Here is a 72,089-nt window from a genome sequence, read left to right on the forward strand (position 1 = left end):
AATTCGTTATCATCCCGACAAGGCCAACGTAGTAGCTGACGCCTTGAGTCGGAAAGAATACTTTGGTCGTAGAGTCAAATCATTGACTATGACTATCCATTCACACTTGTCCACACAAATTAAGGAGGCTCAGCTCGAAGCTTTGAAACCTGAAAATGTGGCGGGTGAATCCCTGAGAGGGATGGATAAGAACTCGGAAGTCAAGCGTGGCGGAGCCCTATATCTCATGGATCGGATCTGGACACCGAAACATGGTGGTTTCAGAGACTTGGTCATGACAGAAGCACACAACACTCGATATTCCGTCCACCCAGGTTCAGATAAGATGTATCTGGATCTTAAAAAGTTATACTTGTGGCCTAACATGAAAGCAGAGATTGCTACCTTCGTGAGTAAATGCCTTACTTGCGCAAAGGTTAAGGCCGAATACCAGAAACCATCAGGTTTACTCCGGCAAATGGAGATACCTGAATGGAAGTGGGAGCGGATCATGATGGACTTCATAACTAAGTTGCCCAAGACAACGGGTGGTCTCGATACCATTTGGGTGATCGTAGACAGGCTAACAAAGTCCGCACACTTCCTGCCTATCAAAGAGACTGACAAGATGGAGAAACTAACAAGAACATACATTAGGGAAATCGTACGACTCCATGGTGTTCCCATATCCATTATCTCAGATAGAGATAATAGATTCACTCCGAGGTTCTGGGAGTCGCTACAAAGTTCCTTTGGAACTAGGCTGGACATGAGTACAGCCTACCATCTGGAAACCGACGGACAAAGTGAGAGAACTATTCAAACTTTGGAAGATATGTTGCGAGCCTACGTGATAGACTTTGGGAAGGCATGGGATACTCATTTACCCCTTGTCGAGTTCTCCTACAACAATAGTTATCACACGAGCATAAAGGATGCTCCATTTGAAGCCCTCTATGGTCGTAAGTGCAGATCCCCTCTGTGTTGGGCTAAGGTGGGCGACACTCAGTTAGCTAAAGGACGAGTTCTTGACAGCACTCTCATAGGTCCGGAAATCATTCGGGAAACAACAGAGAAGATTGTTCAGATTCGTGAACGATTGAAAGCCTCTAGAGACCGACAAAAAAGCTACGCAGACAAGCGAAGGAAACCTTTGGAATTCCAGGTTGGTGACCGTGTTCTTTTGAAGGTCTCACCCTGGAAGGGCTTGATACGCTTCGGAAAGCGTGGAAAGCTAAATCCAAGATACATAGGACCTTTCGAGATTATCGCTAGAATCGGCCCTGTAGCTTACAAACTCAACCTACCTTACGAACTTAGTAACGTACATACTACCTTCCACGTATCGAATTTGAAAAAGTGTCTATCCGATGAGACTCTTGTAATCCCACTCGACGAGATCGAGATCAATGAGATCCTCAACTTCGTGGAAGAACCAGTAGAGATCATGGACCGAGAGGTCAAGCAAACGAAGCAAAGCCGTATCCCAATAGTGATGGTTCGCTGGAATGCCAAGCGGGGACCTGAATTCACTTGGGAACGCGAGGATCAAATGAAATTGAAATATCCTCATCTTTTCGCTTAGTTATTTGTAACTACTTAATTGCATAAACTCTAATTTCGGGACGAAATTCTCTCTAACGGGGGGATGATGTGACAACCCGAAATTTCTATCTTGTACAACATTTCAACTCAATCAAATTTAGACTTATTTCTGCTATCTTTTAGCATTGTTTAGGGTCTGTTTGAGCGTTCTAAGCCTTGTACATCCAATGAATGAGTGTTAGGAAGTGTCTGCTGAAGTTCAAAACCACCAAGCAAGCCATAAACTCCTTCATGAGGAGTTTACGGCCACATCATATGAGTTTACGGCTGTAAACTCAAGGTGGCCGTAAACTCATGGCCTTAAACATGTGATTCCTTCACTTTTCCTCATTATTCACCATTTCAAGTTAAGAAAATCGATTTCTCTCTCAAGTATCATAAGGATCTTCATTTTTATCTTCAAAAATGTAAGTGTTTCATCTTTTGATTAGTTGATACATCTCATTAACTAGTATCACCCTTTAATTTCATCCATTAACTTCATCTTTTGGGTTAGATCTTCAAGATCACCAAGAACACCAAGAACACACACTAGTTCTTTGGGCCGAAATCAACTCTTTTTGCTTCCATATCGTAAGTGTCTCTTCCCTATACTTGTTATCTAGTAGAAGCCCTTGATTTTCATCCTTGAAATCAACCAAACCCCAAGAACAATGAGAGTTTACGGCCAGGAGCATCTCCCTTGGCCGTAAACCCTTGTTAAGGCTACTAGTTTGGCCATAAACTCTTCTTAAAGGCTTGGATTGGGTCTAGAACACTTCCTTGATCCTTGTAAGACCTTAAATCACCTCTTCGGCACAAGACTTCATGAGTTTACGGCCGTAAACTCATAGGGCCATACACCCCTTAGATGCAATCCTTTGTGATTATAACACTTCCATATAAGTGTATCCTAGTTCCTAAGGTGAATATCTATCATGATTAGTTGCTTAAACACTAATTATATACATATATGTGTCATTATATGCTTATTAGGATCTGTTGTGCTCAAGGCTTCACTTGGCACTTAGCATCCTACAAATCGATCTTTCATTCGTATCACTCACTGCAGGTGAGTTCATACCCCTTAACTTACCTTTTAAATGATTTTAAATGCTTTTATGGGGGGAATACAAGTAGAAACATTATAGTTATTATATGAATCACATGTGATTAATAAATATCAAACAAATGGATTTCTTATACTTCAAACTGTGTTTTCAACAAATTGCTTCAAAAAGTTTTACAAACTCTTTATGTGCGAAACTCTTTACCAAACTCTTTTTAAAATTATATTTTGACATATCATATCTATATGGATATAGTTATATAAGTAGGATTGAAAGGACTTAGGACTGATAACTCGCCTTATTTCTTATTCCTTGTTTGGTTGTGGACTTAGGGTATCGGTTGTTTGTCCGAAGGTCGTTTGAATCTTAGTTATATATTATGTGTATGTATATAGATATTAAAGTTCTTCATTTAGTTCAATACCTTTGGGTAGCAAAGGTGTACAAATGTGTTCATTCATACAAACAACATTACTAGTAAACTATAATAGGTATAGTTTAAGAAGTCACTACTTACTATTTCTAGAACAATGAAACATACAAGAGTCAGTACATACTATAACGAGAGACAATACTCACTATAAAGAGAAACAGATAGAGCATACTATAACGTGAAACAATACATACTACACTATACACTAGAGAACATACTACATACTAGACAGAGAGAACATACACTATACTAGAACATACTATACAAATACAAGAATACTATAACGTTAATGTGAGATACTACTTCATGGCTCAGCAATATACTGCTGCGTCACGTTTTGTACCTAGAGTCTCCTGGAGGGAGAGCGTGAATTTGTGTATAGATCTATACATGACTGACCATCCTACACCTTGCTGCTAGCTACAGTGGGACCTGCAGGTCTACGGGTGACAAATGTCATATCATTTCGACGTGTCGAACGTCGTGTTATACTAGTCAATCAAGTATACAATCATATCACATTTTACCTTAATTAAACTAACAAGTTTAAGGTAGTTAGTACATTGGTAGTTACATAGATAAAACTACAGTACATCTTTATTTTTCCCATTTCATTCACATTGTGATCTTCTCACATAAACGGTAATGAAAACTATATTTTGGTAATGATAGTCACACTTTGGGAAAATACTCACTTTTACAAAAGAACAAAAATAAAGAACAATTGGGTCTTGATAGAAGACTACTTTAGTAGAAAATATAGGATTTTCTAAGAAGTTTACAAACATTTACATCGAACACTTACAAACTTTTACATCAAACATTTACAATCACTTTCTTCAAACATATACAAACAATGACACTAATATACTTATGAACTCACCAGCTTTAATGCTGATCTACGCTTTCAAAATAACTTGTATTCTCAGGTCGCCAGTACACAGGTACCGATGACCAGGTTTTGAGAAGATGGAGCTTTCAAGACTCGTCTTTATTTTGATTATTCATTTTTGGTGTCTTATAAACTTCAGAACACACTTGTATTAAAATTATATTATTAATGCAATGGATGGTGTTGTTGCTTGTTTACTATTATGCATTGTTGTAATACTGTACATGACGTCCTCCGCCCTAGAACGTTTCCGCCATTCAGGTTTTGGGGTGTGACAACTAATTACTCGGTTATGATATTCTACGAATGCTCATGTTAGACATCTTAAGGATATCGTGTAAAATACGCACCTTTGCGAATCATTTTGAATTTAGATTAGGTATTCAATCAATTTATTTCTTTCTGTTGTGAATCGTCCGACTTATGTTGAACCATCCAATTTCAAATGAAGGACACCTACACCTACCCTTTCTCTTTTGTGACCCTTTTTAAAGGAGAACATGGCAAACTCGATAAAAGTGTGAAAAATGAAAGTTGTTAGGGATCTTGTCTAGATCAAAAAATATCTTGATTCTAATAAATCGGAACTTTGAAACTCAAGATATAGTCAAAACATCGAGTAGTAGTCAACTTTCCCTGTAGCATTTTCTTCGTAAATATGCACAACTGGTTCTAACACTCGGTTGTTTATTTTCACTCGTTCCAAGTGTAAAATTTCACCCATGGTAGTACTGTAAAGGTTTCCTATATCTAATACTCATAGTAGATTCAATCTCGGGCAAACTCACGTCAATTCTACACGTTTGGCATAATTTTAGCACTATCGCTTATACACACGTCTATATTTCCATGCGACTCATTTTCCTTGAACAGATTGTAATGAGAAAAAGATATGTCTCACAAGAGACCAGGTCGTGATCGTCCAACACTAGCACAATCGCTTGCCGCAACTACGATCGAGATAATGATCGAACAACTAGCAGTTAACATCGTGGTTACATACAAAGTCAACAGGAACAACAACTCTGTACAAGGTAGATTTTGTAAGCAACAAACATGGAAGTAATAGTGATGTCAACCTAGATCCTTCTATGAAATTGAATGGATTGTAGGAATTACTCCCTTGAGCGAAAAGATGGAATCGGTATTTCATGTCAGCTCTTGTGTAGAAAGCTATTGTGTTAAATGGTCACCTACACTTTTAAAGACACAAATCTTACCGAGTAGAACTATTATGTGTAAATTGTGTGCATCGACTTCGCTTATGCCACAACTTGAGAAGCACTACAAGTGATGCTCATAGAAGTATGCTACTAAGAGATGAAATGCAGAAATTAGAACAAGCATTGGTGGAAGAAAAGCTTGATATAAAAATGGTGAAAATGGACATGTTGAGAAGAACTGTCTAATGCTAAAGAACCAGGAGGTAACTATTCGATTCGGGGCAATCTCAATCAAAACAAGGAATGAAATCCAAGAACTGTCGGTAGTATCTGGTACGTTACTCATTAATGACTCGTATGCTGGAGTATTTATGTTTTAGATGTGTGGCGAAATATTCGTGAACCTTAAAGTTGAACCTATTCTAAGTCATGAGTCCGATAGATTGGAGGAAACCTGTAGAGACAACTATTGAGCTGTCGGAAACCTACTCGTAAAATTTTAAATAAATTTCATCCTAACACTTACTAAATCATGTTTGTCACGTGAATCTCGTGCGTATGTCACCGAAAGTCCAATATCGTTTTCTATATGACTCCGTTTTGTTTGTGTCACGTTAAGTCGTTATACGACCCCCTTTAACTGTAACCATGAACGATCGCTCTTTACTTATAAACTTTATGCCAATTCCGAGCGGAAGCTTGGACATTATCATATGTATGAATCAACTACCTCCCCCATTGTGCCTAGATTTGTACTACAAGGAAATTTTATGACGAAGCCTACCCCACGAGAAAGACATGGTCATTTTTAATGACAAGTTGGAGAAGAACCTAAAGTTGCTGTCTCACACTAAAGATCAAATGTGAAGAATTTAATCAAATGTGAAGGATTTGATAAAATGTGAAGGATTTAATCAAATGTGAAGGATTTGATAAAATGTGAAGGACTTAATCAAATTTGAAGGATTTGATCAAATGTGGAAGTTTAAGTGAAGACTTCTTCCCAAGAAATGAACGCTGGAATTTTAACAAAAAAAAAGGAATTTATGTTGGATACTACCAGTGATCCATCAGGGACTTCTTTATGGTAGCCCAACTGTGAACTATGTTAACACCAAAAAGGAAACAAAGTCCAATTAGAAATATAAGCAAGAGAATATATTCCAGAAGTTGGAAAAACTATGGTGTAAAGCACAAATCATACCTTTCTAAAAGAATAGAGAACTTGTTCGTCTACAACGACGTGTACATAAAGGATTGAGGTGCACATAGAGAAATTGAGATAAGGTTTTGCCTGTGCTTTTGGTTTTTGCCAAGGCGGTGTCGGACGTCGTTACTGGTATGTTTTTATTTATTATTTTGTTACATTATTTTATGGTATGCTTATGTTTATGATTTCGCTAGGTACCTTCTTAGTGAAATCCTTGCCTTCTTTTGCGCTTTTTGACTCGAGTGTAAGTCGGTCCTTTGTGTCTCATTCCTTCTATAACTTTCATTATTCAAGTTATTTACATTTTTAACCTTAAGTGTGAAATTTAATTGCAAAAATGGTCCCGTGGCTCCATAAGTAAGAAACGTGTGACTTGTGTATATGCTAAGCATACTGTCACACCCCCAAACCGGAGCGACGGAAACGTCCGGGGGTGAATGACTTCATGTTAAGTATCACAGCAATGCATCATAGTAATCAAAGTACAACAACCATTGTATTAAAAATGTATAAGTTTTACATATGTATTCAAGTCATTGTATATATGACATCAAAAGTTATGTAACAAAAGATAGAAGACACGACTCTGTATTGCTCCGTCTTCTCAAAAATCTCGGGGATGTACCTGTCTACTGGTTCCCTGAGAATACAAGTATTTTGAAAAAGAGAGTATCAACATTTAAGTTGAGTGAGTGCATAAGTATTTATGTTAAAAGTTTGCTATCTGATCCTTGAAATAGATAGTATGTTTATTGTTCCAGAAAAACCAATATTTTCTGATATAACTGAAAAGTAGTTTTAATCCCATAAAATTGTTCTGTGTAAGTATTGTTGTACTATAAAATAGTATAACTTACTTTTAGTTCAATAACACTATAAAGTAGTATAACATAGCTTTAATTCAATAAAACTATAAAAAGAATGTTTTATGTATTGTTTATGTTTTCCAAGTTTTGTAATTGTACTCTTTGAAAACCCTGTAAAAGTGAGTATGCCTGGCTCCACCAGCTGTAAACTGTAATGTAATACTGTAAATCATATTATTGTAAAACCAGTACTTTGTATTCGTACTCTTTGGTTGAATTATACACTAATCGTATTTGTTCATATCTTTTTGTGAGTTATTATAACCATGCTATGACTAGATGGCCTAACATGACGCTTTGTAGGCTTCAGAACTGTTAACGACATTTGTCACTCATAGGCATACGAGCCCAAATGTAGCTAACAGTCTGAGTGCGAGATTGTCAATCCCATATAGATCAATACACATTTGTCTCGCTCTCTGTCGGGAGATTCTGGTTATAATATCAGGACTTTAACTGCATTGCCTAAATGAATAAGCAACTGAACATTGTCTCACAAAAAGCATATTGACGATTGTAAAGTATTTGTACGAGAGTAATCTGTTAAACTTTGTATAACTGATTCGTGAAGATAGTTTGAGAGTTCCATAAATTATACCTATTATAATTTATATTTTGTTCTGCTTGACATGTAATATTCATGAAAGTATCCCCTTTGCTCGACATGTTACAAAGGGAATATGAATATGATTGAAATAACTTATATATATATATATATATATATATATATATATATATATATATATATATATATATATATATATAATAAATGACATTCAGACAAATAATTTTACCGTGAGCCCACATCCAAACAAGGAAAAGGGAAATAAAGCGAATTATTAGATTTAAGTCCTCTAGATCTTATATATATATATATATATATATATATATATATATATATATATATATATATATATATGATTTTGACAAAATATAACTTTTAAAAGAGTTTTTAAAACATTTAAAAGAGTTTGACAATATCTGAAAGAGTTTCAGTAAATTAAAATCGTTTTAGAAATATTTAGAAATCATTTGATTATAAACACAATATTCTTGTGGTGGACTTGTATCCCCCCCCCCTAAAACAGTGAAAAATAGCAAAAATTTAGGGGTATGAACTCACATTTTGTGAGTTTCCGGTAGAAGATACGGTGTAGTAGAGCTAGATCCACAAGTTTAAAACTCGTGATAAAGACCGAATCCTAATTTATATTAATATAAAATTAAATATAAATTAGATAATCTAATGAAGTTTAAAGTGTTAAAAAACACTTAATTATTGTAAAAAGACTTACGATAATCCTTAGATAGTTTTTCGTGTTCTTTGTGCTCTTCATGTTCTTCGTGAAAACTAGTGTTTTTATGAGTTTTCGGCCAAATATATGATGATTGGAAGGTGTTTTTGAAATGTTAACAAGATCAAAGAATGATACTTGCAAGATTCTAAGAAGAATCAAGTGACTTTCGTATGTTCTTGAGAGGAAAGGGGAGGCTTCGCATGTTCTTGAGGAGAGAGGAGGGAGTTTTCGGTTGAAGTTGTGAGAAAATGTTAAGATTTCGGCTGGTATGAGTAAAAATGAACTTCATTTTCGGTTATCACACACACACACACACACGCACACACACACACACACACACACACACACACATATATATATATATATATATATATATATATATATATATATATATATATATATATATATATATATATATATATATATATATATATATATATATATATATATATATATATATATATATATATATATATATATATATATATATATATATATATATATATATATATAAGTTCTCGGCTAAAAACACAAACCGGGGCGAGGTTTGCGGTCCGAAGCGAGGTTTGCGGCTGGGAACTCAAACCGAGGAGCGAAGAACCCTTCCCGAGTAGATAAGGCTTCTAAAAACCGCCTCGCATGTTTGCGGTCCAAGGGTTCTTGGCCGTAAACGGTTCGCAGTCCTTCGGTTTGCGGTCCGAAGAAGGAGAAAGAAAAAGGAAGTTGCGAAGGTTTTCGGTTGTTGCGAGATTTCTCGGTTCTTGGGGTGTTTCAACTTCAAGTTCTACAACACTTCTACCAAGTGTTAAAAAGTATCAAATATATTAATTTAACTTTATTAAATTAACAAATCAATAAGTTTGACTTTAATTTGATATTTTTGACTTTTGTTGACTTTTACATGATATAAAATAATAGGTTGTTACATTAGCCCCCCGTTAAAGGGAATTTCGTCCTGAAATTAAGACTATAGAGATACAATAAGACTAGGGAAAGAGATGTGGATACTTCTATTTCATTTGATCCTCCCGCTCCTAAGTGAATTCAGGTCACCGTTTTGCGTTCCAGCGAACCTTCACTATCGGGATACGACTTTGCTTTGTTCTCTTTACTTCCCTATCTAGGATTTCTACTGGTTCTTCCACAAAGTTGTGGCTCTCGTTTATCTCAATTTCATCGAGTGGGATAACAAGAGTCTCGTTGGATAAGCACTTCTTTGGTTAGACACGTGAAAGATAGGATGTATGTTACAGAGTTCTTGAGGTAGTTTGAGTTTGTAAGCTATTGGACCGATTCTAGCAAGAATCTCGAATGGTCCGATGTACCTTGGATTAAGTTTTCCATGCTTTCCAAAGCGTATCATACCCTTCCAGGCTGAGACCTTCAACATGACGCGGTCACCAACTTGGAATTCTAAGCGGTTTCTTCTCTTGTCAGCGTAGCTTTTCTGTCTGTCTCTGGAAGCTTTAAGTCGTTCTCTGATTTGTACTATCTTCTCAGTAGTTTCCCGAATGATCTCCGGACCAGTGAGAGTACTGTTTGGAACTTGACCTCTAGCTAGTTGCGTATCACCCACTTCAGCCCAACACAGGGGTGATATGCACTTGCGACCATATAGGGCTTCGAATGTAGCAACCTTTATGCTAGTATGGTAATTGTTATTGTACGAGAACTCGACTAATGGTAAGTGGGTATCCCATGCTTTACCAAAATCGATTACACATGCTCTAAGCATGTCTTCTAACGTTTGAATCGTTCTCTCACTCTGCCCATCAGTTTGTGAATGGTAGGCTGTACTCATGTCCAGCCTAGTTCCCAGAGATTTCTGTATTGACTGCCAGAATCCTGAGGTGAATCTGCTATCTCGTTCATAGATAATAGATATTGGAACACCGTGCAGTCTAACTATCTCTCTGATGTACATTCTAGTTAGCTTCTCCATCTTGTCTGTTTCCTTTATTGGTAAGAAGTGTGCGGATTTGGTTAATCTATCAACGATTACCCAAATGGTATCATGACCACCCATTCTCTTGGGTAACTTAGTTATGAAATCCATTGTAATCTGCTCCCACTTCCATTCGGGGATTTCCGGTTGTTGTAATATACCTGAAGGCTTTTGGTACTCTACCTTGACTTTGGCACAAGTGAGACACTTGCCCACAAAGGAAGTAATCTCAGCCTTCATGTTAGGCCACCAATAAAGTTTCTTAAGGTCCAGATACATCTTATCTGACCCTGGGTGAAATGAGTATCGTGTCTTGTGTGCTTCATTCATGATAACCTCTCTGTAACCACCGAACTTTGGTGTCCAGATCCGGTTCATGAGATATCAGGCTCCATCACTTTTGATCTCTAAGTTCTTGTCAATTCCTCTTAAAGATTCACCTACCACATTCTCAGGTTTCAAGGCCTCAAGTTGAGCCTCTCTGATCTGTGTGGTCAGGTGTGAATGGATTGTCATAGTCAACGACTTTACTCGACGTCGAGTATTCTTTTCTGCTAAGGGCATCAGCTATTACATTGGCTTTACCGGGATGATAACGAATTTCACATTCGTAATCATTTAGTAGCTCTACCCAACGTCGTTGTCTCATGTTTAGATCTTTCTGGTCGAAGATATGCTGAAGACTTTTATGGTCGAAGATATGCTGAAGGCTTTTATGCTGAAGACTTTTATGGTCGAAGATATGCTCCCAGTTCAAGATCGTGTGTTGTATACTTAACCTCATGTGTCTTAAGTTGTCTCGAGGCATAGGGTATAACCTTCCTCGCTACATAAGAACACAGCCTAGCCTTTGTTTAGACGCATCACAGTACACTACAAAGTTTTATGTCCCTTATGGTAGAGACAAAATAGGTGCACTGCACAGGGCTAGCTTTAGCGTTTGGAACGTTATTTCTTGTTTCTCTCCCCGGTTAAAAGTTACACCCTTTTGAGTCAGAGTGGTAAGCGATTTAGCAATTCGGGAGAAATTCTGAATGAATCTGCGATAGTAGCCAACAAGACCTAAGAATTGATGGATTTCTGTAGGCATTTTGGATGCTGACCAGTTCTCAATTGCCTTTATTTTGGAAGGGTTCAGATGTATTCCCTCTTCACTGACCATGTGACCTAGGAAACTTACTTTCCTAATCCAAAATTCGCACTTTGAGAACTTTGCATATAGTTTCTCTGTTCTTAATGTTTGCAAGATTTGTCGGAGATGTTGTTTATGCTCCTCTTGACTTCGTGAGTAGATAAGAATATCATATATGAAGACTATTACGAATCTGTCCAAGTATGGATGACACACCCTGTTCATCAAGTCCATGAACACAGCGGGTGAATTTGTTAATCTGAAAGGCATTACTACAAACTCATAGTGACCATAACGAGTTCAGAAGGCTGTTTTGGGAACATCTTCCTCTAAAACTCGTAACTGGTGATACCCGGATCTTAAGTCGATCTTTGAAAAGTAACTTGCACTTTATAGTTGGTCGAATAGATCGTCAATACAAGGTAGAGGGTATCGGTTCTTGATCGTAAGTTTATTTAGCTCGCGATAGTCTATGCAAATGCGGAAAGATCCATCCTTCTTCTTAACGAACAAGACCGATGCTCCCCAAGGTGAGAAGCTTGGTCTTATGAAGCCCTTGCTGAGAAGTTCGTTCAATTGGCTGGATAATTCCTGAATTTCTGACGGTGCAAGATGATAACGTGATTTGGCTCCGGGGGTAGCTCCAGGGATTAAGTCAATTCTGAATTCGACTTGTCTTTCAGGTGGAACTCCTGGAAGATCATCTGGGAAACTGTTGGGGAAATTACAGACTTCGGGAATGCTCTCGAAGTCTTTCACTTCTTGTTTCTTGTCTACCACGTGAGCTAGAAAAGCATAATACTCCTTACGAAGATACTTTCGTGCCTTGATACAGGAAATGATTTGTAGGTTCGCGCCGGACTTGTCACCGTAAACGATAAGAGTTTTGTTACTGGGTAGGTTAAGGCGAATGACTTTCTCGTAACATAGGATGTTGGCACGATTAGGACTTACTTAACCAATCCACACCAATGATGACGTCGAAACTTTTTATGGATGCCGGCATCAGGTCAATTGGGAATGAAAAGTTATTTAGAGTAAGGGTACATCCTATGTATATATTGTTAGTGCACTCGGTTTTCCTGTTGGCCATTTCTACAGTGAAGGCATCTTAAGTAGGTGTTCAAATTTATGGCTCACGAAGCTTTTCTCTGCACCTCTATCAAATAGGATGCATGCATATGTATTGTTGAGAAGAAACATACCAGTGACCACCGTAGGGTCTGCCACGGCTTCTTCGTGACCAATAGCTAGAATTCTTCCTACTCCACCGGCATTTCTCAGCTTTGGACAATCCTTTTTGAAGTGTCCAGTGTCACCGCATTCATAACATGCCCGACTTACTCCAATGCCAGGAACTTGAGTGATCGGTTGCGGAGGTGACCTACATAATTGGGCAGTGTGCCTTTTTCTGTTGCAGTTCCTACATTGTATCTCACGAAAATTTCCATTGTGATGGAAATTACACTTGTTGCACTTCGACAATTTACCAGCTTATTGCTTTGCTGGTGTAGAAGTAGCAGGAATGGTAGTAGGAATAGTAGCAACATGAACTGCCACTATCTGTTGTTTCTTGGAAGGCTCTTGGGAAGATTGACCCTTCCTTTTGCTCCATGGCTTTTTCTTGTTGTTGTTGATGTTGTTTGTTTTGGGTTGTTCTGGAGCAACAGTCATGAAGCCCTGACGAACTCCATGATCTACTAGATAATGTGCCAATTGTTTGGCACTATCGAAAGTAACAGGCTTTGAAGCTAACACACTTCCTTGGATCTGAGGTGATAACCCCCAGATATACCTTTCGATTTTTTTTCTCTCCAGCGGAACCATTCTAGGACATAGAATCGCTAAATCACTGAACCTATTAGTGTATGTTACTATGTCTATACCTATCATGGTAAGACCCCAAAGCTCTTGCTTGAGCTTTTGTACGTCACCCCTCGGGCAGTACTCTTGCATCATCATTGCTTTCAGATTCTCCCAGCTCATCGAGTTAGCCACTATAAGCGTCAGTGACTTAACATGTAACACCGAAATTTTTTAAACCAAAATTTCATTTTCAAACATAATAATCACATGTCATATTTCCCGAAAATCTCAAGTATCAACATTAATACAATTTATTTATCAAAAGTTGTTTATCACATAAACCAAGATCCTCCAAAACACATCTCCAATGCGAGTGTGTGTACAATCAAGCCGAGGCCTTCCCGCGATCATCGAAAGTACCTGAAACACATAACACATAACACGGTAAGCACGAAGCTTAGTGAGTTCCCCAAGATACCACATACAACTCATTAGCCACTCTAGGCTATAACTCGATAAGACCCTCCGGTCAATGTGTCTCAGTGGGACCCTCCGGTCCCAACTCAGTAAGCTCATAATAACAATACTCAACATAAATCACAAAGACATAATGCAGAATATCAAATACACAGATAATCACAATAAACAACTCAATCACACAAGGTACCACTCAAGGTAAGTATAGTGAGAAGACTCACCTTGCAAGAAGTCAACAAATCTCGAACTCAAATCACCGGCCTAGCCTCCGCCTAACATACATGACAATTATCCCTAATTAATCATGGCTCTCAGGAGGCTACACTAACTCATAGAAGGGCAAAAGACCATTTTACCCCTCAATGGCCCTAAATATCCATAAATTGACCAAACCCTAAAAGTCAACCAAAAGTCAACGACAGGGAGTACGTTGCGCGTACCAGCTCCTTACGCTGGGCGTACTCGACTGCCATGCAGGCATCGGGGATGCGCGACCCCTACGCTGCGTGTACAGGAATTACACCCGGCGTACGCTCCAGTTTCACCCTTCTCACTTGTTTGGTCTTAAACAGTTAAGACCTTGGCTCATATTTCAGATCTAGAGTCTCTAATAGCTCTTAACCCATAAAGTCAGGGACTTTAAGGCTTTGCATGGATGAAAAGCTCCCAAACGCACAAATCACTCACCCTCTTATGACAAAAAGCACATATCGCATGAATGGCTTGATCCCAACGTCCAAGATTGGATTTTTATGACACTACACCACTGAATATACTCAAAGGGGTGGATCATGGTCTCTGGAGTACAATATCACATAAAGTCTCCAACTTTTGGGACAAACCCTAAAATACTCTACTAAGATGCAAAAACCAAAAGTGTGAGAAAGCTTTGAGCTTTATACCTCAAAATGAAGCTCCACACTCAGATAAGCTCAGATCCAAGGCCTGGAATCCCACTCTTCTTCTTCAAGACTCCTTCTTCACTCCAAAGAAACTCAAGAATATTCTCAAGGCTCTCAAATGCACTCACAAGCTCTAACAATGAAAACTAGTGTTTAGGAGGGTTGGTGTCTGAGAATGGTGGCCAGGAATGAGGCCATTAGGGGTCTCACCCTAAATTAGGGTTTTCACTTTGAGCCTAGTATGCCCAACGTACTAGGTGGCTTCCGTGTCAAATGCACGCATATGAGTACGCTGAGCATACACTTGGGTACGCCCCGCGTACTCATTCACCACCTTTTCTCATAAAGGGAATAAAATGGCCAATTACTTAAAAGACCAAGGGTTACGAGGTATACCTGGACTCGGGATGTTACAATTCCCCCCCACTAGGATCAGACTTCGCCCTCGAAGTCATACTCCAAAAATAATTCGGGATATTGCTCTCGCATCTCTAACTCCGGCTCCCAAGTCGACTCGGACCCCTTCCGATGCTGCCACTGGACCCGAACCAGGGGCACCTCTTTGCTCCTCAGAACCTTCACCTTTCGATCCAAAATCGCAATCGGCCTCTCAATGTAATTCAGGATCGCATCCACCTGAATGTCCTCTAGGGGTACCACTGCCGTCTCATCGGCTACACACTTCCTCAACTGGGACACGTGGAAGGTGTTATGAATCTGACTGAACTCTGCAGGTAGCTCCAACCGGTATGCTACCTTACCCACTCTGGCGGTCAGTCAGAAAGGACCAATGTACCGGGGCCCCAACTTGCCCCGTTTCCTGAATCGAATCACTCCTTTCCAAGGGGATACCTTCAAGAGTACAAAATCTCCGACCTGAAACTCCAGCTCGGATCGTCGCCTGTCTGCATAACTCTTCTGGCGACTCTAGGCCGTCAGTAACCTCTATATGACCTGCTGAATATGCTCAGTCGTCTTCAGCACTATCTCAATGCCACCCATCACTCGCTGCCCTACCTCTCCCCAACAAATGGGAGTCTGACACCTCCTCCCATAAAGAAGCTCAAAGGGAGGCATACCAATACTCGAATGATGGCTATTGTTGTAAGAAAACTCAGCCAAGGACAAATAAGTGTCCCAAATTCCTCTAAAGTCCATCACACATGCTTGCAGCATGTCCTCAAGTGTCTGAATCGTCCGCTCGCTTTGCCCGTCTGTCCACGGATGGTATGCGGTGCTGAAGTGCAACCGTGTTCCCAACTCCTCATGAAATTTCTTCCAAAACCTGGAAGTAAAGCGCACGTCTCGATCTGACACTATCAAGGTCGGCATTCCATGCCGAGCTACCACCTCCTTCACATAAATCTCGCCCAGTCTCTCTGCAGAAGAATTCTCACTAATAGCAAGGAAGTGAGCACTCTTCGTCAACCGGTCCACAATCACCCAAATCACGTCAACCCCACGCGCAGTCCTCGGTAACTTGGTGATAAAGTCCATAGAAATCTGTTCCCACTTCCACTGGGGAATCTCCAGAGGCTGCAGTGGACCATGTGGCCGCTGGTGCTCCGCTTTAACCCGGCGACAGGTCAAACACCTCTCTACAACCCATGCCACGTCCCTCTTCATACAGAGCCACCAATAGTCTCTCTTCAGGTCTAAATACATCTTAGTGGCCCCTGGGTGGATCGAGAATCTCGATCTATGTGCCTCCTCCATCAATACACGACGAACTCCACCCGCGTAGGGCACCCAAATCCGCCCATGGAAGGTCATAAGCCCACGACTATCTTCATAAACTCGGAAACCTGCCCATTCACACGCTCCCTCTTACGGTTCTCCGGTTTCACTGCCTCCATCTGGGCCTCCCGGATGGTATCTAAAACTGGAGTCATCACCGTCATTCTCATACATATATCCTGGATCGGAGCGCTCTCAGCTCTGCGACTCAAGGCATCAGCTACCACATTAGCTTTGCCTGGGTGATATAAGATCTCACAGTCGTATTCCTTCACCACGTCCAACCATCTCCTCTGTCTCATATTCAGGTTGGGCTGATTCATCAGATACTTCAGGCTCTTATGATCTGTATATATGGTACACCGAACACCATAAATATAGTGACGTCAGATCTTGAGAGCGAACACCACCGCCCCTAGTTCTAAGTCATGGGTGGGATACCTAGTCTCATGAGGCTTCAGCTGCCTCGAGGCATATGCTATCACATGACCCCTCTGCATCAACACTGCACCCATCCCTGAAATGGACGCATCACAGAAAACTACGAAGTCCTCCACTCCCCCCGGAAGAGCCAACACTGGAGCTTCGCATAATCTTTGGTGAAGAGTCTCCAATGATGCCTGCTGCTCAGGCCCCCAAACAAATGTAACGCCCTTCCGGGTCAATCTGGTGAGAGGAACCACAATCTTGGAGAAATCCTTGATAAATCTCTGATAGTAGCCGGCCAATCCCAGAAAACTCCTGATCTCGGATGGGGATCTCAGCACCTCCCATTGCATAACTACCTCAATCTTGCCCAGATCGACCAGAATCCCATTCTGATTAACGAGGTGTCCTAGGAACTGGACCTCTCGTAACCAGAAATCACACTTGGAGAATTTGGCATACAACCTCTCCGACCTCAATACCCCAAGAACCTCACGCATATGCTCCTCATGCTGCTCCCTGGATCTCGAATACACCAAGATATCATCGATGAAAAAGATCACCGACCGGTCCAACACAGGCCTGCACACCCGGTTCATGAGATCCATGAACGCTGCCGGTGCGTTGGTGAGCCCGAAAGGCATCACGACAAACTCGTAATGCCCATAACGAGTCCTAAAGGTCGTCTTCTGAATATCCTCCTCACGTACTTTCATCTGGTGATACCCTGATCTCAAATCAATCTTGGAAAACCAAGATGCCCCCTGCAACTGATCGAACAAATCGTCGATCCTCGGAAGTGGATAACGGTTCTTGATCGTTAGCTTGGTCAACTCCCGGTAATCAATGCACATCCGGTGTGAACCATACTTTTTCCTTACAAAGAGGATCGGCGCTCTCCACGGCGAGCTACTCGGTCGAATAAATCCTTTCCCCAGCAGCTCCTGAAGCTATGAGGATAACTCCTGCATCTCTGGCGGCGCAAGGCGATAAGGTGCCTTGGCGATTGGCGCCGCTCCCAGAACCAAATCAATTCGAAACTCCACTTGCCTCTCGGGAGGCACACTTGGCAACTCCTCGGGAAAAACATCAGGAAACTCGTACACTATCGGAACCTTGGAGATAGAATCCAGCCTCTCTGAAACAATTCGCGTATCCATCACGTACGCCAAGGAACCCATACAACCCTGCTGTAAACTCTGTCTTGCCCTGGTAGCAGAGCAGAAGGCTGACCCGGATCTGGTACCCTCACCATACACGGTAAGCACTCCCCCACTAGGGTCTCGTATAGTCACCAACTGACGCTCGTAGTCAATCACTGCTCCAAAACGGCTCAACCAATCCATGCCCACAATGACATAAACATCACCCATCGCAATCGGTACCAGATCAATCGGAAACTCGACACCAAAAATCTCCAACACACATCCTCGGAACACGTTAGTAGCAAAAACCGCACGCTCGTCAGCTATGGAAACCCTCAAAGGTCGACTCAACACCTCACAACGGATACCGATGTGACGACTAAAGGCTAAAGACACGAAGGATTGACTCGCACCCGAGTCAAATAACACTAAAGCAGGTACAGAACTCACAAGAAATATACCTAAATATAGCACAAAATAAGCACAGTAAATCTCATAATAAACAATAAAGAAATACGTACCAGCCACGGCATCAGGTGCTGCGCAGACCTCCTCCGATGTCAGCTGAATAGCTCTCCCACGAGCCTTCGGAGCCTCTGTCTTCACCGGCCGAACATCAGCAGCACGCAAAGTAGCAGGAGCGGAACCCTGTGCTGATCCCTAAACAAGCTGAGGGCACTCGACCTTTCGATGGACGGTCTGATTGCAGTGAAAACAGACTGCAAATCCCTTGGGGCAATCCTTCGCCATATGCCCCTCCTTGCCACATTTGTAGCAAATCCTCGACCTGCAAGATCCCTCATGACTCTTGCCGTACTTGCCACACGTGCGACCATTCTGGCCTCCTGATCTCGAATCAGCAGGCTTAGCCCGCTTGGCTGCCGGCTGCGACTGCACCGGCCGCCGGTCTCTCCCCGGAGACTCCGCATCCTCCCTGGCCTGGGTCTCCAACTCGATCTCCTTCCTCCTGGCATTTGCCTGAAGCTCAGCAAATGTCCGATAAGATGAGTTCGCTACGAACTCTCGAATATCCCTCCTCAGAATGCTCAAATAACGGCTCATGCATGCCTGCTCAGTTGACACATGCTTAGGGCAGAACAACGCCCTCTCGTGAAACATCCGAGTAATCACAGTCACCGACTCCGTCTTCTGTCTGAGAGACTAAAACTCCTGGGCCAACCGTTCCCTCTCCACCGGGGGAACATACTCATCACGGAACATCATCACAAATCTCTCTCAAGTCACTGCCGTATGCTCTGCAGAAGTAAAGCTGGCTGTCGCAAATTTCCACCAGTCCTTCGCTCCCAAGCAAAGCTGGTTCAGCGTGAACCGCACCCTCAAATGCTCTAGGAATGAACAGGTATAGAAACATCCCTCGATGTCAGAGATCCATCTCATCGCAACAATCGGATCCTGAGTCCCATCAAACTCTGGTGGCTTTGTGTTGCTGAACTCCCGATACAACAACGAGTCATCCCTTTGCGGCCTGGCAGCAGCGACAGCTGCGGTGGCTGCAACAGCAGCCGCCTCCGAAACAGCAGCATATCGCTCATCAAACGTCTCGATCAGAGTGGTCTTAACAGACCCAAACATCTCTGGAATAGCCTCCTGAATGGCTGCGGCCACCTTATCATGAATCATCCTGCGAATCTCGTCATCGCTAACTCCACTGCTCTCTGGGGTGTGACGTGTACCTACCATGATGTCTCTGAAACATAACACAAAATTATCAGAGACTCGCTCGAGTATATTCACACTCGATCACTCGATCCTTACTTGCTCCTTAGCATCCTATGGATTCTTACTTGGGCTGCCTGCAGATCGGGTGTTTTCAGTAGTACGAGCCCAATACTACCTTCCACACCAAACCTGTAGTCATCCCAAGTCCTCCTCCTAGGATTCTAATTCACAAGTACTCTATCTCTCACAAATATCAGACTACTCTTTAGGAAGACTCCTCTCATTTTCAAACATAATAATCACATGTCATATTTCCCGAAAATCTCAAGTATCAACATTAATACAATTTATTTATCAAAAGTTGTTTATCACATAAACTAGGATCCTCCAAAACATATCTCCAATGCGAGTGTGTGTACAATCAAGCCGCGGCCTTCCCGCGATCATCGAATGTACCTGAAACACATAACACATAACACGGTAAGCACGAAGCTTAATAAGTTCCCCAAGATACCACATACAACTCATTAGCCACTTTAGGCTATAACTCGATAAGACCCTCCGGTCAATGTGTCTCAGTGGGACCCTCCGGTCCCAACTCAGTAAGCTCATAATAACAATACTCAACATAAATCACAAAGACATAATGCAGAATATCAAATACACAGATAATCACAATAAACAGCTCAATCACACAAGGTACCACTCAAGGTAAGTATAGTGAGAAGACTCACCTTGCAAGAAGTCAGCAAATCTCGAACTCAAATCACCGGCCTAGCCTCCGCCTAACATACATGACAATTATTAATCACGACTCTCAGGAGGCTACACTAACTCACAGAAGGGTAAAAGACCATTTTACCCCTCAATGGCCCTAAATGTCCATAAATTAACCAAACCCTAAAAGTCAACCAAAAGTCAACGACATGGAGTACGCTGCGCGTACCAGCTCCTTACACTGGGCGTACTCGGCTGCCATACAGGCATCAGGGATGCGCGACCCCGACGCTACGCGTACTGGAATTACGCCCGGTGTACGCTCCAGTTTCACCCTTCTCACTTGTTTGGTCTTAAACAGTTAAGACATTGGCTCATATTTCAGATCTAGACTCTCTAATAGCTCTTAACCCATAAAGTTAGGGACTTTAAGACTTTGCATGGCTGGAAAGGTCCCAAACGCACAAATCACTCACCCTCTTATAACAAAAAGCACATATCTCATGCATGGCTTGATCCCAACGTCCAAGATTGGATTTTTATGACACTACACCACTGAATATACTCAAAGGGGGTGGATCATGGTCTCTGGAGTACAATATCACATAAAGTCTCCAACGTTTGGGACAAAACCCTAGAATACTCTACTAAGATGCAAAAACCAAAAGAGTGAGAAAGCTTTGAGCTTTATACCTCAAAATGAAGCTCCACACTCAAATAAGCTCAAATCTAAGGCCTGGAATCCCACTACTTCTTCTTCAAGACTCCTTCTTCACTCCAAAGAACTCAAGAATACTCTCAAGGCTCTCAAATGCACTCACAAGCTCTAAGAACGAAAACTAGGGTTTAGGAGGGTTGGTGTATGAGAATGGTGGCCAGGAATGAGGCAATCATATCCTTTAAATAGGGGTCTCACCCTAAATTAGGGTTTTCACTTTGAGCCTAGTATGCCCATCGTACCATCTGGTACGCCCAGCGTACTAGGCGGCTTCCGTGTCAAATGCAGGCATATGAGTATGCTGAGTGTACACCCGCGTACGCCCCGCGTACTCATTCACCACCTTTTCTCATAAAGGGACTAAAATGGCCAATTACTCAAAAGACCAAGGGTTACGAGGTATACCTGGACTCGGGATGTTACATAACATGACCGTTCCACCAGGTGAGAGCTCGGTCAGAATAGGTGCAAGCATAAAATTTCACCTTGCTCCCTTCAGGGCACGAGCAGATTTCAAAGACTGATTTGGTTTTCTCAATCCATTGAGTTAGAGCGATGACTCCCCCAGTCCCATTAAAGGTTCTTGGTTTGCCATTAGTGAAGTCCTTATAAGTACACTCCCATGGGTGTGCATAACTTTCACCATGATTGGAGGGATGAGCACCACTCCCAGATCCACTAGCACTGGTTGTATTTATGTGTGACATGACGGCCGCCACAGCTGCAGTGACCGCTGCTTGAAACATAGCAGCGTCAAACTGTGGAGGTGGCGGTGTAGGTGGTATTGGTGCTGCATTGACATTGATACGCCTTGGATTTCTCCTTGGAGGCATCTTTTGCTTTAAGATTAAAAAGATGAAAATGTGGAAAGACATCAATAGAGATTATGAATTAGATGTCTTTGAACTAAATACACCAGCTCAACATGTACGGTAGGAAGTTACAATAGAAGTCTACAACAAGAAATGACTTGTAAAGTGATTATATGAAATAGAATAGTGATTTTTAAAAGGAAATGAGATGCTTGTCAATTTCATTGGTATATTAGATACATAGAGTTCGGAGAACTTGACCTTGTAATAGGTCTACAACGTACCAATTTAACGGAAAATTTGACAGCATACTGACCTATCAAGAAATGAAATCTCGAGGTCGTACTATGTACATGAAAACATCACTAGTGTTTATATGTAGAATTAAACTATATTCAAAAGAGTGAGTAGAGTATGCTCTAATCGCGAGGAGTGTTGTTTGGTTTCCTACTAGTTTCAGCACTGGATTTGGCCAACTGGCGTTCTGTTGTAAACATACGCCTTGTCACACCCCAAACCGGGACGGCGGAAACGTTCGAGGGCGTAGGACGTCATGTACAGTATCATAACAATGCACAATAGTAAAACAAGCAACAAAATCATCCATTGCATTAATAATATAGTTAATACAAGTGTGTTCTGTGTAAAGTTGTAAGACACCAAAAATATGTAATCAAAATAAAGATGAGTCTTGAATATGCTCCGTCTTCTCTTAACCTGGCCATCTGTACCTGTCTACTAATGACCTGAGAATACAAGTTATTTTGAAAGAGTAGATCAGCATTTAAGCTGGTGAGTTCATAAGTATTTTTGTGTCAAATGTTTGCATTAGTTTTATGAAGGTGTTTGTATATGTAGTAAAAAGGTTTGTAACTTTCCAGAAAATCCTATATTTTCTACTTAAATGAAAAGTAGTCTTCTACCAAGACTCAACTGTTTCGTATGTTTGTTCTTTTGTAAAATGTATATTTTTCCAAGTTTATGACTATCTTTACAAGAAAAGTAGTTTGCGTTCCTCAATATGAGGATATCATGTACGAATGAATGGAAAAATGAAGATGTACAGTAGTGTGGTGTAAAGATACCCTACTGAAGCATTAACTACCTTAAAACCAATTTGTTAATTAAGGTTAAAAATGTAATAAGGTTATAACCATGCTTGATTGACTAGTATAAAAAACGATGTTTTAAAGACGTCGAAATGGTATGACATCTGTCACCCGTAGACCTGCAGGTCTCATTGTAGCTAGCAGCAAGGTGTAGGATGGTCAATCCCGTATACATCTATACACAAACTCATGCTCTCCCTCCAGGAGACTCTAGTTACAAAACGTGACACAACAAGTATATTGCCATGCCATGAAATAGTGTTTGTCACACCCCAAAACCGGAACGACAGAAACGTTCTACGGCGGAGGACGTCATGTTTAGTATCACAAGACATGCATCATAGTAAGCAATATAATAAACAACCATTTCATTAGAAAGAAAGTGTTTACAAAGTATGTGATTCACATAATATAGAATACATAGCAAATAACAAAAGACATGAAGCTATACTGCTCCAACTTCTGAATCCCAGTGCGCGAACCTGTCTACTGGTCTCCTGAGAATACAAGTTATTTTGAAAGCGTAGATCATCATTTAAGCTGGTGAGATCATAAGATTTTAGTGATGTAGTAAGTAGTAAGAAAGTTTGTAGAAAGTTGTAGTAAGTTCTTGTTTAGAAAAGTTTGCCTGTTCCTCCAGAAAATCCTATATTTCCTGCTTTGATGAAAGATAAGTAAAAAATGACTCTACAGTCCTTTTTGTGAGTATTAAATGGATACAAGTTATATAAAACCCAGAGTAAACAAACAATCGGTTGTGTGTATCTGCCCTAAGTCCACAACCAAAAAAGGAACAGGAAATGAGGCGGAAGACACACATCCCATTGTTTGTTAGATCATCGTTGTATATAACCCCTGTGTATTCACTCGGCACTCACAGAGTTAACTGTAATAGTTCCTTTATATCTGATGAAAAGATCCTTTAAGAAAACCCTTATTTCTTATAATAAAATGATAACCACAGTAGTTCCTTCTATAATCACTTAGTTTATACTAGTTATATATAATCTAATATCGAACATATAGTTAATTGTGTAAATCTGCCCTAAACCCACAACCAAACAAGGAACAGGGAATGAGGCGGAAGGCACACATCCAACTACCTATCGGATATTAATTATATATAACCCTGGTGTATAAACTAAGGTATTATATAATTAACCACCTAAGGTCCTTTAAGTTTTACTGGTTTAATAAAATGGATTAAACCCTTTACTGGTTAAGTTTCTAGTTTTGTATTCCAAAAGTTCTTCATTTGAAAAGTATGTTTTGTACTAGAAAACGGTGCATTGAATTAGTGTCCTATGACCTGACCCATACATGGTACCCCTTATGATTACTTGGTGTATACGGAACATATATATAGCTAAGCTCGGATATATAGTAGGCTGGGTGTATCTGCTCTAAGCCCACAACCAAACAAGGAACAGGAAATGAAGCGGAAAGCACACATCCTACTACCTGTCGGACCCGATTAATATATATCCCTGAACGCATACACTAAGGAATCATAAAGTTAGCATTATAGATCCCTTTCTACTGAATGTACTAGACTCGACTGTTCTGTTTGTTGTTTGTAAAATGTAAGTTTTCCCTAGTTTATAACTATCTTGACTCGAAAATAGTTTGCATTAACTTTCAAGTGGAACTGTCACAAGATGAAAGTAATGGGAAATTATAAGTATCCAGTTGTCTTTTGAATTGACATCCTGACGTACTGATTACCTTAAAACATGTTGTTTCATTAAGGTCATGATGTGAAGGCTAGTACCCATACTATACGCTCTCCCTGTCAAGAGATTCTGGGAACCAAACGTGACTGCAGCAAACAATTGCTAGCCGTGTAATTCACATTAAAGTTATATGATCATGTATACCCAATTTAACTATCACCTTTTGTTAAGAACAATGAGTTAGTGATTCATTGGTATAGTCAGATCTTGTAGTTGTCCCATGCTGCAACACCTTATTATGTTCGTTCTGTTATAGTATCTTAGTATGTTCTCTTTGTTATCGTGTATTGTTTCTACCTCCTTGTTTCTCTTTATAGTATGCTCTAGTATCTAGTATTAACTCAACCTCTAAACTATACCCCTTATAGTTTACTAGTAAATTCAACTGATGTTGAAAAGACTCATTTTACTACTAAGTTATGCTTGTACTTTAAAAACGGAGTTTTGTTAAACTATAAAGTAACATAACTTTTAAAAGAGTTTTTGAAATGTTTTGACTACTTATAAATGACATAAGTAGTCTTTTGAAAATGTTTATAACAAACAATTACACAATTATCATTGTGTTCATCTTGTATTCCCCCCCTTAAAAGCATTTAAAACAGTTTAAAAGATTGATTATGGGGTATGAACTCACCTTACATGCGTGATTCAACGAATATGCGCGTAAGGATGAAAAGTTCCACGAATGAAGTCCCGAGACACAAACAAGTCCTAAATGACATATATGGCATGAATATAGTGTTTATAAGCAACTAACATGCTAGGAAACACCTTTAGGGACTAGGAAACACTTTGACCAAGTGTTAGAATCACATGTGATTCATCTAAGGGATGTTTAAGGTCATCATATGGTGTTTACGGCCATGGGTTTACGGCCATGGAGTTTTGGGCCGTAAACTCATGGTAAAAGGTGCATAAGAGGGTGCTTGAATGGTAGGGAAGCTTGAGGGACCATTTCTCTACACAAGGATGAGCAAAATTAACTTATTGGAAGGTGTTGAGGTGTTTACGGCCACACCAAAAGTGTATGACTGTAAACTCACCAAATGGTCTCATTTTGGGTCTTAAAGGGAAGGGTTCTCAAAGGTTCAAGTGTCCCAAAAGTTAGCTAGTGTATAGAAGTGTTTAGGGCTCAAAACTTGGCCATATTTAGGGTTTACGGCCAAGGGAGATGTTCTTTGGCCGTAAACTCTCATTTATGTTCAGTTTGGTGATGTTTCAAGGCTAGGATCTAGTGTCTAACATGGTTAACTAGAAGATAGATGGAATACTCACACTTTTGAGGCCTTTAGATGAGTTTACGGCCACCAAGAACAAGTGTGTGTTATTGGTGTTCTTGGTGAAAGATGAAGATCTAGCAAAATCTTGATTTCCATAGACGAAATCAAAGGGTGATTCATGAGTAAGAAGGGTAATCAACAACTAGAGGGAAGAATCACTTACTTTTTGAAGACCGGGAATGAAAATCTCGATGATACTTGAGAGAGAATGGAAGTGTTCTTGAGGTGTAAGTGAAATAATGAAGGAAAAGTGAAGGGATTGAGACCTTAAGGGGGAGTTTACGGCCAGCCATGACTTTATGGCCGTAAACTCATGAGTCTTGGCCGTGAACTCCTTTTTGTTGGTGTTTAGGCTTGAATGTTGTACAATGTCTCTAGCAGGTACATTCTAACACTCATTACTTAAGTGTACTAGGCTTAAAACTCCTTAGAATGATCTTTACCAAGGCTAGAACTCATTAGAAATGAGTCTGACACTCAGTTGAGTTGAATGGTTGGACTTTACAAGGCAAGAATTTTCGGGTTGTCACAGTGTTTCACATTCTAGTTGTTCTGTTCTTGTTATAGTATATATGTTCTGTTCTGTTCCTGTTATAGTATGTATGTTCTTTTCTGTTCTAGTTATAGTGTGTATGTTCCTTCCTGTTCTAGTTATAGTATGTATGAACTGACTCATGTATGAACTGATCTAGAAGTAGTAAGTAGCAATCCCCTAAACTATACCTATTATAGTTTACTAGTATGATTGTTTGACTGTTTTTGATATGTAGAAAAGACTCAATTACTCATCAAGTAACTAAGTTAAGTATAATCCTTAAAAAGGGGTTTAATATTCATATATGTATTTAATGAGTATAATTATGATTTAGCCGACAGTCAAACTAGTGTTCCTACCCTAAGCCCACAGCCAAACAAGGAACATGAGTCAAGGTATTTAGTAGTAGTCCTAAGCCCGTTAAAGCATACTTATACGTAAATACATAGACGAATATTAATTTGATATAAAAGAAGTCTAAAGCAATTTAAAAGAGTTTTAACAAGTTCGAGAATAAGAAATCCTTTTGTTTACTGTTTTCACACGTAAATGGTTAAAACATTTGTATTGTGTTTTACTTGTATTCCCCCCCCCTAAAAGTATTTAAAAGCATTTAAAAGTGTATTTGTAGGGGTATGAACTCAGCTGATGTGAGTGATTCGAATGAAAGATCGATATAGGATGCTAATTGTGCCAAGTGAAGTCCCGAGCACAAACGGATCCTATTTAACATATATTAACATATATAGGCATACAATTAGTGTTTATAACTACTAAAGTGTAAGGGAAACAACCTTAGGATCTAGGAAATACTTACAATGAAGTGTTAGAATCGAAAATGAATGGCTGAAAGGTGTTTACGGCCAAACAAGAGGTGTCCAAGGCCCTTGGAGGGTTCACGGTCCAAGAACACTTGAAGTGTTCACGGCCCTAGCTTGATTCTATGAAGGGTTTACGGCCAAGGATGAAGGGTTCACGGCCTTAGAGTGGTTCACGGCACTAGAACACTTTGAAGATCTTGAAGAAAAGATGATGTATCAATATGGAATCAAAGGGGTTTTCAAGTATGAACAAGTAGAGGGTGAGATACTTACTATTTTGAGGTAAAAGGAGACCCTTTTTAGGATGATACTTGAGAGAGAAATGATGAATTCATGGCTGGAAATAGAGAAGTGAAGAGAAAAATGGCCAAAACTCATTTATATGGCATGAGTTCACGGCCCAAGATGGGTTCACGGTCGTGAACCTAGTTTGCGGCCGTGAACTACTTTTGATGGTGTTTCTGGCTCGATTGCAACTCAATGAACTCAAGCTAACACTTCCTAACACACAATCCTTGAGTATACTAGGCTTAGAAACTCTCAAACAGACCCTTAACACAACATAAAGGTAACAGAAACAAGTCTGACTTTTGATTGAATTGATTGACTTTACAAGATAGAAATTTCGGGTTGTCACACGCCTTTCAAGTGTCGCTTGGCGTTCTCGAAGTTCTCTAACTTCAGTTCGGCTTTTAGCCAGTTCCCTTCGCAGGGTTTTGGTATGATTCCTGGTTGTTCCACAGTTTTCAATCACATGGTGAAGGCGAACTGTGTTGACTCTAGTGGTAGCATCAACCTGTATGACTCGGTCGATGGCAGCTCTTGTTCATCATTACACGCAACACGACGAATTAACACTGGAAGGGATCTATCTGCTGAGCCTCCTTCGTCAAGGTTGTAGAAGCTTCGGTCTCTATTGTTAGGATGGTCCTGACCTTGCTCATGACTCCACCTGTCTAGGTTTACTGCCCACTGCGGTGTCGGACCTTGGAAGTTCTGACGGGGATTAAGATTTTGGGCATTTTGAGGTGGGTTATAAACTTCTGATTCTGAGTCAGAATCTTCTGGAAAATCTTATTCGAAGACTTCTTCTATTAGAATCACAGCGTCATCCTCTGGTTCAATCCAACCATCGTTTCCTTAGTTGGGAAAGTATGGGTCTCCCGGTAGATGAAATCCAGCCATGTTATCTATGCGAGAAATAGGGATGTAAGAGACATCTAATAGATTTATTTAAGACGAGTAAATACTTTCAAGTTTCCATATAAGAAAACTTACAGTTAACAGTTAATGTAATCTGTATGGTATAACTTATACTGGGCCCCCTATAACCACAAAGTGCATACCAATTATATATAACTTGGGTCAAATAAGCCTTTGAATAAATGATCCTACTCTACACCCACATCCAAACAAGGAAAAGAAAGTAAAGCTAAACCACACATTCTAAGTCTATAAAACCTTAATTATATATAACCGTAATATATACACTTAGTATAAGTTACGTCAGGAACCTACCTTGGAGGCAGCTATCTGGGCTGCCAAGTTTGTTGAGGAGATGATCAAGGGAAGAGCCGCCAGCAAGGTTGAGGTTGGAGAAAAGAGGAAGTTAGAGCGATCTGCAAGGTCCAACAAGAAGACCAATTCTGGTTCAAGGAAGTTTGGAGGAGGAGGGAATGAAGCTAAGTGGTGTGAGAAATGTAAAAAGAAACACTTCGGGAAATGTAGCGAGGAGGCGACTTTCTACAAATGTGGAAAGACAGGGCATTATGCCAGCGAGTGCGCATCCAACAAGAGGGTGTGCTACAGATGTAATGAAGAAGGGCACATTTCAAGGGACTGTCCGAAGAAAAATGAAGCAACAAGACAAAATGTGCCGCTAAAGCCAAAGGCAAGAGCATTCCAAATGATCCTTGACGAAGCTGGTGGCAATGGAAGGGATCAGGAATAAGGATCTATGAAGTAACCACGTGGATAATATCACGTGGTGTAGACTATTAGAGGCATAGTATAGGTTGAACTTGAACATCTATGTAACCGTTTCAAGATATAATATAAAACCTCGATTTTGTTATCTGATGTGTTAAATGATTATGTGGAATTCTTGTATGGTAACTTGGAAAACTGCGAGGTAATACTTGGGACGAGTATGAGTAGGTGTGAATGGTAGTAGAGGCCTATACTACCGGAAGCACATGACTCGCACTTGGATCAGAGAAAGTCACAAGGTTACCAAGAAGCTAGTAACTAATTATGTTTTGTTCATGTCTGTCGTTACCATTGTTTCGGTAATGACTAAGAAGATGATTGTTAATCCGACCCTAGTGGTCATATCAAATCGAGTTCGACTAAGATGAATATGTTATGTGGTTAAAAGTACCAATATCGATGTAGCATCTGACTTAAGTAAGAAGATTGAAGTGAAAGATAATCGAAGCGATCAATAGAAGTATCGCAACCGTTTTTAAGGTAAGAAGCTTGTACCTAGATGCGCTACATGCTAAAATGTGATTATATCATGTTAGAACATGAAAGAAGGTATATTCCGTTCTGGAATTTGACTCTAAAAGACCTAAGTCTAAGCGTTGCATCATACGACGAGATCTCATTAGAACATGTCCCAACGGTCTGTTACGGCAATCGAAGTAAAGAACTTATCTTAATTTAAGTATGTTTAAGAAATAGCAGGAGTTTCCAATAAGGACTGAGTTTGTAACTCGAAGATTAAGATTGAAAGTCGCACATAGGATAAAGAGCGGATGCAAGATTGTGCACCGCCAGCAGTCAAGGAGTCCTAGAGTTAGATACTCATTTGAAATGACATACGAGTGACGATTACCACATAGGATGGAAAGGAAATGAACAGAGTAATTATACAAGGCCTGTTTTTTTGATGATTCCGGGATGTAATCATTCTAAGGGGGAGATAATTGTAACACCCCGCAGATTCGGTCTAGTCAATTAAGATATAATAAGCGTTAAAAATGATTTTTTTTATAGAAGATTATGTAGGATAAATAATCTTAACTAAATTAGTAGTTAGGGTTAACAGTTATAACCTATTTGACGTAATAAAGAATAATTATTTGAATATTATATGTTTCATGATTATTATAATATAATAAAATATGAAAAATCAGTCGAATCGTCCGTAAATCGTAAAAATAAGTGCGCCAAAACATATATATATATATATATATATATATATATATATATATATATATATATATATATATATATATATATATATATATATATATATATATATATTATATTTAGGAAGTATACGTCGTCCCAATCCCGAAAATATAAGTTTCGTCGAAATCTGAATCCGTATGAATTAGATATGATTTTTATAAGATATAAAAGTCAGTCGCGCACAATGAATGTATGTGTGCAACCCGATACTTTTCCAGTCAACAAAAGTCATTTCCGTTAAATACAATTTCGAATTTTATTTTTTTCAGTTAAGTTCGTAAGGGTTAGAAAACCATTTAAATTATATAATTAAGTTTATATAAGTTTCATAACCAAAAACGCTTGAAAAATCAAGTTTTCCCTCGAAAACAACAAAGATTTGTTCAGCCCCTCATTTTCGGCCGAAAACCCTCGGGCCGAAAACCGTTCTCGGCCGAGAACCCATCTTCGGCCGAAAACCTAACCGCTATAAAGGTTTCCACCCGAGAACCTGTTCATTTTTCACTCTTTCCACCTGAAAACTCTCTCAATTCTCTCCCAAGGATCATCCAAGAACACCCTGATCTTCAAGAAGGAACCTTAAAATCTTCAAGTTTTCCTCAAGAACACCAAGAACACTAAGAAAACCAAGAACAAACTTCATATCTTCAAGGTCCGAAAACACCAGCAGATCTGAACCCTGATTTCGGCCGAAAACGTGTGTTCGGCCGAAAACCCAGTTTGCGGCCGAAAACTACCTTGAGCCGAGAACCTTGAACGAAAACTCTCCTTTTTCCACTTCAAACAAGTCCTGGTAACATTCCTAACACAAAAGCAAGTGTTTTCTAACACTTTAATTAATGGTTTCGCTAATTCAAATACAATTATGTGTTTAATTATCATTAGGATACCGTTAATTCAGTGTACTCCAACTCGAGGGTCATCTTTCCAATTTCGCTATCCGACACGTGCACAAACAACTGTGAGTTCATACCCCTACATTTTTTACTGTTTTTAATGTTTTCATGGGGAATACAAGTAAAACACAAGGATTTATGTGCTTTTATACAAACAATTTCAAACAGATTTAAAAACTTTTGCAATTGATACAAACCGGGAAAATCATTTCATTTTATAAAAATATTTAGATACTTTTATCCCTTTTGTAATATGTCGAGCATAAGGGTAATTACGTATACAATTAAATTGCAAATGTTCTAATTTCACTTCGAAACATAAATTTAAACTATAGTCAGTATAGTTTGGGAATCTCTACACTATTTTGCTAAGTACAATACACAGAATCTAAACATTTATTCAAACTATAATAGGTATAGTTTGGGAAACACTACTCTATCACAACGGTACAAGAGCACACACTACTAAATAGTTATTTAATTATAATTATTTTATATTACAAGTACGTGACTATAAGGTTACACCTACATATTCAAATACCAGAAAAGGATCACTACACTACACTATTCGTAAACTAGTTAATACAGGGTTGTGAGGCACTACTTCGGGTACCCACCAGGGTACATGTTCAAGTCCTATAAATTATAACCAGAGTCTCCCGGATCGAGAGCGTGAGGTTTGTGTATAGATCTATACGGGACTGACAATCCCATACCTAAACTGCTAGCTACAGTTAGGCAGTCATGCCTAGGGGTGACAAATGTCATAATATCGACGCCTGAAGAACATCGTAGAGGCCACTAGGTCATATTAGCATGGTTATATGAAACTCACAACAGTATAACTAACAAGTATGTTTACGAGATTAACTCTACTTCAATGGTTTTATTTTAATTAATAAGACTGCAATACATTATTTACTCTACAGCTGGTAGTAACCAGGCATTTATACAAGGTTTTCATACAAACATCATTGTGGTTCATTACTTTACTCTACAATTGGTAAATACCAAGTTTTCATACTAAGGTTTTATACAGACACTATTACAATACACTACTTTCACTACAACTGGTGGTATCCAGGAATACATACAAGGGTTTTTCATACAAATACAGATACAATACACCGTTTTTCTAACATAGAGTACACTAATACAGTATACAAATACAAGAAACATACATGACTACACTACTATCACCATAGAAAATATTGGATTTTCTTGAGAAACACACTAAGTATTTTCAAAGTACAAAGATAAGTTTTCCAGCACTAAAACATACTTATGAACTCACCAACTTAAATGTTGATACACTTTCAAAATCACTTGTATTCTCAGGGAACCAGTAGACAGGTACACCCGCAGGCTTTTGAGAAGACGGAGCTTCTAGAGTCGCGTCTTTTATACTTTTGTTATACTTTTGCTCTATACAAACTATGTATTAAACAGATGTAAATACATTATATATTTAATGTAATGGTTGTGTTTACTTTGATTACTATGATGCAATTGTTGTGATACTGTACATGACGTCCTCCACCCGCGAATGTTTCCGCCGTCTCGGTTTGGCGGTGTGACAGATGGGTATCAGAGCATTGTTTAGAGTGAACTAAGTATATCAAACCTTACATGATATACAACTATAAACGCTAAGGGACCGAAGCGCTCTGAACTAAAAGTATACTTTTAAAATCTAAGTATTTTATAAAAAGTATGCAAGTATACGTACACACTGAAATAATATCACAGTAAGAACTACATAAAAGTATTTAAGATAAGTTGGACACTACGGTTAAACCTGGATAGTTATGTAATCATATCTGGGATAAATATAACCTGATCAACTATATTTATCAGAGATATGACCAACATGTGTTTGGGAGTGACTGTGGTGTCGCAACAAGTCTAAAAATTACCCAGCTTATATACAAGGAGAAGCACTAGAACCAAACATAAAAATTAAAATACTATAGGGGTATTTTATGGCACGATCACCCTACACAGCTTCATTTCATGTATTACAAATTCTCACCATTGAATGTCTGCGATTACTTGCTTATGTTAGTAAAATTCTATTATAGATCGCTGGTACTCTAGAGAAATCAGGTTATGTTACGACCAGGACTAAGATATACCTTGTTCGAAATACCCAACTCTTGACCACTATAGAGGACTTATTGTCATTTTCTCTTGAATCTTTTTAGAAAAAGATTCCGAAGAGGTCCAACAGAAAGAACAACAATCCTCTAACAAATCCGCCGCCACCACCTCCCCAGTACGACCCTGCTGTCTTCCAAGCAGCAGTAACCGCCGCTGTGGTAGCTGCCATGTCACAGATCAATGCAAGCGGCAATAGTGGGTTAGGTAGTGGCACAAATCCTTTAAATCAAGGGGATAGTCATGGGCACCCAAGGGAGTGCTCCTACAAAGACTTCACTAACGCGAAACCCAAGTCCTTCGACGGCACCGGAGGTGTCATTGCACTAAATCGCTTATTTGAGAAGATCGAATCAATCTTCGAAATCTGTGTATGCCCCGAGATGTGACAACCCGAAATTTCTATCTTGTATATATAGCCTTACAATTCAATCAAATTCAAAATAGTTTTTGCTATCTTTTAACACTGTTAAGGGTATGTTCGATCCGAAAAATCACTCACTAGGTGTTCACGGCCGCAAACTAGGTTCACGGCCGTGAACCACCTCCTATATATATTGCAGTGCCTTCATTTTCTACTCTTTTCCCCTCCTCCCAATCGTGAACACATCCATTATCTATAAAAAAGCTTCAACCGTGAACACTCTAAAGCCTCAAAAACATAAGTGTTTCATCCTTAATCTTGTCATACTTGAAGGACAACTTAATTCTAGCCTTGATTTGTCAAGTTTCATCATCATCTTCATGATTTTGAAGGGATCACAGCCGTGAACCCTTCATGACGACCGTGAACCCTTCATAGGATCATAAGGGTCGTGAACACCTCATGAGGTCGTGAACCTTATGAGGCCGTGAACCCTTTAAGGCCGCAAACCCATCCAGGGGTGGCCGTAAACCCCTTTCAAGCTTCCAATTGTGAGCTTAACACTTCAATTAGGGTGTTTCCTACAATCTTAGGTGGTTTCCTATGCTTATTAGTAGTTATAACCACTGATTGAACACACACATATGTGAATATATGCCTTATAGGATCCAACTGTGCTTCAGAACTTCATTTGTGAATTCAAGCATCCTATATCTATCTTATCTTCCAGATTACTCACTATCAGGTGAGTTCATACCCCCTTAACTTATCTTTTAAATGATTTTACGGGGGGGGGGGGGGGGGGGAATACAAGTTGAAAACATTATAGTTATTGTATCAATCACATGTGATTAATAACTATCAAACAAGTGGATTTCTTATACTTCAAAACTGTGTTATCAAATAAACTATTTCAAAACCTTTTATAAATTGACATCAAGTCATCTGTAACCATTCAAATGGTTAAAATTCCTTTATATGTTTAAAACTCTTTTACATGCTAAACTCTTTATCAAACTCTTTTAAACTTATATATTGTCAAAATCATGTCTATATAGATATAGTTATATAAGTAAGGTTGAAAGGGCTTAGGACTGATAAATCACTTTATTTCATGTTCCTTGTTTGGTTGTGGACTTAGGGTATCCGGTTGTTTGTCTGAGTGCTGTTTGGATCTTAGTTATATATTATGTATATGTGTATAGATATAAAAGTTCTCACATCAGTTTAACACCTTTGGGTAGCAGAGGTGTACAAACTTACTCAGTCACTCAAACAACATTACTAGTAAACTATAATAGGTATAGTTTAGAGGATCACTACTCACTATTTCTAGTACAATGAAACATAAAAGAGTCAGTTCATACATGAGTCAGTACAAACATACTATGATGAGAAACAGAAAGAACATACTATAACGAGAAACAAAGAGAACATACACTACACTATACAAAGAGAACATACAATACACTAGAACAGAGAGAACACACTATACAAATACAAGAACACTATAACATTAATGTGAGCCACTACTTCATGGCATGGAAATATACTGCTGTGTCACGTTTTGTAACCAGAATCTCCTGGAGGGAGAGGGTGAATTTGTGTATAGATCTATACGGGACTGACTATCCTACACGTTGCTGCTAGCTATAGTGGGACCTACAGGTCTACGGGTGACGAATGTCATACCATTTCGATGTCTTCGAACATCGTGTTTTATTAGTCAATCAAGAATGGTTACAACTATATCACATTTTACCTTAATTAAAACAATTGTTTTAAGGTAGTTAGTACAACGGTACTTGCTATATACAAATACTACAAGTACATCTTTATTATTTTCCCATTACATTCAAATTGTGATATTCTCACATAAACGGTAATGTAAACTTTATTTTTGGTAAATGATAGTCTGTCTTTGGGAAAACACTTACTTTTACAAAGGAACAAATATACAGAACAATCGTGTCTTGGTAGAAGACTACATTTAAGTTAAAGTAGAAAATATAGGATTTTCTAGGAGATACAAACATTTGCGAACAAACATTTACAAACAAACATTTACAAACACTTTCATTAAACATATACAACAACTGACACTAAATACTTATGAAGTCACCAGCTTAAATGCTGATCTACTCTTTCAAAATAACTTGTATTCTCAGGTCACCAGTAGACATGTACACTGGACCAGGTTTTGAGAAGACGGAGCACATACAAGACACGTCTTTTATTTTGGATTCATATTTTGGTGTCTTTCAAACTATACACAGAACACACTTGTATTAAATTATATTATTAATGCAATGGATGATGGTGTTGCTTGTTTACTATTATGCATTGATATGATACTGTACATGACGTCCTCCGCCCCCGAACGTTTCCGCCGTTCTGGTTTGGGGGTGCGACAAATTGGTATCAGAGCTTTGTTTATAGTGAATTGAGTCTATCAACTCATAAAAGATATACAACTATAAACACATCGGGATTAAAATACTCTGACCAAGAGTTTATACTTTTAAATAATAAAATATTTAACCGAAGTATACATACTTGCATTCATACTAAAATCAGTGTCATTAGGACAGAACAAAAGTATTGCGGTTGTTGGACAGCACAAGTAGGCTTGGGGACATATAATCAGATCTGGGAGTGATATAGCCTGATCAACTATATCTTTCCGAGAAGTGATTAGCATGTGCCTAGGAATGGTTGGGGTGTGGAAACAAGTCTAAAAACTTACCAACACTACTACAATGAAAACATTAGAACATAACATAAACTTAAAATACTATAGGAGTATTTTGTGTTACTATAATTACTTATGTGCAAACTAAAAAGGTCTTTATTAGTATGTCAATAGTTGCTGAGTGGATACGCTACGGTTATATGTGACTAAGGTGTCATAGACTTAGAATCTCTGATCTTTGCTTTACTTCCTGTTCCTTGTTTGGTTGTGGACTTAGAGTTAGGATCACTTATTCGAAAGTCTATCCTGTTTTGGTTACATATGACAAGTATGCACTATGCAAATGTTGGAGTAACTGGTAAGGATCGTCTTATAATTATCTTAATTAGTACGTCTATTAATTATTTCATTAAACATATACAACCATCCCCACGACGACCCGTTCTTTCCCAACCAAGGCAATGGAGGATGGCTCGATGCAGAGCTGGAAGAAAATCTTGCAATCCTATTGGATGATGACTTCGCAGAGAACTTTCTGGAGGATTCTGACTCCGAGCCAGAAGTCAATGATATACCCCTGGAAGCTCCAATCCCGAATCCTAACCCTCTTCCGACTTTTCAAGGCTCGACGCCTTAGTGGGCTGATAACTTGGGTAGGTGGAGCCGTAAGCAGGGTCAACCCTTACCATACAACGGAGACCGAAGCTTCTACAACATAAGCGAGGGAGGATCTGCGGACAGAATTCTTCCCATCCTGAATCGTTGTGTGGCTCGAAATGTTGAGCTTGGAACGATAGCCATTCAGCAAGCCATCGAACTAGATGACACAACCGCCAAGACAGATAGTATCCACAATCTGGAAGTTGCTCAAAGGAAAGACAATGAGGCTTTGCAGCAAGAGCTCACTGTAACCCAAGCCGAAGTCATAGAACTCCGAGCATGCCAGACAGTGCATGAACGACACCTCCTCGCGGTAGAGCGTCAGCTGGCTGAATTGAGGGTTTGTCGGAGGGGTGCCCGTCGCCAGTATAAGGTGCTTTGCTTATCCTTTCTTTTGGTTTAAGGAATAGCCTTATTATCTATGCTCTAAGTAGCACTTTTCCCTGTAAATATTCTTGTACTTCAAGTACTGTTGTTAGGTCTATCTTCTGTCAAAATTTTCTTGTTATGGTTTGATGTAAGACCAACTTCTAGGTCATTTTCCCCGAACTTACTACATCTATAATGCCAATATTATTGACATACATCTAATCTCTGGGAAATCCTTATCCAAATGCTTTCATCATTCTACTGTTAGATCTCTATTTCAATTATACTATCATCTGTTTTGTTGGACTATGGAGAGTTAGTCCATGGATCACTCTCATTGTACTCACAATTGATTCTTACTATCATCTTCATCTTTTTAAACTTTTAGTTAAAAGATGCCTCCACGCCGAACACCAAGATGTAATCCACCGATAACTCCTACTCAACCACCACCTCCTCCACAATACAATCCGACAGCAATCCAAGCTGTAGTGGCTGCGGCTGTTTCGGCTGCCTTAGCCCAATTTAGTGCTAGTGGTACTAGCGAGAGTGGAACAACAGTTCATTCCACTCATGGTGATGCTCCAGTGCGCTCTAGAGAGTGCTCGTATAAGGATTTCACCAACTGCAAGCCCCGGACCTTTAACGGGACTGGCGGAATCATTGCCCTCTCACAATGGTTCGAGAAAACGGAATCGATCTTTGAGATCTGTTCCTGTCCGGAAAGGAGCAAAGTTAAATTTGCTGCCTGCACATTCGCGGACCGAGCATTGACGTGGTGGAATAGCCATGTCAAGCCACTAACTCTTATAGTGGCTAATGCTATGGGCTGGGAAGCTCTGAAGGAGCTCATTATCGAGGAATACTGCCCGAGGGGCGAAGTTCAGAAACTTGAACAGGAACTCTAGAGCCTAACCATGAAGGGCTCTGACATAGTGGCCTATACTGCCAGATTCAGCGATCTGGTGGCACTATGTCCAGGAATGGTCCCTACTGAGGGAAAGAAGATAGAGAGGAATATCTGGGGGCTGGTGCCTCTATTTCAGGGGAATGTTTTAGCTTCAAACCCCACTACCTTCGATAGTGCCAAGCGATTGGCACAACGACTCATTGATCATGGAGTCCGTACTCCGACAACAACAACAACCCTAGCCATCTTAGAACCAGCCAAGGCCGCTAACAGCAAGCAGAAGTTCTGGGAACACAAGAAGAAAAACGCAGCGCAGAACGCTGCCAAAAAGTAGCAGGTCGTGGCTGTGCATGCTGCGATAACACCTACTGGAACTGCGCCATTTAAGCAGTATGCTGGGAGCTTGCCCAAGTGCAACAAGTGTAGCTTCCACCACACTGGACCCTGCCGGGAAATGTAGTGCGCTAATTGCAACAAGAAAGGGCACACTGCCCGTTTCTACAAATCTCCGGCAAGGCCAATCAACCAAGTCCCCGGCGTTGGTGTGGGCCAGGCATGATACGGATGTGGCGAGGTAGGCCACTACAAAAGGAACTGCCTGAAGGCAGGGAATGCCGGCGGAGTGGGAAGAGTTTTGGCTATAGGCCACGAGGAAGTAGTAGCCGACCCTACAGTGGTCACTGGTATGTTTCTAGCGAAACCCTAGCGATCTACGGCGACAAACCCGACACGAACCTTCGTATCATCTCGAGCATACAAGCCCAGAAGTACTTATGAAAGGAATGTCACGCATTCCTTGCTCATGTTGTCGATATGAGCCAAGAGACAAAAGACATAAAGAACATCCCAGAAGTACGCGACTTTCCAGACATCTTTCCAGAAGAACTACCAGGTTTACCACCACAGCATCAAGTCGAGTTTAGAATCGACTTAGTTCCAGGGGCTACCCCAGTAGCCAAATCGCCCTATCATCTAGCACCAGCTAAGATGCAGGAACTATCCGGTCAACTTAACGAATTGCTCAGCAAGGGCTTTATTAGGCCAAGCTTCTCACCTTGGGGAGCACCGGTCTTCTTCGTCAAGAAGAAAGACGGATCGTTCCGTATGTGCATCGACTACAGAGAACTGAACAAACTTACCGTCAAGAATCGTTACCCTCTGCCTCGCATAGACGATTTGTTCGACCAACTACAAGGGGATAATTACTTTTCAAAGATAGATCTGAGATCCGGGTATCACCAGTTACGAGTGTTAGAGGAGGATGTTCCCAAGACAGCCTTCCGAACTCGTTATGGACACTACGAGTTTGTAGTGATGCCTTTCGGATTGACCAATGCGCCCGCGGTATTCATGGACTTAATGAATAGGGTGTGCTGTCCTTACTTGGATCAGTTCGTCATTGTATTCATCGATGACATACTTATCTACTCTCGAAGTAAGGAAGAGCATAGTCAACATCTACGACAGGTCTTAGAAACATTACGATCAGAGAAGCTCTACGCAAAGTTCTCTAAGTGTGAATTTTGGATTCGAAGAGTCGAATTCTTGGGTCACGTGGTTAGTGAAGAGGGAATTCACGTGGACCCTTCCAAAATCAAGGCCATTGAGAACTGGTCAGCACCGAAGACGCCTACATAAATTCGTCAATTTCTAGGTCTCACTGGCTACTACCGCAGGTTCATTCAAAACTTCTCAAGGATCGCAAAACCGCTTACTACATTGACCAAGAAAGGCGTGGCCTTTGACTGAGAAGAGAAACAAGAAAAAGCGTTCCAAACGCTAAAGCGAGCTTTATGCAGCGCACGTATACTATCCCTCCCAGAAGGGATAGAAGACTTCGTGGTTTATTGCGATGCATCCAACCAAGGGCTTGTCTGTGTTCTGATGCAACGAGGTAAGGTCATCGCTTATGCCTCAAGACAACTGAAGACACACAAAGTCAACTACACCACACATGATCTTGAGTTAGGAGCAGTGGTATTTGCTCTGAAGATCTGGAGACACTACCTGTATGGTACAAAGAGCACTATCTTTATAGACCACAAGAGCCTTCAATATATATTTGACCAGAAGGAGATCAATATGAGACAACGATGGTGGGTCGAGCTACTCAATGAGTATGAATACGAAATTCGATATCATCCCGACAAAGCCAACGTAGTAGCTGACGCCCTAAGTCGGAAAGAATACTCTGGTCGTAGAGTCAAATCATTGACTATGGCTATCCATTCACACTTGTCCACACAAATTAAGGAGGCTCAACTTGAAGCCTTGAAACCTGAAAATGTGGCGGGTGAATCCCTGAGAGGGATGGATAAAAACTTGGAAGTCAAGGGTGGCGGAGCCTTATATCTCATAGATCGGATCTGGACACCGAGATACGGTGGTTTCAGAGAATTGGTCATGACCGAGGCACACAACACTCGATATTCCGTCCACCCAGGTTCAGATAAGATGTATCTGGATCTCAAAAAGTATACTGGTGGCCTAACATGAAATCAGAAATTGCTACCTTCGTGAGCAAGTGCCTTACTTGCGCCAAGGTTAAGGTCGAATACCAGAAACCCTCAGGTTTACTTCAACAACCGGAGATACCTGAATGGAAGTGGGAGCGGATCACGATGGACTTCAAAACCAAGTTGCCCAAGACAACGGGTGGTCTCGATACCATTTGGGTGATCTTAGATAGGTTAACAAAGTCCGCACACTTCCTGCCTATCAAAGAAACTGACAAGATGGAGAAATTAACGAGAACCTACATTAGGGAGATCGTACAACTACATGGTGTTCCTATATCCATTATCTCTGATAGAGATAGTAGATTTACTTCAAGGTTCTGGTAGTCGCTACAAAGTTCCCTAGGAACTAGGCTGGACATGAGTACAGCCTACCATCCACAAACCGACAGACAAAGTGAGAGGACTATTCAAACTTTGGAAGATATGTTGCGAGCCTATGTGATAGACTTTGGGAAGGCATGGGATACTCATTTACCCCTTTTCGAATTCTCCTACAATAATAGTTATCACACGATCATAAAGGCTGCTCCATTTGAAGAGCTCTATGGCCGAAAGTGCAGATCCCCTCTGTGCTGGGCTGAGGTGGGTGACACTCAGTTAGCTAAAGGACGAGTTCCTGACAGCACTCTCACAGGTCCGAAAATCATTCGGGAAACGACAGAGAAGATCGTTCAGATTCGTGAACGATTGAAAGCCTCTAGAGACCGACAGAAAAGCTACGTAGACAAAAGAAGGAAACCTTTGGAATTCCAGGTGGGCGACCATGTTCTATTGAAGGTCTCACACTGGAAGGGCTTGATACGCTTCGGAAAGCGTGGAAAGCTAAATCCAAGATACGTAGGGCCTTTTGAGATTCTCGCTAGAATCGGCCCTGTAGCTTACAAACTCAAACTACCTCGCGAACTCAGTAACGTACACGCTACTTTCCACGTCTCGAACTTGAAAAAGTGTCTGTCCGACGAGACTCTTGTAATCCCACTTGATGAGATCGAGATCAACGAGAGCCTCAACTTCCTGGAAGAACCAGTAGAGATCATGGACTGAGAGGTCAAGCAAACGAAGCAAAGCCGTATCCCGATAGTGAAGGTTCGCTGGAATGCCAAGCGAGGACCTGAATTCACTTGGGAGCGCGATGATCATATGAAACTGAAATATCCTCATCTTTTTACTTATTTATTTGTAATTGCATAAATTGCTTAAACTCTAATTTCGGGACGAAATTCTCTCTCACGGGGGGATGATCTGACAACCCGAAATTTCTATCTTGTATAGCCTTACAATTCAATCAAAGTCAGACTAGTTTCTGCTATCTTTTAGAATCGTTAAGGGTCTGTTTGAGCGTTTCTTAGCCTAGTGTAATGTATGAATGGATGCTAGGATGAGTTAGCTTGATATCGGGAGGATCAATTCGATCCGGAAAATCACTCACTAGGTGTTAACGGCCGTAAACTAGGTTCACGGCCGTGAACCACCTCCTATATATATTGGAGTGCCTACATTTTCTACTCTTTTCTCCTCCTCCCAACCGTGAACACATCCATTCTCTCTCAAAAAGCTTCAACCGTGAAAACTCTAAAGCCTAAAAAACGTAAGTGTTTCATCCTTAATCTTGTCATACTTGAAGGACTACTTAATTCTAGCCTTGATTTGTCAAGTTTCATCATCATCTTCATTAGTTTGAAGGGATCATGACCGTGAACCCTTCATGAGGGCCGTGAACCCTTCATAGGATCATAAGGGCCGTGAACACCTCATGAGGCCGTGAACCCTTTAAGGCCGCAAACCCATCCATGGGTGTCCGTAAACCCCTTTCAAGCTTCCAATTGTGAGCTTAACACTTCATTTAGGGTGTTTCCTACAATCTTAGGTGGTTTCCTATGCTTATTAGTAGTTATAACCACTGATTGAACACACACATATGTGAATATATGCCTTATAGGATCCAACTGTGCTTCGGAACTTCATTAGTGAATTCAAGCATCCTATATCTGTGACAACACGAAATTTTTTAACTTGTAAAGCCAATCAATCCAATCAAATGTCAGGCTTGCTTCTGCTATCTTTTAGCATTGATAGGGGTCTGTTTGAGGGTTCTAAGCCTAGTACACTTAAGGATTGGGTGTAGGTTTTTGTCAGCTTAAGTTCATTGGTTTGCAATCGAGCCGAAAACTCCATCACAAGGAGTTTACAACCGCAAACTAGGAGTTTACGCCCGTAAACTCTTGGTGGTCGTGAACTATCCTCCTTATAAGAGAATTTGCTTCACTTTTCTTCATTTCTTCAAGTCCTAGCCGCAAACTACCCTTTCTCTCTCAAGTATCATCCACCAAGAACTCTTATATCTTCCTTTAAAAGGTTAGTAACACATCTATACTTGTTTATCCTTAGAACCTCCTTTGATTACACCCTAGATTCATCATTTCTACTTCAAGATCTTCAAAACTTCATCCTTTCACCAAGAACACCAAGAACACCTACTTGTTCTTGGGTCGTGAACACCTTAAAGCCTTCCAAGGGTGAGTATTTCTTCTATCATCTTGTTAATTACTAGAAGCTCATGTATCTTTATAAGACCAATACCCTTTAAGCTTGAATCAAGACCCAAAGTGCATCATTTTGGATTGTTTACGGCCATGCAATCTCCCATGGCCGTAAACCAATCTCCTTGGGCCGTAAACTCATCTTCTATGGCCATAAAATTAAGTGTGGCCGTGAACACACTTTCCTTTGGCCGTAAACTCCCTTTAGTCAATCACATGTGATTGTAACACTTCATTCCAAGTGTTTCGTAGTCCCTAAGGTTGTTTCCTTGCATGCTAGTTGTTTTAAACACTAATTACATGCCTATATATGCCATTACATGTCATTTAGGACTCGTTTGTGTCTCGGGAATTCATTCGTGGAACTTCTCATCCTTACACGAACCTTCAACTGAATCACCCACATAAGGTGAGTTCATACCCCTATAATCAATCTTTAAATGTTTTAAATGCTTTTAAGGGGGGGGGGGGGAATACAAGTTGAACACAATGATAATTGTGTAAATGTTATTGGTGATAGCCATCACATTAAAAGGATTTCTTATGTTTTATAAGTGATCAAATCATTTCAAAAAATCTTTTAAAGTACAATCATAACTCAGTAGATAAATGAGTCTTTTCTTCAAGTCAGTATCAGTTCAAGTAAGCATACTAGTAAACTATAATAGGTATAGTTTGAGGGTTCAGTTCATACTACAACTAGTACAGGGAGGAACATACTATACAAATACAGGAATACTATAACATATATGTGAGCCACTATTTCACGGCTTAGCAATATACTTGCTAGGTCACGTTTTGTAACCAGAGTCTCCTGGAGGGAGACATTGAGTTTGTGCATAGATCTATACGGGATTGACACCCCACACCTTGCCGCTAGCTACAGTGGGACTTGCAAGTCTATAGTAAAAAAATATCACATCACTTTCGACGCCATTAGGTCGTCGTGGTAAACACGTGTCATATCAGTATGGTTATAATCACATCACATTTTAACCTTAATTAACAAACTAGTTTTTAAGGTACTAAGTGCTTCAGTAATTACTTGGGAAAACTTACATCATTACAAAGGACAAACAGTACAGTCGAGTCTTAGTACATCCAATAAAAAGGGGGCCTATAATGCTAACTTTATGATTCCTTGGTAGATACATCAGAGATATATATTAATCGGGTCTGGCATACAGTAGGATGTGTGCTTTCCGCTTCATTTCCTGTTCCTTGTTTGGTTGTGGGCTTAGAGCAGATGCACCCAGTCTACTATCTATTCGATCTTAGCTATATATATGTTCCGTATACACCAAGTAATCATAAGGAGTACCAGGTATGGGCCAGGTCATAACATACAAATTCAATATACCATTTTCTAGTACAAAAACATACTTTTCAGATAGAACATTTAGTAGACTAAACTAGAAACTTATCAGAAAAAGGGTTTAATCCATTTTATTAAACCAGTTAATTTAAAGGACCGTTAGTGGTTAATTCTATAATACCTTAGTTTATACATCAGGGTTATATATAATTAATATCCGATAGGTAGTTGGATGTGCGCTTTCCGCCTTACTTCTTGTTCCTTGTTTGGTTGTGGGCTTAGGGCACATTCACACAATTAACTATCCGTTCGATATTAGATTATATATAGCTAGTAAAAACTAAGTGATTATAGAAGGAACTATTGTGGTTACCATTTTTACTAAAGGAAATAAGGGTTTTTCTTAAAGAATGTTTTCATCAAATAAAGGAACTATTACAGTTAACTCCGTAAGTACCAAATGAATACGCCAGGGTTGTATACAATGAAGATCTAACAAACAATGGGATGTGTGCTTTCCGCCTCATTCCCTGTTCCTTGTTTGGTTGTGGGCTTAGGGTAGATTCACACAATCGATTGTCTGTTTACTCTAAATTGTATATAACTTGTATCCATTTAGTACTCATAGAAGGAATTGTAGAGTCATTTTTACTTATCTTTCATTACATCAGAAGATATAGGATTTTCTGAAGGAACATGCGAACTTTTCTAAAAGAACTTTCAGTTTACTTTACATCACTAAAATACTTATGAATTCACCAGCTTAAATGCTGATCTACTCTTTCAAAATAACTTGTATTCTCAGGAGAATAGTAGACAGGTACGCGCACTGGGATTCAGAAGATGGAGCATAGTAACTTCATGTCTTATTTTGTCATTTACTTTTGGAGTCTAAATTTTGTGAATCACATACTTTGTAGACACTTTCATATTAATGCAATGGTTGTTTGTTACTTTGATTACTATGATGCATGTGTTGTGATATTAAAGTTGACGTCCTCCGCCCCCGAACGTTTTCGCCGTTCCGGTTTGGGGGTGTGACAGATTGGTATCAGAGCATTGTTTATAGTGAACTAAGTATATCATCCTATAAAAGATATACAACTATAAATGCAATGGGGCCGAAGTGCTCTGGATAATAATATATTTTAAAAATATAACAATACTTAATAAAAGTATACATACCTGCTTATACATATATACATGCTAGAACAAGTATCACAAGAAAAAAAGAACAAAAGTATTTAAAGGTTGAACACTCCGGTCAAACCTCGATAGTTATGTAATCATATCTGTGATCAATATAGCATGATCAACTATATTCATTTGAGATGTGACCGACATGTGTTTGGGAGTGATGTGGTGTTGCAGCAGTCTTAAAACTTACCTAACTCTATTCACAAGGGATTTCTAGATCGGAACATGAAAGTTAAAATACTATAGGGGTATTTTATGATACTACAAGACAACAACAAGTTTAAAACATACCAAGTACATTACATTAAAATACTATAGGAGTATTTTAGGCACTATAAATAACTTATGTGAGAATTTAAAAGACCCTTCTGGTAGGTCTATGATTCCGGAGTGTATACTTCCAAGGTTTTATATAATTGACATTTTATAGACTTAGAATTTGTGATCTATGCTTCACTTCCTGTTCCTTGTTTGGTTGTGGTTTTGGAGTAGGATCACTTATTCGAAGGTCTATTTAATCTTAAATTATATACAACTTGTATACATTGCGCAATTATAGGAGGACCCGGTAAGGATCACCCCATAATGTTACACTTAATCTCATAGATTCTTTAGACATTTCCATTCTCGTACGACAAACCCAGATAGATGTAACCACTTCCTCATAGCGGTCAACAGAAGAGTCAAGGAGGAACAAGAGTAGGTTCATGAGAAGTCTTCAAAGAAGGATAAGCCGAAGAAACAAAAACGTATTATGCGTCACACTAATAAATAATAACCTTGATTGACTTAGTGAGCCAGTGGATACACTACACACAGTATGTGTTAGGATTATTTCTTTTCGTGCAACTTGTATCAGTTATTCAATTCACAGATATTCATTCGAGGTTAGCCACTCCAGATTCATAAAGTTTATTTGATATAGACTCCCTTTATGAATTGTTTCCAGAACCCTATGAAAGTCAGAACCAGATACACTTAGAACTAGGATAACTTTGTCATTCAGCTTTCGGCTTATAACCACTGCTATAAACTCATTTCCATCTCATCTTTGTATTCTGTTTAGCAAGATGTCTCCACGTCGATCAACGAGACACACTACTCCAATAACTCCAACTCAAACTCCACTACCTCCTCTGCAATTCAATCCGGCTGCTCTCCAAGCAGCGATAACAACTGCAGTAAAAGCTGCTCTAACTTACATCAGCGAAAGTGGTACCAATGAAACTGGTAGCGGTACCCACTTAACCAACCCCGGAGTTACGCATTAACACCCACGGGAGTGTTCTTACAAGGGCTTCATGAACTGCAAACCCAAATCCTTTAATAGAAATGGTGGAGTCATTGCTCTGATGCGATGGTTCGGGAAAACAGATTCGGTTTTCGCGATCTGTCTGTGACCAGAAGGGAGCAAAGTGAAGTTTGTTGCCCGCACCTTCTCCGACAGAGCCCTAACATGGTGGAATAGCCATGTTAAGTCACTGACTCTATCAGTGGCTAACTCAATAGGTTGGGAGAACCTAAAAGAGTTGATGTTGGACGAATAGTGCCCAAGAGGCAAAGTTCAAAAGCTGGAACAAGAGCTATGGGAGCATACCATGATCGGCTCAGACATAGTGACCTACACTGACAGGTTTAGCGACCTGGCAGCACTATGCCCTGAGATGGTTACCCCGGAAAATAAGAAGATAGAAAGGTACATCTGGGGTTTATCTGCCCCGATTCAAGGAGATGTATTGTCTTCTAAACCAACTACATTTGATAGCGCCAAACGCCTGGCCCAGCGACTCATTGACCATGGAGTCCGCCATGGCGTGGTGGTCCCCGTTCCCGAGCCAACAAAGGGAGGGGACTATAAACAAAAGTCGGGGAAAAAGAGAAAAGAGCAAACAACCCAGGAAACCACGCAGGAGCAACAAATGGGTACTATATACGCCGCCACAACACCTGCTACTCCAGCACCTACCAGTCGATATGTTGGAACTCTCCCGAAGTGTGGAAAGTGTAACTACCACCACACCGGAGTATGTCGGGAAATGCAATGCCTGAATTGCCACAGGAAGGGACACACTGCCCGGTTCTGCAGGGCACCGGCACAACTTATCTCCCAAGTCCCCGGAGTAGAAGTAAACCAGGTCTGCTATCGCTGTGGTGAGACAGGGCACTACAAGAGGGACTGCCCGATCACGAAGAACTCAGGCACGGATGGACGAATTTTAATGATCACCGCAGGAGAATCTACCCCGGAGTCCCCAGCGACCAGCGGTACGTCTTCGAAATAGTAATTACTTTAAAATTTAATTTATATTTATATAAGATTAAAACTTGGGGAAAACATTTAAAAGAAATTATAATAACTCACTCATATGAACAAGTCACAACACTCGTGAGAGAACTAAAGATCCGTTTAGGGAAGCTATGATGGCTTAGTATGTACATCAGGGTTGTGCATAGCTAAGATTTTGCAGACTTAGAGTGAGTGATTCCGCCTCAATTCCTGTTCCTTGTTTGGTTATGGATTTAGGGCAGAGTCACTCAGTCGACCGTCTTATTCATCTTAATTATACATATCTTGTATATGCCGGGCGATCATAGAGGTACCGAGGAGGATCATAATATAGAGTATCAACACTAGTTATCAAAACACTGCACTATTAGTACTCGCTCATCACGGTACGATCTGTGGCAGTGGTAATATCAAGGGGAAAACATAAAGCACTAGAACATTTACATAGAGTACATTGTCGAACACACTTGGGATACACCGTCGTATAACAAACGTTTCTTTAAAATCGGCCTAACTTTTGTTTCTGTAATGAGTCCGTTGTCATCATTCGTCATGAATTGGCATGGTCCTCACCATACTAAGTTCATATATTTTGAAATTCCATCTCCTTAACCTTCAAATCAACGAAATCCTCGTCATTCGTAACGACAACCTGACCTAGACCTTAGAATCGTCTACCTCGTATTATAAACCCCGAAGTACTCATGCAAGGAGTATCTTGCCTTCCGAAACCTTGCCACAGTATACTCAGCAGACCTTCCCGAACTACCACTCGTCCAGCAGATCAAGTTCAAGCACAGAGGCTAAGGACGAATACAGCCCGCCTATCACTATTAAGTGTATACGCAAGGGTGGTATATAATTATGATTATGCAGATTTAGTATGTGTGTTTCCGCCCTATCTCCTGTTCCTTGTTTGGTCGTGGACCTGGGGCGGAGTCGCACATCCGACTGTCTTACTAATCTTAGTTGTATACGACTTGTATACACAAGGTAATGATAGATGCACCAGGTTTGAATCCTATCATGAGTATTAGGGCAAAGTTGCCCAGGTCTACGAGTGGGTATTCTGCCATTCAGAGGAGCACAACCCCATGAGTGCTGCTAAGAAAGCTAATTTCGGGACGAAATTCCATCTAATGGGGGGAAGACGTGACAACCCGAAATTTTTTAACTTGTAAAGCCAATCAATTCAATCAAATGTCAGGCTTGCTTCTGCTATCTTTTAGCATTGATAGGGGTCTGTTTGAGGGTTCTAAGCCTAGTACACTTAAGGATTGGGTGTAGGGTTTTGTCAGCTTAAGTTCATTGGTTTGCAATCGAGCCGGAAACTCCATCACAAGGAGTTTACGGCCGCAAACTAGGAGTTTACGGCCGTAAACTCTTGGTGGCCGTGAACTATCCTCCTTATAAGAGAATTTGCTTCACTTTTCTTCATTTCTTCAAGTCCTAGCCGCAAACTACCCTTTCTCTCTCAAGTATCATCCACCAAGACCTCTTATATCATCCCTTAATAGGTTAGTAACACATCTATACTTGTTTATCTATAGAACCTCCTTTGATTACACCCTAGATTCATCACTTCTACTTCAAGATCTTCAAAACTTCATCCTTTCACCAAGAAGACCAAGAACACCTACTTGTTCTTGGGCCGTGAACACCCTAAAGCCTTCCAAGTGTGAGTATTTCTTCTATCATCTTGTTAATTACTAGAAGCTCTTGTATCCTTATAAGACCAATACCCTTTAAGCTTGAATCAAGACCCAAAGTGCATCATTCTGGAGTGTTTACGGCCATGCAATCTCCCATGGCCGTAAACTAATCTCCTTGGGCCGTAAACTCATATTCCACGGCCGTAAACTTAAGTGTGGTTGTGAACACACTTTCCTTTGGCCGTAAACTCCCTTTAGTCAATCATATGTGATTGTAACACTTCATTCCAAGTGTTTCCTAGTCCATAAGGTTGTTTCACTGCATGTTAGTTGTTTTAAACACTAGTTACATGACTATATATGCCATTACATGTCATTTAGGACTCGTTTGTGTCTCGGGAATTCATTCGTGGAACTTCTCATCCTTACACGAACCATCAACTGAATCACTTACATAAGGTGAGTTCATACCCCTATAATCAATCTTTAAATGTTTTAAATGCTTTTAAGGGGGGGGGGGGAGTACAAGTTGAACACAATAATAATTGTGTAAATGTTATTGGTGATAGCCATCACATTAAAAGGATTTCTTATGTTTTATAAGTGATCAAATCATTTCGAAAACTCTTTTAAAGTACAATCATAACTCAGTAGATAAATGAGTCTTTTCTTCAAGTCAGTAACAGTTCAAGTAAGCATACTAGTAAACTATAATATGTACAGTTTAGGGGTTCAGTTCATACTACAACTAGTACAGGGAGGAACATACTATACAAATATAAGAATAATATAACATTAATGTGAGCCACTATTTCACGGCTTAGCAATATACTTGCTAGGTCGTGTTTTGTAACAAGAGTCTCCTGGAGGGAGAGCATGAGTTTGTGTATAGATCTATACGGGATTGACACCCCACACCATGCTGCTAGCTACAGTGGGACTTGCAAGTCTACGGGTGACAAATATAACATCAGTTTCGACGCCATTAGGTCGTCGTGGTAAACACGTGTCATATCAGTATGGTTATAATCACACCAGATTTTACCTTTATTTAACAAACTGGTTTTTAAGGTAGTAAGTGCTTCAGTAATTACTTGGGAAAACTTACATCATTACAAAGGACAAACAGTACAGTCGAGTCTTAGTACATCCAGTAAAAAGGGGGCCTATAAAGATAACTTTATGATTCCTCGGTAGATACATCAGGGATATATATTAATCGGGTCTGGCAGACAGCAGATGCACCCGGTCTACTATCTATTCGATATTAGTTATATATATGTTCCATATACACCAAGTAATCATAAGGAGTAGCAGGTATGGGCCAGGTCATAACATACAAATTCAATATACCGTTTTCTAGTACAAAAACATAATTTTCAGGTATAACATTTAGTAGACTAAACTAGAAACTTATCAGAAAAAGGGTTTAATCCATTTTATTAAACAAGTTTAACTTAAAGGACCGTTAGTGGTTAATTCTATAATACCTTAGTTTATACATCAGGGTTATATATAATTAATATCCGATAGGTAGTTGGATGTGCGCTTTCCTCCTTACTTCCTGTTCCTTGTTTGGTTGTGGGCTTAGGGCACATTCACATAATTAACTATCCGTTCGATATTAGATTATATATAGCTAGTATAAACTAAGTGATTATAGAAGGAACTATTGTGGTTACTGTCACACCCCCAAACCAGAACGACGGAAACGTTCGGGGATGGATGACGTCATGTGTAGTATCACAACAATTGCATCATAGTATTCATAGTAAACACAACCATTACATTGAATACATATATGAAAATGTATTTACATATGTTTTGATTCTTGTTATAATACATCAAAAGTATGATCAAAAGAAAAAAGACGAGACTCTATACGCTCAGTCTTCTCAAAACTCCAGGAGGTACCTGTCTACTGATTTCCTGAGAATACAAGCTGTTTTGAAAATGTATCAACATAAAGCTGGTGAGTTCATAAGTATGTTTTAGAAGAGAAAACCTGTTAATGAATCTATGAAAATGTTCATTTGTTTCCAAGAAAATTCATTATTTTCTTCAGTTGAAGTATGATAAACCAGTTCTTTCTATGACTACTTAGTTCATACTAGTCGCGTATAAACCATTATCGAATAGACAGTGGATTATGTGGATCTGCCCTAAGTCCACAACCAAACAAGGAACAGGAAATGAGGCGGAAATCACATATTCCACTGTCTATCAAATATTCTTCATACGTAACCCTGAAGCATAAATTTTGGAGTTAAAGAACTAACTATGAATGTTTGTTACTGAATTTCATTGAATGTGTTGTGCATTGTTTGATTGAATAAGAAACCTCTTTTACAAGAAAAACCCTGATTATCACCAGCATGTATAATATGTTCGGAAAGCTCTGAAAACTGTAATATGTATAGTAGTTCTATTATTTTATAATAAAACTAATTAAAGTTATTATCATTCATACGTTAATCGTATTTTCTTTGTACCAAATTTATGAGTTGTTATAACCATACTTGACCATTGAATTGCCTGAACAACATTCTTCAGGTGTCGGAATCGAAATGACTTTGTCACCCAGGCCTGCCGGCCTAACTGTAGCTAACTATGGCAACCCGAAATTTCTATCTTGTACAACATCTCAACTCAATCAAAGTCAGACTTGTTTCTACTATCTTTTAGCACTGTTTAGAGTCTGTTTGAGTGTTCTAAGCATAATACATTCAAGGATCGGGTGTTAGGAAGTATCTGCTTGTGTCCATTGTGCACCAAGCAAGCCTTAAACTTCATCATGTGGAGTTTACGGCCGTAAACTCAAGGTGGCCGTAAACTCATGCCTTATACATGATGTTCTTTCATTTCTTCCTCATTATTCACCATTCAACCTCAAGAACTTGATTTCTCTCTCAAGTATCATAAGGATCTTCATTTTTATCTTAAAAAATGTAAGTATTTCATCCTTTGATTTGTTGATACATCTCATTATCTAGTAAAACCCTTTGATTTCATCCATTAACTTCATCTTTTGGGTTAAATCTTCAAGAACACCAAGAACACCAAGAACACACACTAGTGTTTTGGGCCGAAATCAACCCTTTTAGCTTCCATATCGTAAGTATCTCTTCCCTATACTTGTTATCTAGTAGAAGCCCTTGATTTGCACCTTGAAAACATCCATTTCCCAAGAACAATAGGAGTTTACGGCCAAGAGCATCTCCCTTGGCCGTAAACCCTTGTTAATGGTGCATTTGTTGGCCATGAACTCCCTTAAGCTAAGCATTGAACCTAGAACACTTCCTTGATGCTTAAAAGGACTTTAATTCACTCTTTGGCACAAGACTTCATGATTTTACGACCGTAAACTCATAGGGACGTGAACCCTTTAGCCGTAAACTCATAGGGTCGTGAACCCTTGGCCGTAAACACCATTGTTTGGCCATACACCCCTTAGATGCAATCCTTTGTGATTATAACACTTCCATATAAGTGTTTCCTAGTTCCTAAGGTGAATCTCTATCATGATTAGTTGCTTAAACACTAATTATACATATATATGTGTCATTATATGCTTATTAGGATCCGTTGTGCTCAAGTCTTCACTTGGCACTTAGCACTCTACAAATCGATCTTTCATTCGTATCACTCACTACAGGTGAGTTCATACCCCTTAAGTTACCTTTTAAATGATTTTAAATGCTTTTATGGGGGGGGGAATACAAGTAGAAACAATATAGTTATTATATTAATCACATGTGATTAATAACTATCAAACAGACAGATTCCTTATACTTCAAACTGTGTTTTCACACAAACTGCTTCAAATCATTTTATAAACTCTTTTACATGTTAAATTCTTTCTATTAAACTCTTTTAAACTAATACTTTGTCAAATCATGTCTATATGGATGTAGTTATATAAGTAAGATTGAAAGGACTTAAGACTGATAACTCGCCTTATTTCCTGTTCCTTGTTTGGTTGTGGACTTAGGGTATCGGTTGTTTGTCCGAAGGTCGTTTGAATCTTAGTTATATATTATGTGTATGTATATAGATATTAAAGTTCTTAATTCAGTTCAATACCTTTGGGTAGCAAAGGTGTACAAACATGTTCATTCATACAAACAACATTACTAGTAAACTATAATAGGTATAGTTTAGGAAGTCACTACCTACTATTAGTAGAACAATAAAACATACAAGAGTCAGTACATACTATAACGAGATACAAACTTACTATTATGAGAAACAGAAGGAACATACTATGATGAGAAACTAAGAGAACATACACTACACTATACAAGAGAACATACAATACACTAGTACAGAGAGAACATACAACACACTAGAACATACTATACAAACACTAGAACACTATAACATTAATGTGAGCCACTACTTCATGGCATGGCAATCTACTGCTGTGTCACGTTGTGCAACCAGAGTCTCCTGGAGGGAGAGCGTGAGTTTGTGTATACATCTATACGGGATTGACTATCCTACACCTTGCTGCCAGCTACAGTGGGACCTGCAGGTCTACGGGTGACTAATGTCATACCATTTCGATGTCTTCGAGCGTCGTGTTTTAACTAGTCGATCAAGCATGGTTACAACTATATCACATTTTACCTTAAATAAAACAATTGTTTTAAGGTAGTTAGTACAACGGTAGTAGCTATATACAAATACTACAAGTACATCATTATTATTTTCCCATTACATTCAAATTGTGATCTTCTCACATAAACGGAAATGTAAAACTATATTTTTGGTAATGATAGTCTGTCTTTGGGAAAATTACACACTTTTACAAACAAACAACATACAGAACATTCGGGCCTTGGTAGAAGGCTACTTTTTAGTAGAAAATATAGGATTTTCTAGGAGACGCAAACATTTACAAACCTTCACAAACATTTACTACAAACACTTACAAACGTTTACAAACACTTTCATACAAACATTGACACTAAAATACTTATGAACTCACCAGCTTTAATGCTGATCTATACTTTCAAAATAACTTGTATTCTCAGGTCATCAGTAGACAGGTACCGATGCCAGGTTTTGAGAAGATGGAGCACGTTTAAGACTCATCTCTTATTTTGATTTATATTTTTGGTGTCTTATAAACTATACAGAACACACTTGTATTAAATTATACTATTAATGCAATGGATGATGTTGTTGCTTGTTTTACTATTATGCATTGTTGTGATACTGTACATGACGTCCTCCGCCCCCGAACGTTTCCGCCGTTCAGGTTTTGGGGTGTGACACTAACAGTTATGGTGCGGGAGTGTCAATCTCGTATAGATCTATACACAAACCAACGTTCTCCCTCCAGGAGACTCTGGTTATAATCTCAGGACTTTTGTTAGTACTTAGGTAAGTACGCGAAGAATGCTCACTCATAAAATGCTATGCTAACGATTATGTGTAGAATAAAATGAATCCATTGAATTTAACTTGCTGTCTATATATCTCATAAACTACACATTTAATAGTTTATATGCCTGGTTGCATTGAATATATGATTTGTACATTGATATGTTAATTGTTCCATAAACTATACCTATTATAGTTTATATGTTCATTCATGTATTCAAATCATGTTTTATGTTGAAAGCTCTATGATTATAATGAAAACTTCCCTTATGCTCTGCATAATACAAAAGGGACAAAATATCTACATATTTTATAAAAGTATAGAAACTGTATGATTGTATAAATTGCATCCGTTTTAAGTTTATTGAAATACTTTTTGAATAAATTTCATAAAATCATTTATGCTTGGCTTGTATTCCCCCCCCCCCCCCCTTGAAAACGTTAAAAACAGTAAATACATAGGGGTATGAACTCACAGTTAGTTGTGTGCAAACGTCGAATCAACGAATTGGAATGAAGCCCCTCGAGTTGTAGCGTGCGGCACTTAACGGAATCCTATTAACAATTAAATACATATATGTATCTAAATTAGCGATTTCGTTAGATAAAGTGTTAGAAAAACACTTGTTTTCGGTTAAGAAATGTTACCGGGACTTGATTGAATCGAGGAAAGTGGGTTTTCAGTCTAATTCACTGCTTAGGAAGTGTGTACGGCCGTGAATGGGGTTTACGGCCGTGAACAAGGTGTACGGCCGTAAACAGGGTATACGACCATGAACATGGTGTACGACCGTGAACGTTGTATGGCCTTTGAATGTGTACGGCCGTAAACTGGTGTGTGGTCAATGAAGATTTGCAGATTTGAAGGGGTACGGCCGTACACTCAAGAAGAAGAGTGTTGAAATCGATGAAAAACGTATTCTAGATGCTCCGAAATGACCCCCAATGGTGATTCTCGATCTTTTCCGGAAGGATAAGGGTGTTTTTAGGGGTGTACGGTCAAGAGTTTAGAGAGAGAAGGAGTGGGTGTTCGGCCAGAAAAGTGGAAATGAGGGGTAGGGTCCCGTATTTATAGGGGTTGTCGTTGGTCAGTGGTGGGGTCCACCCCATACTGGCCGTGAACTCGGTCTTGTTCGAAGGAATTCCCGAAATCTCCGTTAAAATGATCTTGCAAATATACAAATATAATTTTGCTGAGGCACAGAACTTACAAGATATAAATGGAAATTTCTCTTTCTATTGACATATTAATGAAATATGAAATCTTCTTCAATTATGAAGATGAAAAACATTCTTCTCAAAGTACTCTACAGGAGAAGGTTGAAGGGTGAGAATGCATGGTGATTGATGTGTAAGAATTGTGTTATGACACAGAATGTCCTTTTATAGGAGTGAGGCTAGGGTTTTCAGTGAACATGGGGCTAGTACCCGGCATAACAATAATCTTTGACTTTTTTTTTTTTTTTAACGGCGAAACAACATATATTAGCACAAAAAAGAACTTAAGCGAAAAGCTCAAGTCAAGAAGCAAAGGAGTTCAAAGTTGGAGACATACACCAAGCAAACCAATCTAAATTACAAAACTTGGATCTAGATTTAATCCAATTGAAAGTGCTAATACTAATATCATCCGCAACCACCATGACCGCTCGCTTTTTGTTTCTAAACATCAAAGCATTACGCGCATTCCAAATCATCCAGAGAGTAGTGTAAATGAGAGACATCACCATATTTTTTCTGTTTTTGTCACCAACCATCGAGATTATCCAATCTCTCAAATGTGAAGAGGAAGCAGGTTGCACCTCCATGATAGAAGACCATCTAATCAGCCAACTCAAAATCTTCATAGCAAAATTGCATGAAAAGAAAATATGGTCTTGTTACTTGGATATTTTGCCGCTGCTAGCATCTATGTACATGTAATCCTCATTGACTTGGTCTTGTTACTTGGATAATACTTGTCGTGATAACAGTTGCTAGTTCTTGGGATATAGTCCAAACTAGTGTAGTGCTCATGCTCCGCATGGGTCAGAATGATTTTTGTTTTTTTTACTAAGTGTGTGTACATAAGGTACTAAGAAGATGATTGTTCATATTACGAACGTCGGTACATAAAATTTCATCATTTAAAACAAAAAAGAGAAGTTTACAAAGACAATGGATTGCATATTTCTAAGGAAGATTAAAACAATACAACCAACATACTTTTAACATCTTTGTGAACTCTTGATTTGCTTTTCTCTGCCTCAAGCGCCTCTCCTCAGCCTCCTATTTCTTTCTTTGCATTATGTATTATGAAAACAAATAAAAATGAGATCAGAAAAGAGATATCCGTACAACCTACATATACATCATGAAGCCACAAAAATAAAAATAAAATAAGAGGGTATGCATGAAATTAACTATTTGAATATGTAATACCTTCCCCTTTTGAGAGTAAAGTTAATGCCTGAAGGAGGTAAAAAGCACTGTGGATGGGTTAATATTTTACCATTCAGTTTGCTAACATGAGTCCTACTTAAAAGAAACAAAAACATCTTAAAAGAAACAAAAACATCTTAAATGATTTCTTAATTCTTAGTATAATTAAATGATTTTCCAAACCGAAGGAAGTTGACGGAACCCAATAAAATAAAATTTTATTAACGGAAACTAGAAAAGGGTTCGGGTTGTCACAGTTACCATTTTTACTAAAGGAAATAAGGGTTTTTCTTAAAGAATGTTTTCATCAAATAAAGGAAGTATTACAGTTAACTCCGTAAGTACCAAATGAATACGCCAGGGTTGTATATAATGAAGATCTAAGAAACAATGGGATGTGTGCTTTCCGCCTCATTCCCTGTTCCTTGTTTGGTTGTGGGCTTAGGGCAGATTCACACAATCGATTGTCTGTTTACTCTAAATTGTATATAACTTGTATCCATTTAGTACTCATAGAAGGAATTGTAGAGTCATTTTTACTTATCTTTCATTACATCAGAAGCTATAAGATTTTCTGAAGGAACAGGCGAACTTTTCTAAAAGAATTTTCAGTTTACTTTACATCACTAAAATACTTATGAACTCACCAGCTTAAATGCTGATATACTCTTTCAAAATAACTTGTATTCTCAGGAGAATAGTAGACAGGTACGCGCACTGGGATTCAGAAGATAGAGCATAGTAACCTCATGTCTTGTTTTGTCATTTACTTTTGGAGTCTAACTTTTGTGAATCACATACTTTGTAAACGCTTTCATATTAATGCAATGGTTGTTTGTTACTTTGATTACTATGATGCATGTGTATTGATACTAAACTTGACGTCCTCCGCCGCCGAACGTTTCCGCCGTTCCGGTTTGGGGGTGTGACAGATTGGTATCAGAGCATTGTTTATAGTGAACTAAGTATATCAACCTATAAAAGATATACAACTATAAATGCAATGGGGCCGAAGTGCTCTGGATAATAATATATTTTAAAAATATAACAATACTTAATAAAAGTATACATACCTGCTTATACATATATACATACTAGAACAAGTATCACAAGAAGAACATAACAAAAGTATTTAAAGGTTGAACACTGCAGTCAAACTTGGACAGTTATGTAATCATATCTGGGATCAATATAGCCAGATCAACTATTTTCATTTAAGATGTGACCGACATGTGTTTGGGAGTGATGTGGTGTTGCAACAGTCTTAAAACTTACCTAACTCTATACACAAGGGATTTCTAGATCGGAACGTGAAAGTTAAAATACTATAGGAGTATTTTATGATACTACAAGACAACAACAAGTTTAAAACTTATGTGAGAATTTAAAAGACCCTTCTGGTAGGTCTATGATTCCGGAGTGTATACCTGCAAGGTTTTATATAATTGAGATTTTATAGACTTAGAATTTGTGATCTATGCTTCACTTCCTGTTCCTTGTTTGGTTGTGGTTTTGGAGTAGGATCACTTATTCGAAGGTCTATTTAATCTTAAATTATATACAACTTGTATACATTGCGCAATTATAGGAGGACCCGGTAAGGATCACCCCATAATGTTACACTTAATCTCATAGATTCTTTAGACATTTCCATTCTCGTACGACAAACCCAGATAGATGTAACCACTTCCTCATAGCGGTCAGCAGAAGAGTCAAGGAGGAAAAAGAGCAGGTTCATGAGAAGTCTTCAAAGAAGGATCAGCCGAAGAAACAAAAACATCTTATGCGTCATACTAATAAATAATAACCTTGATTGACTTAGTGAGCTAGTGGATACACTGCTCACAGTATGTGTTATGATTATTTCTTTTCGTGCAACTTGTATCAGTTATTCAATTCACAGATATTCATTCGAGGTTAGCCACTCCAGATTCATAAAGTTTATTTGATATAGACTCCCTTTATGAATTGTTTCCAGAACCCTATGAAAGTCAGAACCAGATACACTCAGAACTAGGATAACTTTGTCATTCAGCTTTCGGCTTATAACCACTGCTATAAACTCATGTCCATCTCATCTTTATATTCTGTTTAGCAAGATGCCTCCTCGTCGATCAACGAGACGCACTACTCCGATAACTCCAACTCAAACTCCACTACCTCCTCCGCAATTCAATCCTGCTGCTCTCCAAGCAGCGATAGCAGCCGCAGTAACAGCTGCTCTAACTCACATCAGTGAAAGTGGTACCAACGAAACTGGTATCGGTACCCACTTAACTAACCCCGGAGTTACGTACGGACACCCACGAGAGTGTTCTTACAAGGACTTCATGAACTGAAAACCCAAATCCTTTAATGGAAATGGTGTAGTCATTGCTCTGATGTGATGGTTCGAGAAAACAGATTCGGTCTTCGCGATCTGTCTGTGCCCAGAAGGGAGCAAAGTGAAGTTTGCTGCCTGCACCTTCTCCAACAGAGCCCTAACATAGTGGAATAGCCTTGTTAAGTCACTGACCCTATCAGTGGCTAACTCAATAGGTTGGGAGAATCTAAAAGAGTTGATGTTGGAAGAATACTGCCCAAGAGGCAATGTTCAAAAGCTGGAACAAGAGTTATGGGAGGATACCATGATCGACTCAGACATAGTGACCTACACTGACAGGTTTAGCGACCTGGCAGCACTATGCCCTGAGATGGTTACCCCGGAAAATAAGAAGATAGAAAGGTACATCTGGGGTTTATCTACCCCGATTTAAGGAGATGTACTGTCTTCTAAACCAACTACATTCGATAGCACCAAACGCCAGGCCCAACGACTCATTGACCATGGAGTCCGCCATGGCGTGGTGGTCCCCGTTCCCGAGCCAGCAAAGGGAGGGGACTATAAACGAAAGTCGGGGAAAAAGAGAAAAGAGAGAACAACCCAGGAAACCCCACAGGAGCAACAAATGGGTACTATATACGCCGCCACAACACCTGCTACTCCAGCACCTACCATTCGACATGCTGGAACTCTCCCGAAGTGTGGAAAGTGTAACTACCACCACACCGGAGTATGTCGGGAAATGCAATGCCTGAATTGCCACAGGAAGGGACACACTGCCTGGTTCTGCAGGGCACCGACACAACCTATCTCCCAAATCCCCGGTTCTTCAGGTGTCGGAATCGAAATGACTTTGTCACCCAGGCTTGCCGGCCTAACTGTAGCTAACAGTTATGGTGCAGGATTGTCAATCCCGTATAGATCTATACACAAACTCACGTTCTCCCTCCAGGAGACTCTGGTTATAATCTCAGGACTTTTGTTAGTAGTTAGGTAAGTACGCGAAGAATGCTCACTCATAAAATGCTATACTAACGATTACGTGTAGAATAAAATGAATCCATTGAATTTAACTTGCTGTCTATATATCTCATAAACTACACATTTAATAGTTTATATGTCTGGTTGCATTGAATCTATGATTTGTACATTGATATGTTAATTGTTCCATAAACTATACCTATTATAGTTTTGTCACACCCCAAAACCGATGGCGGATTCGTTCCGGGGCGGAGGACGTCATGTGTAGTATCACAACAGTTGTATCATAGTAAGCGAAGTAAACACAAACATTACATTATAATATGAGTATTTACATTGTTCAAAAACATGGTTTATACATATCAGTAAATATAGCAAAAGTAAAAGACATGACTTCAGAATGTTCCGTCTTCTCCAAAAGTCGGCAGGAGTACCTGTCTATTGATGCCCTGAGAATACAAGCAGTTTTAAAATATCAGCATAAAGCTGGTGAGTTCATAAGCGTTTAGTTCTGGTAAAAGAAATGTTTCTTTGATCCTTTGAAAAGTGTATCCCAAGAAAAACCTATATTTTCTTATGAAAGAGGTTTGATTATCCATTAGTTATATGTTAAACAGCCTGATTATGAAAAGTTAAGTTATCCCAAGAAAATCCTATATTTTCCTTAAAAGTTGATAGTTGGTTATCGATTCTGAAATGAGGTGTACAAGTATCTACCATACTTGTATCGTTAGATGTAGTTTCCTTGAAAAACCCTGTTTACTCTCTGTGAGATGTACTAGCCTTATTACATAAATAAAACTAATAAAGAAGTAGGTAGTGAACTAGATCCTATAGGTATTATCCATACCCTCTAGTAATCAAATCGGTTATTACTTTGAGGTTAGTTCACTTGATTCATTATTACCAAAGTAAATCTATGTTATCTAGGTTGCGAGTTTTATAACCATACATTAAACTGGATATGGCACGTAGCGGGGCCAGTATCTTTTATGACTTTGTCACCCCAGGCATGGCTGCCTAACTGTAGCTAGCAGTTTAGGTGCGGGATAGTCAGTCTCGTATAGATCTATACACAATAGTCACGCTCTCCTTACAAGAGATTCTGGTTATAAGAGTTAGTCCTACACTCACGAAATCCAGTGGAGTGTTACCAAGGACGTGTCTCTAATCCTAAAATAACAAACTTACAAGGAATAGTATCGAAAATCTTGTTTATGGTTTGTATAAATCCTTTATAAAATATCACATTTTATGATAAGATTTACAAGTTCCTTGTTTTAGTTTTGAAAACTGATTCTACGAGTTGATTTATTAATCGATTCGTAAAACGGTTTTTTGAGTTAAAAGCATATTGAACATATAATTATTTAAACAAAATAATATACTTGAGCACAAGTTTCCTTGTACTTTTGCTTGTATTCCCCCTGAAAATATGAAAAACTCGGAAAAAGCGTAGGGGTATGAACTCACTGTTTTGACGTGGGATTCGAGTGTAAGTTGCTAGGAATTGCTGAGTGTTAAATAAAGCCTCAGACAGAAATGGATCCTATTTAGCATGTAAAAGTACATATATACATTAGATGAGGGCATAACACTATTTGTTATGGAAGGAAACCACCTTAGGGACTAGGAAACACTTAAAACTAAGTGTTAGAATCACATTTGTTTGAAGAGGGGAGTTTGCGGCCGTAATAAGGAGTTTTCGGTCCGTGGGTTTACGGTCCAGGTGTTTACGGTCCCTGGGTTTACGGTCCAGGTGTTTACGGTCCCTGGGTTTATGGTCCAGGTGTTTACGGCCGTAAACACTTGGCGAAAAGTGCGATTTTCGATGTTTCAAGGTCCTTTCTAGCCTTCTGGAAGTGTTCTAAGCCTCGTTTCTAAGCTTAGGAGGGTGTTGTGGCAACTTTGCACCCTATAAATAGAGTTTACGGTCAAGGGAGATTGCCTTTGACCGTAAACACTCTTTTGGTCACGATTTCTAGATGTTCAGCAAGAGATTCTTGTATCCAACAAGCTAAGGGTAGAGTACTTACGTAATGGAAACTTGAAAGGGTGGTTAGAGTCCAAAAACACTAGTGTGTGTTCTTGGTGTTCTTGGTGAAAGAGAAAATCTAGAAAAAGATGAGTTTCATGAGATAGGAGCATGGATTTACCACTAGGAGTGAGATAGAAACACAATCGAGGTGAAGAATCACTTACATTCTTGAGGATTTTTGAGCAAAAATCGAAGTTTTGTAGATAGAGAGAGTAGAGAGAGAAAGCTTTTGGAGTGTGTAAAGTGAGAAATGAAGGCCACTCATCCCTTATATAGGGGTGAGTTTACGGTCAAGGGGTAGGGTGGAGGGTTTACGGCCGTAAATAGGGTTTACGGTCGTAAACAGAGTTTACGGCCGTAAGCTATGTTTGCGGCCGTGAACCCCTCTCGAAGGGTCGTTTGGCCCGGATGCTATGCGTTGACTTGGAAAAACTCATTTTTGGACCCAAACTTGGATTGTACTAAGCTTAGAATATTCCGTTAGACCAAAATAGTGTTAACATGAACGTAAATAAATAAAAACCCAAATTTTATAAACGGAAACTGGGTAAGGAATAACGAAAAAAGTTTCGGGTTGTCACAAGTTTATATGTTCATTCATGTATTCAATTCATGTTTTACGTTGAAAGCTCTATGATTATGATGAAAACTTCCCTTATGCTATACATAATACAAAAAGGGACAAAATATCTACAATCACATCAGAGACATCTGCTAATGGCGAAAGTATGCAAGATGCTCATCTGGAGGGGGAGCGTTTACATAATCCTTCGCATGTTGAGGGGGAGCATCCTTTCGAGGGGGAGAATAGCAGAGTAAATGAAAGTTTCGAGGGGGAGCATCAGAATGAGAATTATGTCGAGGGGGAGCATGATGATATAGAAACCATAAATCTTGATCAAAATGATGAATTTCATGACCTAAATGATAATATTTCTGTTGCAGGATCTGAAAATGAAGAGATGTACGAAGATGCACCTTTGGAATTTGATCCAGCATATCCACCATTGGAAAAGTGGACAAGGAATCATCCGAAAGAACAAGTCATTGGAAATCCACAAGATAGAGTTTTGACTAGAGCTCAAATTCGTGCAAAGAATGAGGTATTGAATACTCATCAAGAATTTTGTATGTTTAATGTTTTCATTTCGAAAATGGAACCAAAGACAGTTAAGGTTGCAATGGAACACTCAGATTGGGTTGTTGCAATGCAATCTGAATTGGTTGAATTTGAGAAACAAGGTTTGGAGATTAATTCCTAAACCTAATGATGTTTCAATTGTCGGATTAAAATGGATTTTCAAAAACAAAACCGACAAAGATGGGAATATTGTTCGAAACAAAGCACAATTAGTTGTTAAAGGTTATTCGCAACAAGAAGATATCGATTATGAAGAAACCTTTCCCCCTGTCGCGAGACTCAAGGCTGTTCGAATATTTTTGGCTTATGTTTATCAAATGGATGTGAAATATGCTTTTCTCAATGGTGAACTCGAAGAAACAGTTTATGTTGAACAACCTCCAGGTTTCGTGAATGAAGAATATCCTAATCATGTTTACATTTTAGATAAAGCAGTATATGGGTTAAAACAAGCACCAAGAGCATGGTATGCAACTCTTACCATTTTCTTAAAACAATCGAAATTTAAACAAGGATCAGTTGACCCCACATTATTTCGAAAGAAAGTTGGGAATCATCTAATGTTTGTTTAAATTTATGTCGATGATATTGTTGGAATATTTGAGTTGTAGATCGATAGATTCCAAACAGAAAAACAATATTTAATCAAGAAAAGAACACGAGAATGAATCAACAATGTCAAATGATTAATAACTCACACCTCAGAAGAGATCGATGAAGAACTTCGACTGTAGAGGTGTGCTAGGGTTACAATGCAAGTAATTAATGAGAATTGATCGATGTAAAAGCTATACATGCATGCAATATTTATATTCTAACCCTAATGTTTATCCACGGTTGGACAGGCCCAAACTGGGTTAACTAAATGGACTTACAACCGAGCCTAAAGACGCAACACCAGACCCAACAATCTCCCTTTGTATCAACTGAGGCGAGAGACTACTTCGGTTGAGTGACCTTGATCTTCTTTACAACCTTGAACAGACGAGGGATGATCGCAAGAAGCGTTTGTCGAAACTGAATATACCACCGAAGCATATCAATGAACAACTTCTTATCAGTTTCACAGTTCTGATTACACCTATGTATGATCTCCAAAATGTGCTCCAAGCAAGCGATGGAAAATAGGTGTTTGTCAATCAGAGCGAACAAGCATTTTTGACCTTCGCCCCTTGTGAACATAACAGTGTAAAATTTTAGATCGATCTTCCCCTTAACCATCGCATTTACATCGCCTGCCCTTCCAATCGTCTTCACAGTGGTTCGCTTATGAATAACAACAGCGATCTCCTGATCCATTTTCGCGACTTCATGAATATAACATACAAGCATTCGTTTGATGTGATCGATAATAGGTTGATACTCCTGTGGATTGGTCAGCAAAATATTATTATGGAGTATCCAGTCGTGAGGGTTCAAGTTCGGCAGGTCAGCCAGGGAAATCATATGGACCGAGCTATCAGAGCCTTGGGTCACTTTGAATTTAATGTTGATGAATTTCCCTGCCGAAGTGGGCTTCAAAACCTTGACCGTTGTGATTTTCTGAGTACTCCAGGTCAGGTATTGTGGCTGAGCAAACTCAAGATAATAGTCGAGCAAATCCCGATCTACCTTCGGGTCTGGAGAAGGAATGCCCGCCGTCGACTCAAAACAGTGGAAGATGAATGCCTTTCGGGTGATTGGCATGTCAAACTGCAAGTCCTTCGAGTTCTCAAGGCCGAACGAAAAAACGGGTTTGATTGTTAGGAACGATGATGACACAGTTTGATCTTGGACAGAGGATGATTCCACCATTGTTGCAATGAGAAAGAAGAAGATGAACAGTGTATAATCGCCGATGAGTTCGTGAGAGAGAGAGAAGAGTTGGTAAAGGAGTCCAAGAGGTTTGAGAAAATCTTTTATACCATCTTCTAGGAGAGAGAAAAATTCGGTTGTGATTATGACTGGATCTCTGAAACGTCACCTGAAAAAGCGCGATATGACAGCTTGGTATCCCTAGAAATGCGTCAGCAGGCGTGGGTATAGAAACCGTTTCAAATTCACGCGCTTCTCGAGCTTATCTCCTATTCAAATTTCAAACCGTTTCAACTTCATGCTGACTCATCCTCATTTGATTTTTATTATAAAAATAAATTAGCTTCACCATAAACGAGACACATCCTTTCGCGTTGTGGAAATCAACTGTCGCTTCTCCATAATTAAGGAGATCACCATATCTGGTAGAACCGAAAGCACAAATCTGAAAATTGCTATTAGAACCATGAACAAGAATTTTGAAAATCATAAAGACTTTCGTGCAAGAGTGTACCAATGATAAAGAAATAAAGCAAAATATTTGTGGGATTTAGTGATGTCTATTGAGACATGAAACTGATGATCCCGGGCACGAATCTCTTCCTTCAAAGTCTAGAGAGACTGAGAAGTGTCTGTGTGGTTTCCCGTGAAATACGATCAAATGTTTGTAAAGAAACATTGAAAGGCATCTTTTCAATTATAGGCTTTATAGGGTAGCTTACCTTCAACCGAACCTTGATACTTGAAATAAGACCGAAAGTCGGGTGAAGTACTTGTGAAACCGATGTGGTTTGTTGAACAAGTAGGTTTGAAAATATAATAAGTAACTGGAAAATAGTAAGAAATCTCAAAAAAATAAACTGGATCTTATAGGAAGAAACGTCCTGGTGTTAGACAGTTTCATAAAGATCACACAAAAAGAAAAAGAGATTTCGTGAGGTAACAAGTAATAGCTTGAACATTAGAGCGTCCACCGTCAATGCATTCAAGGTGTTGGATTTTGGGTTTCACTTAGCACGTGGTAAACGAAACTAGGATCATCAACAAAGAGATTGTGTAACCATAAACCTCAGTGGTAATTGCTAAGAGTCTCAAGGGTTACTTTTATGAAGCGTAACTGAAATGGAGAAATGTGAGGTGGTTAAGGAACCGAAAGTACCTCTGCTATATTAGAAGGACAAAGCAGAAAACTCTTAACTCACTATGAGAAGAGTTAGGTAGCTCGTGACTTGAGTGATTTAAGCAGCCTGATTTGGAAGAAACGATTGGTGTTTATCGAATCATTAAGGCTTCATCCAGAGTCATGGAGGCTTCGGTCGACATACATCAACATGCTTCTAGGGACACTTAACTAGTACAAAGAGAAGAAGATTATACCTGCCCCATCATCAGCGTGTTTCGCATCTGTGAACTTGATATTAGACAATTGATGTTTAGAAGAGAAATATTATATAAAAACAAAAAGAAACATAGAAATATTTTTGAATTTATGGTTTTTCTGAAAAATAATAAAAACAGAAAATAAAATATTTTTGGATTTTCTGAAAAATAACAAAAACAGAAAAGAAAATATTTTTGGATTTTTGGATTTTCTGAAAAATAATAAAAATAGAAAAGAAAATATTTTTGGATTTTTGGATTTTCTGAAAAATAATAAAACCAGAAAAATAAATGTAAACACTCGAAAGAGAAAGAAAGCTTTACAAGATTATACAACCGAAACCATTCCTTAGAAAAGTTGAAGCGAAATAGACCGAGCGATCGGTTCATTTCGGTTCTCAAAAATTTAAGAGCCGAAATAGACCGAACGTCCGGTTCATTTCGGTTCCCAAAAATTTAAGAGCCGAAATAGACCGAGCGTTCGGTTCATTTCGGTTCCCAAAAATTTAAGAGCCGAAATAGACCGAGCGCTCGGTTCCCAAAAATAGAGCGCATGCTCGGTCTATTTCGGCTCTCGAATTTTCGGGAACCGAAATGAACCGAACGCTCGGTCTATTTCGGCTCTTAAATTTTTGGGAACCGAGATGAACCGAACGCTCGGTCTATTTTGACTCTTAAATTTTTGGGAACCAAAATGAACCGAACGCTCGGTCTATTTCGGCTCTTAAATTTTTGGGAACCGAAATGAACCGAACGCTAGGTCTATTTCGGCTCTTAAATTTTTGGGAACCAAAATGAACCGACGACTCGGTCTATTTCGCTTATTCATTTTTAGGATTAGAAAGGAGGTTTCGGTGCTGACTCAGCTTCCATCATTCCCAATCCTTGGAGTATCTTATTAAAGCTTGCTTCTGGTAACGCCTTGGTGAAGATGTCAGCCAGTTGATCTGAGTACCGAACGAAGTGAATTTCAACATTTCCATCTTCAACGTGGTCCTTGATGAATTGATATCTCAGTGCGATGTGCTTTGTCTTGGAGTGTTGCACTGGATTGTGACATATTCGTATTGCACTTTCAGAGTCACAGTATAGAGGGATTTTCTTCATGCTCAAGCCATAGTTTCTAAGTTGGCTTTGTATCCATATGACCTGTGATGTGCAGGATGCTGCAGCGATATACTCAGCTTCGGTTATGGAGAGAGATACGCACGTCTGTTTCTTTGACTGCCAGCTGACAAGTTTGCCATCTAGGAACTGGCATCCACATGTTGTGCTCTTTCGGTCCAATCCACATCCACCAAGATTAGCGTCTGAGAAAGCTTGAATAAAGAAGCCGATTTTGCAGGATACCAAAGACCGAGATACGAGGTTCGCTTTAAATACCAGAAGATATTTTTCACTGCAATCATGTGAGGTTCTCTTGGATTAGCTTGAAACCTGGCACAATAACAGACATAAAACATTATGTCTGGCCTACTAGCCGTTAGATACATTAAAGACCCTATCATTTGACGATAAAGAGTCATATCAACAGCCGGTTTCTCTAGAGATGGAGTCAACTTCGTGCCAAATGCCATTGGAACCTTTACTTTGGAATCACCCGTCATGCCGAACTTCGATAATAGAGTCTTCGTGTATGCTTCCTGCTTAATGAAGATGCCCTTTGGTCCTTGTCTTATATTCAATCCAAGGAAAAAGTTAATTGAACCCATTGCGCTCATTTCAAATTTAGTCTCCATCAACTTCCTAAATTCAGTTGTTAAGCTAGGATTCGTGGAGCCGAAGATGATGTCATCGACATAAATCTGAACTATCATTAAGTGTTCGCCTTCTTTCTTGCGAAAGAAGGTTGGGTCAACCGAACCTTGCTTGAATTTTGACATTTTGAGAAAACGAGTAAAAGTTTCATACCAGGCTCTCGGGGCTTGCTTCAATCCATAGACTACTTTATCCAGAATGTAGCAGTGATCAGGATACTTCTCGTTCACAAATCTGGGTGGTTGCTCAACATATACTATTTCTTCTAGTTATCCATTTAAGAAAGCGCATTTTACGTCCATTTGGAAAACTTCGAAGTTTTTGTGTGCAGCATATGCCAAAAAGATTCTTATAGATTCCAACCTTGCTACTGGAGCGAAGGTCTCTTCATAGTATATCCATTCTTCTTGGCAATATCCTTTCACCGCCAGTCTCGCTTTGTTGCGAATAACATTTCCCTCTTTATCCAATTTATTTCTAAATACCCACTTTAAGCCGACTACAGATGCATCCTTGGTGTGGGAATCAGTCTCCAAACACGATTTCGTTCAAACTCATGGAGTTCGTCTTGCATAGCTTGCACCCAATCAGAGTGATCAAGAGCAGCATTTACCGTCTTCGGTTCTACTTTAGAGACAAACGAATTAAACATGCAAAATTCTACTTGAGAGAATAAAGCAGTTTGCTTTGCTTTCATTTGTGAGCGTGTGAGAACACCCTCAGATGATTCACCAATAATTTGTGTTTTAGGATGATCCTTTGTCCATTTTATAAGAGGAGGGTAATTGGGATCATAGGCAGGATCCAGTTTAGCGTTGACTTCTTCTTCCATTTCTGACATATCGCCTTCGTCATTGGCATTTTAATTCTCCCCCTCAAATGGCGAGCCGAATCCTATGTCAGATTCAGTGCTCTCCCCCTCAGATGGATCTTCATGGGTTGGGGCCTTTGAAGGATTCTCCCTCTGGAAAGGCATGTCGTGTGGTTTTGGAGTAGACGAACCCTCCCCCTGGATTATTGAGCTTTCTCTTGGATGGTCATCAGTAGCTGGATGATCACTTGCTACAGTAGGTGCGCTTTGAGACTGCTTCTCGGTTGGTTGGTGAGGTTCGCCTTCCATGTCTTTAGCATCTTCATTCATGATATTCTTCAAGTTATCGATTTTGTTATCTGCTGCTTTCGCTTCTGAGTGGATCGCCTTTTCTGGTTCATCAAAGAGATGCATGCACTCTTCAAACAGATTGGAAATAGGAACCGAGACCTGACCTGCTTTTGGAAAGATATCCTTCGTTGGACTTTCTATTGTTCGCATTTTCTTCATATAATTGTCGTCAAAAGTTACATAATAGGTTTCTTCAATCTTCTCCGAGCGTTTATTTAGAACCCTATATGCTTTTGAAGTAAGCGAATAACCGAGAAAGATTCCTTCGTCTGCCTTAACGTCAAACTTGTTTCAGTTCTCTTTGGAGTTGAAAATGAAGCATCTTGAACCAAACACGTGGAAAAACTTCACATTTGGCTTTCGACCATTCAAGATTTCATACGGAGTGATGGCGAATCTCTTGTTCAGGAAGGATCGGTTCTGAGTATAGCATGCGGCAACAATTGCATCAGCCCAAAAGTATAGTGGAAGAGAGGCGAAGCTCAGCATAGTTCGGACCGCTTCACATAAAGAACGGTTTCGCCTTTCAACGATCCCATTCTGTTGTGGAGTATAGGGAGCAGAGAAGTTGTGAGTTACTCCTTTTTCAGCCAGAAAATCTTCGAAATCTTTATTCTTGAACTCAAGACCATTGTCACTTCTTATATTTCGTACCACCTTTTGCAGCTGTACTTCCACTTGTTTGATAAAAATCTTCAGCTTGGGTGTCGCCTCTGATTTCTGTTTAAGAAAGAAAACCTAGGTGAAGCGAGAAAATCATCTACAATTACCAATATAAGTTTACTACCACCGAAGCTCTCAATAGCTGAAGGACCACATAAGTCGATGTGCAGTAGTTCGAGGGGTTCGATGATCTTTGTATTGATGCGAGTAGGATGACTTTTTTGGCTTTGCTTGCCCATTTTGCATGCTGCGCACAAATGTTCCTTGTCAAATTTGAGAACAGGAAGTCCACGCACGTGATCACCAAGCACTAGTTTATTGATATCTTTGAAGTTCAGGTGCGATAGTCTTCGGTGCCACAACCAGCTTTCATCTGAATTCGCCTTTGACAGAAAACATATTGCAGGCTTTCCTTTTATCGGGTTGAGATTTAGAGGAAACATCTCCCCTTTTCGCTCAGATTTTAGCAGAATTTTCTTCGTTTGTTTTTCAATTATTTCAGAGCTTTCATCGTCAAACGAGACTTTCAAACCTGTTCCTGCCACTAGTTGAGAAACGCTGATGAGGTTATGCTGCAATCCTTCCACGTAGGCTACCCTTCGTATTGAGAATTCTCCATTGGTGATCATCCCATACCCTTTGATCGTGCCGTAAGAGTTGTTTCCGTATTTCACATATCCACCATCCTTAAGGGACCGAAACTCCCTAAGTTCTTCCCTTCTTCCAGTCATGTGACGAGAGCAGCCACTATCAATATACCATTCTTCGTCAAACTGCTCGTCACTGATAACCTGCAAAATTAAGCAGATTT

Source organism: Lactuca virosa, chromosome 8 (genome assembly GCF_052849685.1).
Source record: "Lactuca virosa cultivar CGN04683 chromosome 8, Lactuca_virosa_CGN04683_v6, whole genome shotgun sequence".
Lineage (NCBI taxonomy): Eukaryota > Viridiplantae > Streptophyta > Magnoliopsida > Asterales > Asteraceae > Lactuca > Lactuca virosa.